Below are 72,089 nucleotides of genomic sequence, written 5' to 3' on the forward strand. Positions count from 1 at the left end.
TACTAACTCCTTTTCCTCATTTTTGTGGATTCATTCTGGGATCGATCATTGCCTCTCTGGTACATCCAGCCCACATATTATAGGTGAAAAACAACACACTGTGTCCAAAAATGCTCTTAGCTTGAGAGATAGTTATGAGATATATTTGTGTGTATAGGAATTTTTTGCAAGAGACCTCCAGGATTGGACTAAGTGTGTATGGACTGGGTACTGGTAACATCTTCTTCAAGAACAAGAAAATATGGCCTTGAAAGAGGCTGTATTCCATTCATATTATAGGTGAGGCATTGTTTTTATTATGCAAAGTTTATAATGAGAAAAGTTGACAAAGAAGGGATAAAAATGTCTAGGATGTTATCAGATTTATGGGCTAATTTTAAGAAAGATGGAGAGGAAGCTACTAAAGATTCTTATCCTTTATTTTCTACCTCAGAGGAACAAAGTGGCATATATACAAATTAAGGAATCTCTTGATATAAAAAATGAGGGTTGCACTATTTCTCAATATTCTATTTAAACAAAAATCTTAGATACTTAGAGATAAAAATGCATTTTAAAAGGAAAATGAAATGTTGAAATAGATAAATGCATTTAGGTGATGATTACTGGAATAAAAAGCTGGTGCCTTTGTGATTGAGTGTTACCTAGCAGCAAGAAACAGATAATGCCACTACGAAATGGACCCATTAACCTTCAAAATCTATTTAAATGAAATCTGTTGTATCTCTACATGAGTATACATAGGAACAAACATAAAATAACAAAACCAGCTTTCAATAAGTTTATTGATGTCGTAATATTATTGCTGGTTTTGTCCCTGTATATTTTTATGAATTATTTTATATACATACCTGGCAACTATTTTGCATAGTTACAGTAAGGTAATCAATGTAGAAAAGCTAGTCTCTTTCTTCAGCCAAATTTTTTATTATTTTTTTATTTCTGTATATTACAGGGGTACAAATATTTAGGTTAGATGCATTGCCTTTGTCCCACCCAAGTCAGAGCTTCAAGCATGTCTGTCCCCAGACGGTGTGCACTGCACCCATTAGGTGTGAATATACCCATCCCCTCTATCCTCCTCCCACCTGCCTGATCCTCAATGAATGTACACATAAGTGTTGATCAGTTAATACCAATATGATGGTGAGTACATGTGGTGCTTGTCTTCCCATTCTTGTGATAAATCACTTAGGAGTATGGGCTCCAGCTCTATACAGGATAATACAAGAGGTGCTAGATCACCATTGATTTTTGTGGCTGAGTAGAACTCCATGGTATACATATACCACATTTTATTAATCCACTCATGTAGTAATATGGAGATACCTCAAAGAGCTAAAACTACCATTTGATCTAGTCAAAATTTTTTAAATGCCTTTTTATGGTGTTCAGTGATATAATAATGACATTTCCAGGTTAACTTTGTGAATTATTGATACTTACTACAGGTTTTTAAGTTGTGTAAATACCTGGGTCAATATCCTTAATCAGTTTAAAGAAAGTTATTTATCCATACAATGGATGTTCATTTGCTCAAGATTTTCTTTGTTGCTTGTTTGTTTCCCTGAGGAGTACTTAAAACACACACCTGGTCATAAAATTTAAAAATGTATGTAAAGATCATTTGTTGCTATAAAATAGTATACCTTATACTAAGGCTAGATCTCATTGATAGGCTTCAAAAATAACTCTGTTTTATATAATAATAAACCCAATGCTACAAAGAATATAATTATAGTAAAACTGAAAGTCATTTAATATTTCAAACTATTTTGCTATATAATATGAAAATATTTATAAAAATGTAGAAGATTTACAATAGAAGCATTTAAAACCTGAATACATAGAACATGTTTCTTACCTTTTTGCATTGTTGAATTCATACTTGGTAAAATTCCAAAAATTATTTTTGAAATGCAACATGTCATAGATATCTTTGTATTCACTTTAACTTCAGATTAAAAGGCAATATTTTTATATACTTTTTCTATAAGTTTGATTTAGAGCCACTAAGTGATATGAAAGACCATTAATGGCATTTCCTTTTAAATAATGACTTCTAATTATTAAATTACTTATTTTTTTAAAAAAATTAAAGGTCATTTATCATTTTTGGCTAACTTAAAATATGTATACCCGCATTTAAAGAAAGCTTTACTTTTTTCCTTTCCAATTTGCTTGCCTATTTTTTTTATTGCCCTTTTTCCTGGCTAGAATCTCCATTACAATGTTGAATTAAAATGGTGAATATGACCACTACAGTTGATAAACATCCATGTGAGAAAGAGTTTAACTACAAATTTAGTATATTTAATAGATATAGGGCTGTTCATGTTATATATGAATTTTTTTCTTCTTCTTGAGGTAGCTTCTCTAGTTTATGTTTTTTAAGAATTTTTTCCTTTCATATGAGCTATTAAATTTATTGACATAAAATTATTTGTAATATTCCATTGCTATCCTTTTGATATTTGTATATCTGTAATAAATCATCTCTTTCATTTCTAATGTTAGTCATTTTCACATTTTCTCTTCCTTTTCTTTTTTTTTTTTTGATTAGTTTAGCTAGATGTTTATCAACTGTAGTGACCTGTTCAAACTAAGCCAAAATGAAAGTAACAATCATGCATTTATTCCTTTTATTAATATGGTATGAGCAACAGGATAAAATGTAGAAAGTTCTGCTCCATACCTGTTACATTTTTCCCATTTGAAAACCATTTGCTGATGGGGGTCAGATATATCAGTATACATATGAAGGTCCTTTCACTGCTGAGAGAGCCTCAGACTAAAGGCTCTTGAAGTTTTGTGGAATTTGGGGTAGAAGGAGTGGAAAGGGAAATTCTAGAAGCAAAAAGTTATAAGGCCCTAAATAGAGAGACCTCCAAATTGAAGCATCTGGGCTAGACATCAGCAGACATACATAAGAGTATGACGGGCCAAGGGACCTGAGTTCTTGACTGCAACTCCCTTCAGACTGCAGTGCATTCATTGACTGTGCAACCAGCCAGGGGTGGGTTAGGCAGATTCTTCCTGTGAGATCCTCCAGGGAAAGCTTTTGTGATCACCTATAGTCAGGCCTGAACAATTACACATAGATTTTTAGACTCCTCAATTTAGATTTTTCCCTAGTTTTTCTTTTTTTCTTTTCTTTTCTTTTTCCTTGCCTTGCTTTGCCTTTTCTCGTTCGTTCGTTCTTTTTCTTTCTTTCTTTCTTTCTTTCTTTCTTTCTTTCTTTCTTTCTTTCTTTCTTTCTTTCTTTCTTTCTTTCTTTCTTTCTTTCTTTCTTTCTTTCTTTCTTTCTTTCTTTCTTTCTTTCTTTCTTTCTTTCTTTCTTTCTTTCTTTTTTCTTTCTTTCTTTCTTTCTTTCTTTCTTTCTTTCTTTCTTTCTTTCTTTCTTTCTTTCTCTTTCTTTCTTTCTCTCTCTCTCTCACTCTCTCTCCTTCCTTCCTTCTATCCTTTTTTTCTTTTCTCTTTCTCTCTCTCTCACTCTCTCTCCTTCCTTCCTTCTTTCCTTTTTTCTTTTCTCTCTCTCTCTCTCTCTTTCTTTCTTTCTTGGTAGAAGTCAAATTTTTTCTTTCTAATGTGAATATTTAATGCTATGAAGTTCTCCCATATTACAGCTTTAGTGGCACACCACAAATTTATATTTTCTGTGTTTACATTTTAATTCAGTACAAAATACTCTCTTATTTTCTTTTTGATATCTTTTTTTGAACAGATGTATTTCTTGTACTGATTTATAGTTTAATGCCATATGAACAGAAAACAAAATTTAAATGACTTGAATTGTCTTTAACTTAGACTAATGAAACCTGTTATGGCCAAGAACACAATCTTGCTTTGTAAATGTTCTGTAATCATTTGAAACAAATTTGTAGTCAACTTTTGTTAGTTGCATGTTCTATAGCAGTCTCAATAAGGTCTGGCTGGTTTATAATTTTGTTTATATTCCCTATATCCTTGCTAATTTTTGGTTGAATTATCCTATCAACTATTGAAGGCATGTATTGAAATCTGCAACTTTTTCATGATTTTGTCAATTACTCTGGTCAGTTCTATCAGGTTTTATTTTTTTTTTTTAATTTCGGCATATTATGGGGGTACAGATTTTAAGGTTTCAATAAATGCCCATTTCCCCCCTCCCCCCACAAGTCTGAGTCTCCATCATGACCATCCCCCAGATGGTGCACATCTCAAACATTATGTATGTATATACCCGCCCCCCTCCCCCCTCCCACCTGCCCAATACCCTATTACTGTAGTACCTATGTGACCACTTAGGTGCTACTCAGTTAATACCAGTTTGCTGGAGAATATATCTGGTGCTTGTTTTTCCATTCTTGGGATACTTCACTTAGCAGTATGGGTTCCAGCTCTAACCAGGAAAATATAAGATGTGCTATATCACCATTGTTTCTTAGAGCTGAATAGTACTCCATGGTATACATATACCACATTTTATTAATCCATTCTTAGATTGAGGGCACTTGGGCTGTTTCCACAGCCTTGCAATTATGAATTGTGCTGCTATAAGCATTCGAGTGCAGGTGTCTTTTTTGTAGAGTGTCATTGGATCTTTTGGGTAGATGCCCAGCAATGGGATTGCTGGATCAAATGGTAGATTCACTTGTATCGCTTTAAGGTATCTCCATATTGCTTTCCACAGAGGTTGAACTAGTTTGCAGTCCCACCAGCAGTGTAGGAGTGTTCCTCTCTCTCCGCAACCACGCCAGCATTTATTGTTTGGAGATTTTTTGATAAAGGCCATTCTCACTGGGGTTAAGTGATATCTCATTGTGGTTTTGATTTGCATTTCCCTGATGATTAGAGATGTTGAGCATTTTTTCATATGTTTGTTGGCCATTCTTCTGTCTTCTTCAGAAAAATTTCTGTTCAAGTCCTTTGCCCACTTTTTAATGGGGTTATTTGATTTTTTCTTCCTGATTTTCGTGAGTTCTAAGTATATTCTAGTTATCAGTCCCTTATCGGATGCATAGGATGCAAAAATTTTCTCCCATTCTGTAGGTTGTCTGTTACTTTCATGACTATTTCTTTGGCTGTGCAGAAGCTTTGTAGTTTGACCATGTCCCATTTATTTATTTTTGTTGCTGCTGTGATTGCCTTTGGGGACTTCTTCATAAACTCTTTGCCCAGGCCGATGTCTAGGAGAGTGCTTCCAACTTTTTCCTCTAGAGTTCTAATAGTTTCATATCTTAGGTTTAAGTCTGTTATCCAGCGTGAGTTGGTTTTTGTGAGAGGTGAAAGGTGTGGGTCCTGTTTTAGTCTTCTACAGGTGGCTATCCAGTTTTCCCAGCACCATTTATTGAAAAGGGATTCTTTTCCCCAGCGTATATTTTTTGTCTGCTTTGTCAAAGATTAGATGGTTATATGAGGATGGTTTTATATCAGGATTCTCACATCCGTTCCACTGGTCAATATTCCTATTTTTGTGCCAATACCATATTAATTTAATTACTACAGCTTTGTAGTATAGTTTGATATCTGGCATATTAATGCTTCCCATTTTGTTTTTGTTGCCTAGAATTGCTCTTGATATTCGGGGTCTTCTTTGGTTCCATACGAAGCATAAAATTATTTTTTTCTATATCTGTGAAGAATGCTGATGGGATTTTAATAGGTATTGCATTGAATCTGTAGATCAGTTTGGGTAGTATAGACATTTTGATGATATTGAGTCTGCCGATCCATGAGCATGGTATGGATTTCCATCTGTTTACATCCTCTGCTATTTCCTTTCTCAGTATTTCATAGTTCTCCATGTAGAGGTCTTTTACGTCCTTGGTTAAGTATATTCCTAGGTACTTTAATTTCTTTGTTGCTATTGTGAAGGGAATTGAGTCTTTGATTTGGTTCTCAATTAGATTGTTGTTGGCGTATATGAATGCCTCTGATTTCTGTGTATTGATTTTGTATCCTGAGAATTTACTAAATTTATTGATCAGTTCCAGGAGTTTCTTGGTTGAATCTTTGGGGTTTTCTAGATACAATATCATATCATCAGCAAACAGTGAAAGTTTGATCTCTTCTGCCCCTATTTGGATACCTTTGATTCCATTTTCCTGTCTGATTGCTGTAGCCAAGACTTCCAGCACTATGTTGAACAGAAGTGGAGATAGTGGGCAGCCTTTTCTGGTTCCAGTTCTAAGTGGGAATGATTTCAATCTTTCCCCATTCAGTATGATGTTGGCTACGGGTCTGTCATATATGGCTTATATCATTTTTAGGTATGTCCCTTCTATGCCTATTTTCTTAAGTGTCCATATCATGAAAGGGTGTTGAATTTTGTCAAAAGTTTTTTCTGCATCTATTGAAAGAATCATGTGGTCTTTGTTTTTGCTTCTGTTTATGTGGTGAATTGCATTTATAGATTTACGTATGTTGAACCATCCCTGCATCCCTGGGATGAAGCCCACTTGGTCGTGGTGGATTATTTTTTTGATAAGTGTCTGGATTCGGTTAGCTAAGATTTTGTTGAAAATTTTTGCATCTATATTCATTAGGGATATTGGTCTGTAGTTTTCTTTTTTTGTTGCATCCTTTCCTGGTTTTGGTATCAGAGTAATATTCACTTCATAAAAGGTGTCGGGGAGGTTTCCGTTCTTCTCGATGTTGTGGAATAGTTTCTGCAAGATAGGTTCTAGGTCTTCTTTGTAAGTGTGGTAAAATTCAGGTGTGAAGCCATCTGGACCGGGACTTTTCTTTTTAGGGAGATTTTTAATTGCTGTTTCTATTTCAGCTGTTGAGATTGGTCTGTTCAGGGAATCTATTTCTTCCTGGTTGAGCCTAGGGAGGCTGTGTGTTTCTAGAAATGTGTCCATTTCCTCCACACTTTCCAGTTTGTGTGCATAAAGATTTTTGTAGTATTCATAAATTATATCTTGTATCTCTTGGGATCAGTTGTGATATCTCCTTTTTTATTCCTGATGGAGCTTATTAGAGATTTCTCTTTTCTGCTTTTCGTCAGCTTAGCTAATGGTGTGTCAATTTTGTTTATTTTTTCAAAGAACCAACTGTTTGTTTTATTAATCTCCTGAATCGCTTTCCTGTTTTCAATTTCGTTTAGTTCTGATTTGATCTTGTTGATTTCACTTCTTCTGCTGGGTTTGGGGTTGGTCTGTTCTTCTTTTTCCAGCTCTTTGAGTCGTTTCATTAGATTGTCTATTTGTGATCTTCTTGTCTTTTGGTTATAGGCATATATGGAGATAAACTTTCCTTGAGAACTGCTTTAGCTGTGTCCCAGAGGAGTTGATAACTTGTCTCTCCATTATCGTTTTCTTCATAGAACTTTTTTATTTCCGTCTTGATTTCTTCATTTATGAAGTGATCATTTATTAGGAGGTTGTTTAATTTCCACGTTTTTGTGTAAAAATGTTAGTTTCTGTTAGGGTTGATTTCTACTTTTATTCCACTGTGATCTGAGAAGGTACATGGTATGATTTCTATTTTTTAAAATTTCTTGAGATTTACTTTGTGTCCTAGGATATGGTCAATCCTAGAGAATGTCCCGTGAGCTGATGAGAAGAACGTATATTCAGTGGATTTGGGGTAGAATGTTCTGTAAATGTCAGTCAGACCCAATTGTTCTAGAGTTTTGTTTAAGTCCATTATTTCTTTATTAATTTTCTGTTTGGAGGATCTGTCTTGTGCCGTTAGTGGGGTGTTGAAATCTCCGGCGATTATGGAGTTGCTATTAATCCATTTGCTTAGCTCCAGTAAGGTTTGCTTTATGAATCTGGGTGCACCTAAGTTGGGTGCATATATATTTAAAATTGTTATCTCTTCTTGTTGAACTGTGCCCTTCACCATTATATAATGACCCTCTTTGTCTTTCACTACTTTTGCTGGTTTAAAAACTAAATCGTCTGAAATTAGAACTGCCACACCAGCCTTCTTTTGGCTTCTATTTGCTTGGAATATTGATCTCCACCCTTTTATTTTTAGTCTATATGCATCTTTGCAGGTTAGATGTGTTTCCTGAAGACAGCATAGACTTGGCCTGTATTTTCTTATCCATTCAGCCAGCCTATGTCTCTTGATGGAGAGTTTAAGCCATTCACATTTATTAAGAGAACTGATAGGTAAGGTAGATTACTGATCATTCTGTTGGGTTGGATGTTGTTGCTATGATTTCTGTCTTGAGCCATTGTAATATCTGGCCTTTAATATCTTTGGGTTTTGGTTGTTTTTATATTTGTGGGTTATTATTATGATGTTCCGTGCGTAACACTGTTTTAAGTACTTCTTGTAGGGCTGTGCGCCCAGCCCACCTGGGCTGGGCGCACAGCCTCCCTTTAGGGGGAAGGTTGTCCTCTAGGGCACTGATCTGTCCCTGGAGACACATACACTTCAGCAGGCTGTTCACGTATATCCCTTCTGTGACCCGGGCAATACTAGACCTCGGTGCATGGGATCTGGTCTGCCGGTCCGACCTCTGGGTCCCAGAGTTCAAACTGTATCCCCACCAGGGAGAGGAGTTCCGGTCCCAATTCACCCACAGGGAGCCCAAGCTGGATCTGTGTCTCTCAGCCTCTGAGTCGGCACCGTTCTTCTGGGAACACTGTGCCAGCAGCACCTGGGAGGGCTGGTGGGTAGGGAGCTCACAGTCTGAGTTCCCCTTAGTCAGCTGTAGGGTCCCAAAAGGGAAGGTCCCATTCCCTGGAGGTCCCAATGGCTGGTGGCTGTATTTTCTCTCTGGGCATCCGTGGGTAGGGTCGAAGGAGGGGAGGAGGAGGCAATATGGCGCCTGCTGCGTGGCTCGGGTCTGTGCACACGGAGGTGCCCTGAGGGATTTGGGAGTCTGGTGCCGCGTCCCCTACAGGCTCACCACTAGCTGGCGGGGGCTGTCTCCAGGCTGATGTCCGCAGGTCTCTCCACCAGCTGGGGAGCCCACCAGCAGTCCCAAATGCAGGGGAGGGGAAAGGTGATTTATCCACCTACCCTTCCCGCTGGTCTCTGGGCTGCTCCGGAGGTCTCAGCTTCCAGTTTTCCTCCGTAGCCTCCTCCCGTGGAGTCTCCCGGGGTCTCAGGTACCCCTCCTTCCGGCCCTCGTCTGCTGTATGCTTGTTTTCTTTCTTTTTTTTTTCCTAATTTCTGCTAGAATCTGTCTTTTCTGCAGAGACACTCTTTCTGGCAGTGTTTCTCATCCGCCATCTTGATCTTCCTCTCTGATTATCTGTTTTAATTTATTTTTAGAGAAGAATTGATGGTAAAACCAACTGGGATATTTTTTCCCATCAAAATTTTTAAACACTTCACCTACCCCTAAACCCAGCATATGCACATAAGGGTAGAAAACAGAGCTTATTTAGTTAAAATCAGAGTAGTGGTCAGAGGAAGTGATCTTTACTATTTGAGGATTTCCATTTGTATACATTGTTAGCTGAAAAAATAGTATTGTTTTACTTGTAGTACAATTGAAAAATAACCGATATTCATTTAGTCATGTATTAAGATAATAACATTAGAAAAGTTAATTAGAATCTTCTTTTATCAAAATAGCATTTGTTAACATATCAGTTTCAAATTCTGAATTTCAAACATTCAATTTCAGTGTGAGACATAACTTCTCAATTCTTCAAATATAACAATATTCCTAAATATTAATAGCAATAAATTCAATACATGTAAGAATTATAGTTAAGCTTTCCTATCTATATATTAGTTTAGTGACTGCAAAATTCAGTTATGCCACAGAAAGTTCTTTTGGTAGACATAAATCTAGGAATAAACTTGACAAATTATGATCCTGTTCTTCTAACCTTAACATTTAATACAAATACTGGTTTACTTACTTATATAATAAATCACTATTTGTTACTCATCAGAAATAAATACAATATTATTTAGTTTGACCTCTCAAAAGAAAGGAAATACTTTGCAATACACAAATCTTCAATGTTTATTTTTAATATCATCATAGCACTAATATTTATTCACAAAATAATTTAAACTCAAACTGTATGTGTGAAGTTCTGATCAATACAACATGATTTATGTATCCTTTTTTGCTTTTTTATTGTATAAATTTAAGGTGTAGCATGTGATGTTTTGATATACATATGCATTGTGAAGCGATTACTACAGACAAGCAGGTTAAGATAACCATCATTTCATATAGTTACCTTTCTCTTTTTTTATTTTATTTTATCATATTATGGGGGTACAAATATTGTTAGGGTTACATATATTTCCCCTGCCATTCCTCCCCCCACCCCCTGCCTTACCAAAACATAAAGAATGTCCTAACCCCAGGTGATGCACATCGCACCTATTTTGTAAATATAAATTCTTCCCCCTCTCCCCTGTCCCATCTGCCCACCACCCAATAAAAGTTTGTTTGTTTTTTTCTTTTTTTGACCTTTGGGTTACATTGTATATCATTGCCTTTCCCTAGGAAGGGTTAGAGGTATTCCCTCCTCGCCCCCCACAATGCTCGCCACAACCCTAAGATGTGTATCTCCCCCTCCCCCAAACCCTGGTGGGCACTATCACCATTTAAGCACCGTAGTTTTAATCAGTCAGTACCAATTTGATGGCGAGTAGATGTGGAGCCTGCTTTGTTGATCTTGTGTTACCTCACTTTGGATAACGGGCTTAAGCTTAATCCAGGATAGCATAAACGGTGCTAGTTCACTGTCATTTCTTAGAATTGAGTAGTGTTTCATTGTGAGCATATACCAAATTTTAATTATCCACTCATGAATTGACGGACATTTGGGTTGTTTCCATGATCTTGCAATAGTGAATTGTGCTGCCATAAACATTTGGGTGCAGATGTCTTTAGAGTAGAATGTCTTATGCTCTTTTGGGTAGATGTCCAACAATGCTATTGCTGGGTCGAATGGTATTTCTATATATAACTGTTTGAGGTATCTCCAAATTCTTTTCTTTTTGTGTGGTAAAAGTACCTAAAACCTGTCCTCTTGTCAAATTTGCAATATATAATACAATATTATTAAGTATAGTACTCATGCAGTACTTTAGATCTCAATATTCTTTGTATCCTTTGACCTACATTTCCCTTTTCCCCTCCTTAGTAACATCACCATTCTACACACTATTTCTGTGTATTCCTTTTTCATTTTAGATTCCACTTATAATTTTTTATTTCAATATATAAAAGTTTAAACCAAATAATGATTGTATTTCAACAAAATGAAATTCTTTTTCACTTTCTCAGACATGCTATTCACCATATATGAGAGGTTTCATATTGATGCATTATCTTTTTACATGGAAAAAACAAGGAACTCATCATGGTTGGTTGAGAAAAGAATAACCTGGGAGAAGAGGTGTTGTTCTAGCCATATGGTCGGTGACTGTTATGTTCTGCAGTGGGCTTTGAGATGTACCCACGTTGGAGTATGAGGCTGCTGACAGCTGGTTGCCTGTTTTATATGACAGCCACGTGTAATTCCTGCTGCTTCTGAAATTTCAGTTCTAGAGGCATTGGTGTGACCCCCAAGGAAGAAGAGCTCAGCTTGTAGGAGTCAATGTTTTCCCTCACTTTTGCACCCAAGAGGATGAAGTACTGATGTATTTCTGGATCTAAAAAAGGTGAGTCACAGTGATTAAAATTCACCCTTGATATTTACTTTCTAATTTAAACACAGAACTCATTAAATTGTAGAAAAGACACTGTGTTATGTTAAAAATAGGAAATTTTAAACTCAACTTTTGAAAGTTCAAGTAAGAGAATATAAGAACTTATAAAAAATGAAAGAAAAAAATCATCTTTTACTTAGGAAGAATACAACAAAAGAGTTAAAAACACAATTACAGTGGTCTGATCAATTAAATCATGTATAATTAATCAGTCATGAAACATGATGATATTAAATAAGAATTAATTTAATTTAGGCAACATAATAGTATGTAGTAACAGATTTAATTTTTATGTATGGAGTGAGGTAGGGATGCATATATTTTTGGAAGTCTATAACTATTGAAATACCATTTTCCTCTCATCCACAATGTCAGCTGGATACACAGAAGCACTCACATATTTTTGTATATATATTAATCTGTTTCTGTACATTTTTTATGTTCCATTTATTTGTTTCTATTTCTCCAATCTTCACTAATAAATATCATACTTGTTAGCTACTATGCAAAGGCCTAATGCTACTGTTTCCTCATGAACAACTATACTGTTTTGTTTTTGTGTTCTCTTTATTAATAAGACTTGACTTTGCAAGTTAACTTAAGATTTTATAGAGATTTTGATAGGCATATTTAGATCAATATTGAAAGTATTTGATATCTTTATAATATTGATTCATTCTATCCAAGAACAGTACCTTTTCATTTTCTGTAATAAGGGATTTTACATACTTTGTAGATTTCTTCCTACATCTTTTGCATTATTAATTGTTATTATATCTTTAAAATATGCCTTCTAATATCTTGTTACCAATGTACATAAAATTTATTGACTTTTGCATATCATTGAGTATGTGTTTATTTGTGTGTTTGTGTTCTATTCAATTCACAGCTAAACTGTCTTACAAATTCTGTTCCTTTACTACAAATGATGTGATAGTATTAATCTTTATGCAGAAAAGTATTTTTATAAAATAATCTTTCTAAGTATATATATATAAGAAACTCATATATATATATAGTGTATATATATAGTATATATACTTTTACTGTAAAAGTATATATACTATATATATAGTATAAAGTAGAATAAGTCAGTTTTTTTTTTTTTTTTGACCATGAAGAAGGTACTTTATTGAGGTGACTGGGAGTGTGGGATACCTGCCCCCAGCCCTAGCCTCAGCCCCCTCAGTACAGTCTCCTGGGTGGAAAGGACCAGGCTTCTGGACTGCTGTGGGCTACCACCGGGAGAGGATGGGAAGCGGAGCAGGGGGCCTAGGGCTCCAGTCCAGAGCAGAGTTTCGGGGCAACAAGGGTGATAGTGGCCCAGGCAGGGGCTGAGGTGGGCTGATCCCCCAGGGCCGGGGATTTTTTGTCATATGCAAAGGCAGTCATTTGTGTTTTTTTGTCATATGCAAAGGCAGTCATTTCAATATTTCACAATGAAAAATCTTACTACAGAAAATGAAAAGGTACTGTTCTTGGATGGAATGAATTAATTTTATAATAATTTTGGAAAATTTTTATCATACAAAATATTTTTCCCTTCACTTATAATATACAAAGTTCTTTTAAAATAAAACATGTGGGATCATTATATTTTTATAACTTAATCTCTTAATGTGATAAATTGCATAAATAAAATTTCTAACATTAAAAACAACTTTGTATACAAGGATAAACTAGTTTGGTCTGATGATTATTCTATTTGTAAGTTGCTGAATTGTTTTTATAATATTTTCTTTAGAATCATTTAGTGAATATCAGCATGCAAAGCTCGACTATAATTTTCTTATCTAGTTTTTGTAAGAAATTTATGTTCAACCCATAAATTGGTGTGATGATACACTTATAAATGAGTCTGTTATTATTTTTTATGTTCCATAGAAAATAATTAAAATAAATTGACATTAATACTCCTTAAATGTTTGATAGTATTTTAACATCAACTTGACCCGGATAAAATTTTTTTTCTATTTTTTTAACTGACTATTTATTTAGTAAATAAGTCTATTGATATTCTTTTTTCCTAATCTTTTCTGAGTTTAGTTTTGGTGTTGATAATTTTTCACAACTTCTCTAAATATAATTTTTGATATGATCTTCACATTGTTGAATCACTGCAACTACAATAAATATATATATATATTTATATAGTTTCCTAATATATATTGCTATGGTTTGAATGTGCCTACCAAAACTCATGTTGAAATCTTAATTCCCAGTGTAACAATGTTGGGAGGTGGAAAATTTAAGAGTTAGGGCCTAATCAGAGGCATCTTGTTCATGGGAGCACCACCCTCTTGGGCAGTTTGGTACCATTCTCACAATAGTGAGTTCTCCTTCTCCCCCCAGGACTAAATTAGCTACCGTGAGAGTGGGCTGTTATAAAACAAAGGCCCCACACCTTGCATTTACTCTCTTGTGTACACTCCCATTTCCTCTTCTGTTTCTCTATCATGTTGTGATGCAGCACAGGAGCCGAAATTAGAAGCCAAGCAGGTGCCAGTACCATCCTTTTGGACTTTCCAGGCCACTTGTCTAAGTACACTTGCCCAGTTTCTTGACATTTACTGAATTCTTCAAGTCGCAGTTTCCACCAGAGCTCAAAAGGGGATCTATAGGAGTTAGAAGGGTGTCTAAACTTTTAACGTTTGCAAAATTTCCAGATATCATTTTTTTACTTGATGTTAAGTGAAATAATACTATCTTCTGAAAATATGTTTTGGATGATTTCAGGTCCTTTAAATATATTGAGGTTTGTTTTAGGGATCAGAACATAGTCTTCATACTGCTCTATGAATTACTGAGAGAAGATTAAAATATCCAAAAATGTCTATTCTATTTTGAGCCTTCTCCACTTTTGCTTTATGTATTTTGCGTCTCCATCGCTAAGCACGTACCCATTTAGTACTTTTTATAAAAGACATCATTATACGTTGTGTTCATTTTGAAAAGTTACCAAAAGCCTTAAAATGCTTACTCCTCTTATCTTAGTTGTTTCAATTCTAAGAATCAACTGTAAAGGGATAATTTTTTAAAATTTATAAATTTTTAAAATTTATTTATCACCTATTTATTTTTTTCCAGTGAGAATGGCCTTTAGCAAAAAGTCCCAAACAGCAAATGTTGGCATGGATGCAGAGACACAGGAACACTCATGCACTGCTGATGACTGCAAACTAGTACAATCTTTATGAAAGGTAATATGGAGATACCGCAAAAAGTGAAAAATAGAACTACCATTTGATCCAGCAATCCCACTACAGGACATGTACCCAAAGGAAAAAAAAAATAATTGCATAATAAAGACATCTGTACTTCAGTGTTTATAGCAGCACAGTTCATAGTTGCAAAGGTGTGTAAAGGAATAATTAAATCAATGATTGTATTTATATGCAAAGATGTTCACGAGCATCATTATAATTGTAAAACACTGAAAAACTCAAATATTAAAAAAATGATATAAATGATTAAGCAAAAAAATTTTCAGAAATAAAAATATAAATATATTGCTTTCAAGGCATTCTCCTTATTGTTAATTTTTATATGCCTTGGAGTTCTTTCTTTTTTTCTTTTTTCCTTCTTTTCTTTCTTTATCCTGCTTGAGGCTTTTGAGCATACTTTACCTGTGACTTGTTTTCATTAATTTTGAAGTGTTTTCAGTTATTAATTTTTTTATATTTTGTTTACTTGTTAAATAATAAGCCTAATTTTGTTTATAATAAGTCTATTTCTGATGGTCTTTAGATGATTTGTTCTCTAACCTTTCTTCTATTAATATCTTCTCTGATAATCTTATTAAAAAGAGTACACTATAAAATTACAGGTAACTTTTGCTCTACTAAAGAGGGTTCTTCCATTCTTTATATTCATATACAGAAGTTTTTGGATTATAAATCTCTTGGTACAATCCAAATCTCTACTTATACTTATTATTCACTAGATTTGTTTTTTATAGTTGTTATTTTATATGTGGATTGTATTTTGAAAAGAACTATGGAAAAAAGTGACACTCATGGAAAAAGAAAAATATCAGCATGACAGAATGATGATTATAGGCATTCATATAAATCTAAAGCATCACCACTCAGTTCTTTCAACATTCCAGGTTTCTGTATGTTTGTTTTTCTCTCTTTCAATGATAAATCATGCATCAATTTCTCATCGTATCTATTAATTTAATGCACAAGATTAATCAGTGGAGTTTTCCCAAATGTTTCATAAAAATTTGACTTGTAGTTCTTCAATTTATTAAAATGTTCCACCTTTTTAAGATTCTCCAGACATATTTCAGTAAGGACAAAATATATCTTTTAAAAAACATTAACAATATTTCTTTGAAAATAGAAATCCCTCTTACTGTTGAACTCATCTTGAGCCTAGTTTCTCCAAATTGAGTGCTTTCATTTGTTCTTGGATTTTTCTACCTTACTTTAAATTTTATAAAGCTCAACTATTTTTTTATTGTTGCTACTCTTAATAACAAACCAAACTTGTCTTTACTAAAGAGTTGTGAAAGTTAAAATGTGGTTCTCTTTACTTGAGAACATGAATGGAAATATACTATATGTATGCATGCATGGTTACTATATTAACCCTTTCCAATTGCCTTTATTTTGAATGTTTATATTTCCTCATCTGAGTCTCTATTCATCCCAAATTTGTTTGGTCATTTTCTTAACTATCAGGTAAATAATCATTTTTAAAATAAGATTTTACATTTAAATACAAATGGCATGTTGGTGGTTATTGCTACAGTCCAGCAGAAGAGGACAACATTTACATTTTCATTTCCACATTAAAATAACCAATTCTGCAATTTCATATGTTACCTGGTTCTATTATCCTTAAATTATTTCAATCCCAATCAAATGATAATGTTTTGTGCCCTATTTCATCAGGGGATTCATCTCTCCTAAGGAAAATCAACTCAATAAATTCACATAGCTATGTTTTGTTTATATCGAATAATGTATTACTCTCTCCAATAACCAATGAATAAGTAGATAAAACCTACAAAGTCTATAATGTAGTGAAAATATTTGATAATTTAATATGTTGTCAGTAGTTTTGAACTTCTCATGTTAACTTCACAGATTCTAATCCTCCCCTGTCCTATTCCTTTGTACACTTTATAGCTTAAGCCTATAATTTGTGGTAATACTGATGGTGATCATGCACACTTATAGACAGAAACATTTGATTGCAAGGCTGTCATATGGTAGATATTCAAGAGATGATAGTTACTCTTCTTCAGCTCAGGTAGGTTACCTATAATTTTGCCTCCAAATTTTCAAGAAACATTTAACTCTTCATTTTTCTGCAAAGCTTTCTTTGTCCTTACAATTTCCTTTTATTTCCCTACATTTGGCTCTACACTCTTTGTTTTATAATAATTTTGTTCTATTTTTATTTTCCCTTAGAAATTTCAAAGTGACTAAAGGGCACAGAAATCATAGGATAGTTTTATGAACCTGCACTGAAGTTGCTGCTCAAGGTAATGAGGAAGGTCTAAAAACTCTGAATGAGTTTGTTTGGATTTTTAAATGAGATATTTGGATTTTAAAAAGGACCTCTTTGATTTCTAAGATGATTTAATCTAATTTTTATTTTTTATTTAATATGCATATATATGACAGCAACTTTAGGGAAAGGCCTTTGTGTAGTATACTAGAATGTGCAATAATAATATGAAACTGAGCAAATATATGAAAGGATTTGGGTCCAAAGTTGAACTCCAAATATTAAAAGTGATTTTTATATATTTTTTGAGATACCAAAAAATCCCTTAATTAGTGTTTTCTGGCTGTTTGATCAGGAACTGAGACAAAAATAAAATGATAAAACAATAAAACATAGATTTTTAGGAAATAATACAAACCATCTGATATTTTGGGACTCTTGCCAAACCAAACCATTTGAATTTTCTTTGCCATGTTATCTCACAATTAATATGCTAATGATAGGATAATACTGGCAGCAATAACTATATACTTTAGGATTTAGTGGGCTCTACCTGCTCATTTTGTGTCCAGACAGATGTGTAAACAGCTAAAAATTGTACTACCAGAAAAGCAACACTAAAAATGGATGTAATTTGTCAGATGCAAATCTCTTTAAAGAGAGAATTTTTTTCTAATATAAAAGGATGAGTTTAGAAACAAAATTTATAACCAAAGAATATTTTTCTATTTAGAGAACTTTTTATTAATTTAAGCTACCTGGGGTCTCTTTTGTTCAATGTATGTCCATAGTGCCAAGAATGACATTTAACATACTATGAGTACTCAGTATTTTGAAGATAAGAATGGCAAAATGCAAGAAAAGTGCCTATAATATTATTTATTGAAAAATAGAAAATGCTAAAATTCACTTATACATGCTAAAATATTCATATGTATGTGGTAATATTATATACGATATATCATACAATCAGATGTATGTGGTATTAACAGGAAATTATGATGATAGAATGCAAGCAGGTTAACATGCTGCTTTGTTTTCTTTTATATCTTTTTGTAGCATGCATATATATATGTGTGTGTTTATTGTGTGGGGGGGTGTGTATGCATATGTGTGTATTAAGTGATATGTCTGAGAGTTGGATAAGACTGCATGATGGTAGAAAGAGAAGTGAATTAAACAAAACCCTAATGAAATATAAAATCATTTTCTATTAAAACTAACATGCATTTTCTTATTCCAGTTATGTACATGTAAAAGTCTTAAGAATTATATATATATATGCTTATTATTTTTATGTGTGTATATGTATGTATATAAAGGTGTGTATGTGTGTGAGGTAGGTATTTGTATCCATTCAGATGAATTGTCATGCAGGGAAAGATCGAGTCATAAAGTAATAATGCATAGATAAGTGTAAAAAAAGTAAGATGACAGAAAGTGAGGCATGAGGCGTATTCATGGCAGAGAAATGTCAAGGTGTGCCAGTCAGGGACAAAGACACAAGAAGCAGGGAGAAAACCTAAAATCATATAAATCACTAAAGGGCTGGCATGGGGTACATTGGGCTGAGTTACATGAAAATACTACTACTTAATATGTTTGAGCAATGCCCATACCCAATGCAGCTTATGTCTCAGTTGCCTCAATGTGGATATTTGTGTTTCAATCACCAAATCAAGGTAGAATGTTAATCTAATAATTTAGGAAAGAATAACATTTTAAAATATTACCTCACTAGCTAATCACTCCAATTTTTCATTTTTTCCAATGGTAATATAGCTTCACGAGCTTTCCTAATTGCATTTATGAATAAAGGTATAAAAATCTTTTTTTCACTGTGATTATCTCAGATTATATTATAAGTCTATGTCCATGAAAGGAAATAAAGTGATTTTAAGGTAAATACTCTTCTTAATTCTACCAAGGAAAATATAAACAAACAAAAAAGTGTATATATGTGAAAACTTAAGTCTTTGAGATAGATTTCTCAGTTGAATGCATTTATGGGATAATCTTCTATTTGTTTAGTTTACTTGGATCATTTACCTAGGCATAAAAAGCAAAACTCTTGCATCAAAACTAATATTTATAATTTTTTATAAAATAAAATTGGATATCCCTGATCAGCTTTCTCAGACTCATCTTTACACTGCACAATGCATAAAATTCTGATTGAAGACATCTGCTGAAAATTTATAAATTCACGGCTGCCTGCCAAACAAGATGACCAAGGAGGAATGCACCTGCTGTAGGAAACTGGAGGCAGTGAAAATGTGTGAACCCTAGCCAGACTGCTAGAAATTTTAAATCCCAAGCACATAATGTTAAAAAAAAATATTGGCTGAAATAAAAACTTTGTAACATGCAGTTTTTCAGTTGATGATGGACACATTTAATGTTTTAATATTCATGACCAATGCCAATTAGGAACTTATTTTATGTGAGAATTTACAGGGGAAAAAATGGATGCATTCTAATATCCCCTTCTAAATATATATAGAAATGGCGATTCAAATGTGAAACAAGATACAGATTATTTATGATGCCCTGCACACCTTCTGACATTTCTCTGTCCACCCTAGTACGGGTGGGATAAGCAAGTTCTTGGTTTCATACAAGTAAATGTGCATGTGTTTACCTAGATCTGTGAGATGCAGTCCCATAGTGTAATGAACACCTCTCTGAGCTGAACATTCATAAGCAACTAAAATTTATCAGACTCTTTGGTAAGCACATTAATGTCAATTTTCTAATTTCATATTTAACATTTAATTGAGCAAGGTGTTATAGTCCCTGTGGGACATGTAACCTAAACACTCACAAACACAAACAATGATATATCCACAAACACATGTGTACACTCATAGGAATAGACATACACAAAGTGGTCAAATTAAATTTTTCTATTACAGAATCGGGGAAAAAAAACAGTTTTGACTTACTTTTTCTCACAGATCAACATGACCTAGTTTTTATTAAGCAATACTTTGTAAAATTATCATGCTACATTGTGAGCCACATAGAAAAGATTAATCTTCACTACAACAAAAGTAGTTGTGTTGTTGTCTGGTGGTTGTATAATTGAAGCAAAAGAAAATTCCATTGCATCAGGCAAGAGAAAAGTGAGTGCAAAAGTTCCTATTCACAATCAGAAAACTTTTCAGTCACTTTATGTCTGCAGTAGTTAGACATAAAAAGTTGGTTCATTGCTTCCTAGGAAATTATTAAATGGAGAAATAAAACTTATCATTTTGAAGAAAAGAAGAAATTACTAGTGGATGAGAATTTCAGCCATGAAATCAATCTTTACACAAGGAATTGCTTTTGCAGAGTTAAAGTAAAATTGAGACAGCACCTTGTAAGGGGGAATAAAAATGGGTAGTAAGGGGAAAAAAAACAGCAATAGAAAAAAGTTACTGAGGAAACTATAATAATAATAATAATAAACTCTTCTTAAAATTGTACTTTCTTTTCATAAATATCTGGCTATAATTGAATTATTTAAAAAATATTTCCCTTGGGTTACATCTGGGAAAATATTATTATTATTATTATTTTAAGACAGAATCTTACTCTGTTGCCCAGGCTAGAGTGCTGTGGCATCAGCCTAACCCACAGCAACCTCAAACTCCCAGGCTCAAGCAGTCCTCTGGGGCTCAGCCTCCCAAGTAGCTGGGACAACAGGCACACACTACTATACCCAGCTAATTTTTTCTATACCTGTTTAGTTGTACAGCTAATTTCTTTCCATTTTTGGTAGAGATGGGGTCTCGCTCTTGCTCAGGCTGGTCTCGATCTCCTGAGCTCAAACAATTCACCTGCCTCAGTCTCTCAGAGTGCTAGGATTATAGGCATGAGCACAGGCAAATATGTTTTAAGAATATAAATATTTTTCTCACACCACAGCAAAGGAATAAAGCAAAAAATAGTAGCTCTATGAACATATTTGATAATAGGTTAATTAAATAAATAATGTCTATTTTTATATTCTATTAACCCAAGCTTAAAATATCATATTGTCAATAATTAATATTAACTGTTATTAAATACTCTATTCCTCAAGTAGGAGGTGGCCTGTGAAATTAAAAAACAAAACAAAACTGTGTTCTTACAATTATTCCTGCATCCAATTTCTGACTTCTTGGCCCCATGAGATGAGATTTTTGAATGACTTCATCACTGAATTCCAAGAAAGTCTCAGTTTAGTAATTATTATGTCCACTTTAGAGTAATAAACAAAATTTCACACTTTAGGTTTAGAATTTCCCTCCTCTTCCTCAGTTCAAACAGAATAATCCCATGGTTTTCTTCTTTTGTCTTTAACTTGGCAGGCCATCTCTACCTTTTCAAGTTCTCACTCCTGACTTTATTAAATGTCAGAACTTAAAGAAGGTAGGGAAGTAAGAAGCCAAGAACAAAAATTATAAACTTACAATACTGGAATGAATTGAACACTGGAATGAATTTGACACTGGCTTTCCCTAAAATTGACAGGTATTTAAAGCTGATTCTCATGGAAGCATTCATGGATTTTCTTAAGAATCTTGTATCCAAGGGCCTCATAGTTAGTTTTTTCATTTAAAGAAAAATGTTTTCAAAAATTTAGTGTCAAGACTCTAGAGATATTGCTGAAAAAAAAAGAGGAACAAAGAACAAAATATTAATACCTCAGTCTAACTTATGCTTAAGAGTTACAAGCAGAGCAAGAAACACAGTGTGGTTGGAGCAGAGCGATATTGAGTGGGATGAGGTGAGAGGTTACTGGTATTAGATGGCATATAGGAGTGCATAGGAAAAAATACACATTCCCCAGATATTCTGATATTACTACACATGGGATTGTGCAGTAAAATGGTTAAAATCCCTAATTATTATTAATATTTTACTGTACAGCTAGATCTATGTACTACAGTTGAAGGATGCTGCTAGCTGTTTTGAGAAAATTGGAGTACACTAGTGTGATCCCATTTAAACTATATGTTTGAAAGTAGCCCTCCCGTTACTGTCTTGATGATAGATATTAGGGGGTCGTATACACCCATCCCCTCCTCCCCCCTCCCACCCACCCAACACCTGATAAATGTTACTCCTATATGTCCACTTAGGTGTTGATCTGTTAATACCAATTTGCTGATGAGTACATGTGGTGCTGGTTTTTTCATTCTTGAGATACTTCACTTAGTAGAATGGGTTCCAGCTCTATCCAGGAATATACAAGAGGTGCTATATCACCATTGTTTCTTAAAGCTGAGTAGTACTCCATGGTATACATATACCACATTTTATTAATCCACTCATGAATTGATGGGCACTTGGGTTGTTTCCACAGCTTTGCAATTGTGAATTGTGCTACTATGAACATTTGAGTGCAGATGTCTTTTTCATAAAGTGACTTTTGATCTTTTGGGTAGATGCCCAGTAGTGGAATTGCTGGATCAAATGGTAGATCTACTTGTATTGCTTTGAGGTATCTCCATATTGCTTTCCACAGACAATCACAATGAGTAAGGTGTGTAACGTTTGGGGGATGGACATGCTTGAAGATCTTACTTGAGCAGGGAGGGGGGCATGGGCAATATAAGTAACATTAACACTTGTACCCCCATAATACGCTAAAAAAAAAAAAATTAGTCAGGCATGGTGGCGCATGCCTGTAGTCCCAGCTACTTGGGAGGCTGAGGCAACAGGATCGCTTGAGCCCAGGAGTCTGAGGTTGCTGTGAGCTAGGCTGACGCCATGGCACTCACTCTAGCCTGGGCAACAAAGCAAGACTCTGTCTCAAAAAAAAATGATAATAAAATAAAATAAAAAAGATATTAGGGTGTCAAGGATAGAATAATGAGACAAGTTAAGTGGCTGTAAAAGCTGGAAGAATGAAGTTACTCTTTACTAACATGTGGAACTTTTGAAGGGACAGGCATATAGAGACTATTCCTGATGTTTTCTGGTCAGATAGGGATAAGCACTGAGATTGTGGGCAGGATTTTTAGGAGGAACAAAGAGATTCTTAGAGTTATCAATTTCTGCAACCACGAATGCGAAGGACAATGCAGGGAGTCTCATTGGGCGCACACAGAGTTTTGCCACTTCTGCTTGAATCTTGCCGAGGAGGAGAGGATGACTAGAAGAGGAACAATACAATTGAGACTCTCTTTTGACTATTGCTGATAGAATGATGGAGGGCAAAGTAGCTGTGGTAGATCAATGTTTTAGAGTTTCTATATTTCACAGAAATCTCAGAAAAAGCTAGGAATGGTAATTGAAAACAAGTAACTTTAGGTCATTCCTTGAGGAGAGTTACTTCCCAAGCAGAAATATCTATTCATATTCTGCCACATGCAGGATTTTCTATTCATAATGTTTGGATTTAGTCCTCTCAAGAATGATCCAGAAAACTGGAACTTTTTTTTCCCCCACGATCTGTAGAAGAGGCAAATAAAAGTCTCTATATAGTCTCCTTGAAGTTTGATTCAATTTTGTAAGGTAAGGATAAAAACTCCCACCACCCTGCTTAGAGGGTGCCAGGTACACACATTCCACTCATAGAAAAAAAAATTGGGGCACACCATTTATGAGGACTTTTTTATATACTCTTTATGGTGAGGGTAATAGCAAGAAAACATGTTTTCATTCACATTTTTGACCTTCAAATGGGATAGTGTCATGGCTGACTTTGGAAGCTTGGAGGAGTTGTCATACATTGATTTGGGAACTCTGCCAAAACTGAAATTGCCACAGATTTATTTTAATATATTGTTACATGCACCTAGTTCTTTTATTTTACTTATGTCACTTGACCTTCATAATAGCTTATGAGTCAAATGTGACAGATATTTATTATCCTCATTTACAGAGATGAAAAATGGTCTCAGCAAGTTCAATGACTTGCTTCAGGTGATATAACCAGAAAATGAAGTAATCAATATTTGAATCCAAAATTTTCTGATTTCAAAAAATGTTCTAACAACATAAGAATGCTTCTATTCCTTTTTTCCTCTCAAAAGTTATAACCATTCCTTTTAGAAGAAAAATAATCTCATATTCTCTTAGTATCATTATGTATCTCTTTTTAGTGTGACATTCAAACATATGTACATATCCTATTTGATGTTTCTTCTAAAATTCAATAGTTGAGAGCAAATAGACAATTTATTTAGAAAACACAGCACAAAACTAATTATAGTGACTAACTATAATGACTAATTATATCATTATAAACCTATTTTGAATAGATATTATTCATTGAAAACATTCCTATACAGATATTTCCAGTCCCTTGTGGCTTCACTTATACATTATATCTGCCTTTATGAAGGAATAACCTAATCCTACATGATCATTTCCAAGGATGTCCTTGCCAACACACAAAGGTAAGATATAATTTAAAAAGTCATAATGATTTGAAAAATAAAACTGTATTTATAGATTAAACGATTATCTTTCTGTAAAATTCTAAATCTATAAAATCTATTAAATGTTTAAGTATAGTTACAAAGTTTGCAAAATAAAAAAATCAACATGATCTAACAAACTGCATTTCTGTTTAGCAACAAGCAATTGAAAATGAAACTTTAAAAAATTGTATTATACCATGAAAAAACAAAATTTCATCAACAAATTTAATCCTAAATTTCCTCGATATTAAAAAATGAAAAATATTTCTGACAAAAATTAAAGAAGACTATACAATGATTATAGATTAGATGATTCAATGGTATTGAAATTTAATTCTCTCAAACTTGTTGTACAGATTCAAAGAAATCCTCCCAAGATTTCTGCTGATATTTTTGATAAAAATTAAAATGATCCTAAATTTAGAGTTTTATTAACAAATTCTTAATTTCAGATATTTTATTTTTAATTTTAGAATATTTGTCTCATTTTATTATATCACAAAATATTTACATTTTCCCTTTTCCCTTCTATTTTCTTTATTTTAGAGTTTCACAGCTTCAAAACTACTGATATTTTTGAATGGGTGCTTCTTTGTTGAAGTTGGGAGCTATCCTGTGCATTGTAGGATATTTAAAAGGGTTCAAAGCCTTTGCTCGCTATATGAGAATTCAACCTCTTTCTCCAATTATAACAACAAAATATATCTTCAGAAATTTCCAAATATTCCTGTAAGAGAAAAACCACCCCTTATTGAACACCACTGCTTTATTTATTATATCAATCGTATGTATTTTTAAAGTTGCATGTGTCTCTGTGTATGTGTATTCATTTATTCCAGTATTTGTATTACTGATGATTTGTTTGGCTCTCATTTTTCTCTTGGTTTTTGGTCAGAAATTCTTGTCTTTCATCATGCCTTGAGTTTGCATCATGTTTTATTGAACTTAGTGTATTGTTTATTTAAACAATTATAAGTTTTTAATGTTATGTTCCTCCAAAAGGGTTCAAACTTTGCCACTTCTGTGGTAGTTTCTTCTCTGCAATGTTAGCCTTTCTAATCCCTATTGCTTCCAGAAGTCCCTTAAACATTTAAACAAAGATTTTTAAAATTATATACTTCTCTATTTAATCTCAGCAAAGATGTTGTACTATATATGTCATCTTAGAAGCAAAAGTACTTATTTCATATTCATGATTTATTTATGATTAATTCTGGGTAAGTTCCTGGTACACACATGCATGCGCATAAAAACCCACACATGTACACACGTATATAGCTCTTCATAAACTCTTCAACTATATCTAACAATATTATGTTTATAATATCCATTCATGTTTTCCCCAACCAATCTCTATGTTACTTCTAAATTTTTTAAATCATTTATTTCCTTACCTGGTTTCATTTTTGTTTTTCAAGTACTTACTATTTATTTTTTTATCTTTAACTCTATTTGAATCATCAAGGCACTTTTAGCTATTTTTCTTGAGGTGCTAAACTAATGCTTATTATTTATTCTTGTTGGGGTTCCCTGCCAGTGTTTTGTGTGTTTTTTTGTCAACAGAGTTCAGGATGAATTTCACTCTGTCACACATGGGAAACTTACAAATCCACTCTCAGCAAGTGAAGAGAAGCCATGTACATTTCATCCTTTTTTCAGCCCATGAGGAAGTATATCAAAGTTTGTATAATCTAGATAGGAGTTTTGTTATATGATCCCTGTGGAGAGACCATAACTTATCAGTGAGTATCCTGAGTTTTTTTTTAAATGAAAAAATACTTGGAGCACAATCTAGTCATTAATAGCCTTGCTGTGCTTTGGGACTGGGTTATATTTAATATTGTGCATTATAAAGGAATCTTCTTATTGATCTTCATTTCTCTGCATTCATCTCAGAGAAGTGAGAAAAAAAAAGTAGAACTATTAAACAAAATATTCATTTCACATAAATTTTCATGTATTTAGTACAGGAATTCCTGAACCAACTTAATATTTTTGCTGATAATGAAAAATGATAAAGGGTATATTTTTATGTGCATGATAGAATGTTAAAGTTTACATTTTTAAATTAATCACACCAAACTTTATTTAGTTACAATATTTACAAGTTCATCTTTCCCTTATACTCTCATTATTTGTAAGAAGGAAGTTATTTTGTCATTCCTCATCCTGACTTAGATATTGAGACATGCTCATTGCCTTCATATACAGAGTCATAGAACATTCCAAATTATCAAAGATGTGACAGACTTATTAGAATTGCAATGGCTAGTTTTCAGATTTATGTCAGCAAAAAACAATTGTCAATTTTCTTTTTTATTGATTTTATGGTTAATGCCTGACCATTTGTTTCTTTTCAGACAATAAAGAAAATTAAACTATGTACCTGTGGGTTATTTTGCTTTTGCTGTGGTTGTTGGTTTAAATGATTCAATCACAAATATTTTATCATTAATACATAAAGAACTGTGTTTATCTAGGCATCTTTAGAAATCAGAGAATACTTTCAGTATTTTCTTCAAGTTCTGAAATCCATTCTCTTAACAAGTATCTGATTATAGAGTATATATATATCCCTAGGAATATGAAAATAGTTATAATAATAGGACAAAACACTGACTTACTTAGTCTTACAGTATATAAATTGGAAAGGTAAAAATGAACAAGTAATATAGAAATAAAAGAAATACAAAATGAAATTAAGAAGATAGACATCATGAGTGGCAGGATTTTTGTTTCAAAATGTAAAATCAATGAAGATATTCATACAGTGTGAATATGGCTATTTAAATTGAGAAAAAAGATATAAAAAGACATTTTATTTGGAATTTTGAAATTTTCTAAGAATTATTGGAATGACATGATTTTTACACAAGCAGTTACACCCTTATCATCACAAAATGACACTGTTTCACAATGCTTTTTTTCTGGTTATAGAGAACTGTGTTGCTTTACATCAATTCTAGCTTTGTAAGGAAATAATGCCAATGAAAAACTAATATTGTAACTTAAATGTAGGCATGGAAAACCAAATACTGCATGTTCCCAGTTATAAATGGGAGCTCAGCTATAGGTAAACAAAGGCACACAGAGTGGTACAATGGACATTGGAAACTCAGAAAGGGGGAGCATGAGAAGAAAGTGAGGGAAGAAAAACTACGTACTGGGTGCAATTCACACTATTTGGGTGACGGGTACACTAAAAACCCAGATATCACGACTATATAGTTCATCCATGTAACCAAAAACCACTTGTATTTCTAAATCTATCAACATATAGATGAAAAAAACAAAATGAAATTGTAACAAAAACTAAAATTATCTACTTTTCTTGATAAAGTAATGTTTTGACCAAATATTATGTAATTGTATAATTATCTTATGAAAAGGGTAATTCACCTATTCATTTCATGTATTCATGTTTAATAAAGTCTTAGTCATATAAATACTACAAATAACTATAATTCCTAAATGGCTATCTTTAATACTTCATATTATGTGCAAACTCATTCTACAGGATGAAAGTAACAATCTGTTTCCTATGAAAGGTCTAATATTTCTGATCCACATTTATTGATTAAAGAGTGTTCAGATTAGATGTAATCTGATTCTTCATAACTTTTTTTAAAGTCTCAATAAAATACACAGCCTAGTTTTGTACTACAAACTTCCTTTTAAGAGAAATGTTTTCTTACATCAGTATCCTTCTCAGTTATGCTTATCTTATAGATGTTTAATAGTCAAGGTGTTTGGAATGTCATCAAAAAGTATATGATAAATCAGTGTTGATAATTTTGTGAGTTTAAAGAAGACTTAGCTAGTGACTTAATCAGGTTTATTTCTCTAATTGCTGGCAAATGCTGCCAATTCTCTTGATAATGATTGAGTATTCCATATCAAGCTTCCTGAGGATAAAAGAAGAAAAAAAATAGGCATTTACTTAATATTACCATGCTGGGTAAAAATTATTAGAAATAACTAAAACTAATGCATCAGAGAATGTTAACTGTCCTTCATATCCATTATTCTCTTTTTTTATTTTAGTAAGAGAACATCTCCCACCTGAATTCTTTTTTAAGTGAGGATTTAAAAAAAAATTTTTGTACATTTAAGGTGTACAAGTATAGTTTTGTTACATGGATTTATCGCATAATGTTGAGTCTTGGCTTTTAGTGTAACTTTCACCTGAATAATGTACATTGTACCTGTTAAGTGATTTCCTATCCCTCACTCTCCTCCCACCCTCCCACTCAGAATTCTTGATGAGCTTGTGGCCACATTAGGAGAAATTACATTGCAGTCTCTTTTAAATACTTTTGATTTGCCAGGACAATAAGTTCTGGATATTACCATGTGATTGGAAATCATGATAAAATGTTTTCACTCTCTATAAAAACAAACAAACAAACAAACAAACAAAAACTTGCCTGAAAAAATGTCCCCTATTTTCTCTTAGCTGGGATAAGACAGAGATTAGAAAATAAGAGTTTAGGATGATAGAGATTAGCCTTATAATTCTTACCTTTGAGAAAGAAAAATAAAAACAAACAAATAAGCAAATAAACCCCACAAACTCCTAACTTACTTAATCTGTTGCGGGTTTTTTTTTAATTAGAAATCTAGCATATAACGTGAACTCTAAGTGTTGGAGGAGAAAAAAAATGGGAAGTGCCCATATCACTCCTATTGCACACAAACACATGCATGCACATATACACACATGCATGCACACACTCTAATGTGTTTTCTTTGGTATAAATATTAGAAAATTATCCTTCAAATAGATTCCTAATATTCTCCCTTACCTAAATACAATGTAAAATTATGTGCTTCCCATTTTCCTTTAAGAAAATCTACATCTTAGCATATTTTTTGTCTACTATATAGTTTATATAAGTTAGTATGAAAAAAAAATAGAGAATTTTAGGGAGTGTACTTAACAACTACTTTGACACCTGTAGTATGTTCTCAGACTCCCCTGTATGAATCAAACACAGGAGGCACTTTCAGGAAAGTGAGAAGACAAAGAGTTTACATGTGCAGTGACAAGGAGAAAATAATCAAAACAGGGAAAAGCACGTATTTGATATATATTTAAATTCACAGTGTTTATAATTATGATTGCAGATGTTTTTACCACATTTTCTTTCTTATAATATTACTGTAAAATGTCACATCACTTAAAAAACTTACAGACATACAGTTATAATTGTGTATGAATCACTAAAGTACTGAGCTCAGCAGAATTTTCTTATACTTGTTGAATATACTTGTTCTCTTATACTTGTTAAATAATCTTGCACATTGTTCATGATCTTATGGTCTCACAATCTCAAAGACCCAAAATCTAAGTAGTTCACATCCCACAAGACTTACAACCTTACAATCTTGAAGTGTGTTGGTCTCACAGGCTCAAACTTCCAGAAGTCTTTAGGTTTAGCAATTTAAGGTCTTCAAGTTACAAAGAGCGCCAGTCTGATGGAGTTTGGTACCAGGGATATTTTGGAAGGAGAGATCAAATCAAAATCAAGATCATGAACTTGGCCTTCTATGAAAATTTAAACTTGTAAGCCCTGAGACTCTGAAACTGTGTGATCTGCTTACAATTTCCAGCTCCATTCTAACTGCCCCTTAACAAAATTTCCATTTGGGGAATTTATGGAGGGAGGGAAGTTTCTTTTTCTCTCTTGCCCTTTCTCTCTCTCTCTCTCTCTCTCTCTCTCTCTCTCTCTCTCTCTCTCTCTCTGTGTTTGCATATGTGGGATTTTTTTGGAGCCTTTAGTTATATATGATTTTTTTTGTATGATGGAAGTATACCAATTTTACTTTGTTTTTGTATGTGTGACATCATTTTTCTAAATGAGTTTTTTTATTTTTTTTGAGACAGAGTCTCACTCTCTTGCCTGGGCTAGAGTGCTATGGCGTCAGCCTAGCTCATAGCAACCTCAAACTCCTGGGCTCAAGCTATCGTCCTGCCTCAGCCTCCTGCGTAGTTGGGATTATAGGCACATACCACCCTGCCTGGATAATTTTTTCTTTAGTTGTTTTGGCTAATTTATTTCAATTTTTAGTAGAAATGAAATCTCACTCTTGCTGATCTGGAACTCCTGAGCTCAAGCAATCCTCCCGTCTCAGCCTCCCAGAGTGCTAGGATTACAGGCCTGAGCCACCACACCTGGCCTTACTGAGTTTTTGTAGTACAACTTCCACTTGATATATAATGACACTTTTAAGCGATGCCAAATTGCTATATCATCAGCATTTTATTTCCAGATTATTCTGCTGTTACTTTGATGTATATATTTCTTTTTGTGTGCCAATACCACAAAGTCTGTAATTGCTCTAGAATTGAAAATATCTTGCTAAGTCATAGGAGAATACTACTTTCTTAATCTCTTTTAATCAATTATCTTATTATAGGAGATTCAGTCTTCAAAATACATTTTATGGTTGGGTTGTAAAGTTGGATTCCTTGAAATTGAATTGGATTTACAAATCAATTTGTGGCTATTATCACACAGCATGTCTTTATTAGCCTTCCCACTTAGAAACATCATAAATATTTCTATTTCTCGGAGTCTTACTTTATGTATCGAAATGGACTTTTATTATAGTTTCCATAAAATTCTTGATAATTCTAAAGTTTTATACTTTGTAGAGTTACCTGCTAAGTAATCTTTTATTTTGTGTTGAAAAAATTGCTATTTGACTGTGTTATTAATTTTCTTACATTATTTTATATTCTGACACCTTAGATTCTTGTATGTTTTGTACCTCTCTGTTAAACATCTTGTGTTTACTATGAAGATTGTCATAGTTTTTAAAAATTGTGAAAGTTTTGTATCTTTATTTTGAAAACCTTTTTATTGTGCTTTTATTTATTACTTTATTGGCTTGGACCTTCAGGAGAATGTTGATAAAATGGATTCTTGAATTTAATGACATAGCTCCTAACATTCTCACTTCATTTAACATGTATATTAAGCTCTTTAATAGATATTCTTTAAAAATATGAATTTGTATTATTAATGTGTTACATTTTATCAAAATAATTTCTATATGTTATAAATATTCTATGGTATATATTTATTTTTATTTTTAATTGATACATTATGTTATTGGCCTTTGCTAGATTGAATATTCCTGTTGGTTTTCATGAAATTGCCATTACTTATTACCAAGAAGTTTTTAGTTTTTTAAAATAGATTTTCTAAACCACCTCCCGTTGTGTTCTTCTGTAGTGTGAACTTTGTGTTTTGTTTATATATATATATATATATATATATATATATATATATATATATGGCTTGGATGTACTCATTATATATTTCAGAGTGTGTCATATCTAAAATTGTATACATATCTAAAAAGTTATTGTCTTTAAAATTTATAAAGCTTTGTCATAGTATCTATTTAATTCCTTAAGACTCAAATATAAGATTTGTTAGACCTATTTTTTTTCTGGATTGTTATTTACTTATGGCTTCTGCTATGTTTTTAACATTAGCTTCTAATCTCAGTTTTTGCACTGCATCTGTGAATGTAGTTGAGTCATAATTTACAAGGAGGCTGTAGGGGGAGAAGTTCTAAAATCTAGGAATCAGAATGTCAGAATGTTCATTAAATTACAACAACTAATGAAGTGGAGGAATCCAACACATATCACTTGTTTAGAACAAGAATGAAAGATTAATGAAAACATAGCCTTTGGAGTTCGGTTGAAGTATTCTATTCTGTTTCAGCTGGTTTTATAGCCCCGTCTCAAAAACCTACTCCAGCTTGAGTGATACATTCAGAGAAACCACAGGGATTTGGAAACCACCGATAGAATACTTCAAAGTAGGAACTGAAAATAGTGTTCCCATATAAATTTAAATGAAGATCAGTACATATCAGCTGTCTTTTGCCTTATATATTTCAAGCATATGGGAATAAATAATCTAAAATTGGTAAATTGAAATTTTTGGCCTCAAACGCATGTGAGCAAAAGATCACATCAACTGCAAATTGCCTCAGAGATTAGACACTATTGACACAGCCTACATCTTAAATTTGATAAACAGCAGGACTGAAACCTCTGGGACAATGATAAAAGTCAAAAACAAACTCAGCAATAGACTCCTAGGCTCAAGAAATCCTAACAGAACTTACCTGAAGTATGTGCATCTTTCGTTTCTCAGTCCTGGTTTCTGGCAGTCATTTACAAGAAATTTGGAAGTAGATTCAATGATGTATGCCATATATTGATTACAGGATCTTTTACTTAATACTGATTCTGATTAAAGTTTGCTGGCGATGAAAAAGATTGACTGCATTCAGAAAATCTCTCACACATTCAGACTTTATTCATCCCCTTTTACCAATGCCATGTCCATCCCTTTCAGCCTTTTGTTTGTTCTGTGCAGCAAACTGCTATAAAATTCCTCCACACTTCTTTCATCAAGGTGCTGCTAGCTGATTTGAGTTTCTTCTCCTAATTCGTGTTTAATCTCATATGCATTCAATACCAGTACTATAATTCAAAGTTCTTATCAGCGGGAAAATTGGAATGGAAACATGAACAGTTAAAGCTTTGACCTGGACATTTCTCTCCAACTAGTCAGAATAAGATAATTTTGACTGTGTTGAAATCTGTGTTGAGAGTAACACAAATCATTACTAACTCATACTAGACTTCTTGTTTAGTCTCTTTTTCCTGGTAAAGTCTAGGTTCGTCGGCTTTCTTTTTAATTTAATAATTGAACTTGTATTTCAACTAGTTAACATCGTTGGCTTGACCTTCTCCTATTAAATAAGTGCATATTTTGATCCAGATTAAACATCGTAACAATTTCCTACTCTTAGAGTTTTTTTTTTTACACATACTGTCTTTACGATAAATTATGAAACTCAAATTTGTTTCAGTAGTTCAGAAAAGAGTGTGCAGGATAAAGGCACATGTAGAAGTTGTAGAGAAAAACAGGAAAGACATAATCTCATTCTTTTTCTTCAGTTTTCAATTTGAGCCAGGTTTCTAAAGTTACAGGGTCTAATTTATTGAATGTAAGTGAATAAAATTGATTGAATTAATTTTATTAGAAATAAAAGGATAGCAGAAGAGTCTTTTACCTTTAACAACTGATTTTATAAAGCTCTTATTTATAGCGAAGTTAGTTAAAACCAGGGGCAATCAACATACATTGCACAGCCATGTTCAGTGGCTCATGCCTATAATCCTAGTGATCTGGGAGACCAAGGCAGGAAGATCTCTTGAGCTCAGGAGTTAGAGATCAGTCTGAACAAGAGAGAGACCTTTTCTCTACTAAAAATAGAAGAAATTAGCCAGGTGTGGTGGCACATGCCTGTAGTTCCAGCTACTCAGGAGGCTGAGGCAAGTGGATCACTTGATCCCAGGAGTTTGAGATTGCTGGGGGCTAGCCTGATGCCACTACACTCTAGGCTGGGCAACAGAGTGAGACTCTATCTCACACACACACACAAAACAAATCTATTGCATGTATGGTTTAGCAAAGGAATATTTACTAGTCTCCTTTTATTATTTTTTTTACCACATTTATAGAGTTTATAGATTATGGAACAATTGCAGACTTTACCCTTCTATTAGGAATTTATCTAGTAAGACTCAGTTACTTTAATGTATGAATTTTCCTGCAGGAAAAAAACATGCAAAAATCCACTTTTAGTTTTTAGTATACTCCCTTTTTTCAATATAAAATTAGAATAATATTAGTTCTCCAGGGAGAAAGAGTGACAGAAAATTGATAACATATCCTGTGAATAGTGCTGAAGAAGGAGAAGAAATATATTGTCTATGATCATTCAAAAACTGATTGCTAGCAGTTGAACCAGTAAGTTCTAGTGAGTCTGGTAAATAAATGGTTTTAATCCTTTGGATGATAAGGCCACTCATACCTACATTATGCCCTGACAATCTGTTGTAAAATATTAATAATTGAGTAAATAATTCCAAAGGTTTTAAGCCCTTCTTAATTATGATATACAATGATACTACAAATCCTTAATATATATTTTCTTGGATAAGATTTATCTTAACTAAGAAGGTAGACTAAGCATGTAGAAAGAAGGAAACCTACAGATAATACTGTAATTACTATGTGTATAATCAGATCTTAGAAGCTTATACTTAAAATAATTTCCAGAAAAATACAACTCTTTTATAATACAAAAGAAAAGCTAGAATGGATATGGTTCTTTTATATTTTGTGTAAGCTTCTTACACATTGCTATAATTATATTTTAAGTTTAGATTTTCTAAAAATGCATATCATTGTGGAAAATTAAAAAGATAAATTCATTACCATATTATGAGAATGTATGAAAATATGCTTGTGTGATTATGGTTGAATTAAATACAGTAGTGGTTTCAAATTCCATTGATAACAAAGTGATTTATAGAGATAAAAGATGTCTCGGTCATCTTGTTGCTGAAGGACGCATCCCAAAATTTAGTGGTTTAAACATTAACTTCTTAATCAGCTCACAACATGTTATATGAGTTCACCACTTGATTCTTCAGTCTGGGAGAGATCAGATTACAGATGCTAGATTTATCCATATATTTGTTGTCAACTGGTAGGTCAGCTTGCATCCAGACAATCAAGGATGTCTTCATTCACCAGTGAGGCTTTCACAGACTGTTGGGTAGGGTGACAGATACACCTGAGTTTTATTTCTCTTATCCTTTGACAAGTTAGCCTGAATTTCTTCAACTACTGATCGCATGTTTACAAAAGCTGCACGAGAAGCTACCCCCAATATACAAGCACTTGTCAAGCCTTTGTGTCACTTTACTATAAAGTTGCATTACCAAAGAAAGTCACATAACCATTCCAGGTTCAAGAGATGAAACAATATACCCACCTTCATAGAAAGAGAATTTGTGAGTATTTGGTAATAAATCATAATGCTTCTTTGGCTTTGGCTCCAATTTATTTATATTTCTCTCATATGGAAAAAAATATGCTGAATCTTATCCCAGGGATCCAAAATATCTCATACAATTCTGCCCTCAGGATGGATTCCAAAATTTTATTATCTAAAATTATTTTAGATAGATATTTTAGAATTGAAAATGCTTTTTTTGATCTAAAGAGACAAGTCACCTGTAGCCTTCCTACACACACACTCCCAATATTCAATGATGTGCTAGACATGTACATTAGACACATATGAAAACCATCCAAGTTAGAGCAAGTAATAATTTTGCAAGCTGTTTTACTACAAAATGACAAGGGTCACCATTTTTCCATCTCATTATATAGTGATTTCCTCATCTATTTTTCCAGGCCCCACTCACAGATTATGCATAGTTTTTTCAGCTTCACTTAATAATTTCTTTACTTCTTTTTCCAGTCATCACTATCTCCCATTCCCAAAGTAAACAACACTTTTAAACATAATAATTTTTGAATTATCTATTGCTGTACATAAGTACCCCTCAAATGTCAACAGTTTAAAACAGTAATCCTGTATATAACTCTTAATTATATGGGTTAGTTGGAAAGTTCTTTTTAACTGAGCCAGTCTAGTTGTTCTCTGCTATCAACGAATAGCTGAATGATTTGTGACTAGCTCACATGACTTACAGTTGGCAGGCTCCTGGCAAATCGGAAGGTACTGGTTCATGTGTCTCTTGACAACAAGGAGGATAATTTGGGCTTCTTTATATGGTAGTTGAAAGGTCAAGACATTGTAAGATAGAGTAAACATCAATACTTAAGCACTTCCCAAGTCTCTGCTTTTATCATGTTTGCTAATGTTACTTTGGCCAAAGCAATTCATATAATCATTACAAATTTAAAAGTTGGAGAAATAGACTTCACTTCTTGAAAAAAGTTAAGGAATTTGTAGTAATTTTTGCTATCTATCATAATGAGTTCAATAAAGAAGGAAGTCTCTCTTCTGATTTACATTAATATAATACTCTTACTTTTTCTGTGAGACCAAACAGCCACAAAGAAGGTAGGAAATGCAATATATCCAGTCTCATTCTCATATGTGCCATCTATTCAACTCTCTGGCCTTTCAATTCCTTGACCTTTTTGTCAATAATAAAACTTTCTTCATTCATAACCCATACTCCACTATTCTCATGCTTAGGTCTTGATCATCACCAATTACTGCACCACCTCCAGAAATTTAGATTGATGTATTCTATGCTATAAATTACAATTGCTATCTTTGCAACTTATTTCCTTTAATTCCCCCCACTTAAAATGAAAATATTCATGTTATTTTCAAATATGACTTCTGTCGTGGAACAAACGCAGTACAGACAGCTTGAAATATCAAGAAAGTGTTTGGGAAGGATGTGGCTAATGAACACACAGTACTTAGATGGTTTGAGAAGTTCTGTTCTGGTGATTTTAACTTGAAAATGAGCCATGTGGGCAACCTGAGATCAACGTGGAAAATGATGAGCTGAAAGCTATAGTGGAAGTGAATTGTCTCAAACTATGCATGAATTAGCAACAAGGTTTTTTTGTTTTGTTTTGTTTTTTTTAGACAGAGTCTCGTTCTGTTGCCAGGGGGAGAGTGCCATGGCATCAGCTAGCTCACAGCAACCTCAAACTCCTGGGCTCAAGCAATTCTCCTGCCTCAGCTTCCCAAGTAGCTGGGACTACAGGCATGTGCCACTGTGCCCAGCTAATTTTTTCTAGATATTTTTAATTGTCCAGCCAATTTACTTTCTATTTTTAGTAGAGATGGGGTCTTACTCTTGCTCAGGCTAGTCTCAAACTCCTGAGCTCAAACAATCCTCCTGCCTCAGCCTCCCAGAGTGCTAGGATTACAGGCGTGAGCCACTGCACCTGGCCAGCAACAAGGTTTAACAATTTTATTTTATCCAAATTTATTCCAATAAATTTGGACCATTTGAAACAAACAAATTGGCAAGGTAAAGAAGTTGGATAGATGGGTACTGCATGAAGTGTCAGAAGAGAAATTGTCTTGAAGCTTGACTTTCTTTGCTATCACAACATAAAGGAGAACCATTGCTACACCATATCCTGTGTGATGAAAAATGAATACTTTTTGACACTTGCAAACATTGAGCACAATGGTTAGATAAAGATGGAAGTGCTAAAACACAGTTGAAAACAGAATATTCATCAAAAAAAGCTAACGGTGTCTGTTTGGTGGTCTAGGACTGATATTATCCGCCATAGCTTCATGAAACCTGGTCAATCAGGTTACAGTGGATGTCTACTGCAACCAATTGGATGACATGATAAGGATGCTTGCAATTAAGCAGTCAAGATTGGTCAATAGAGACAGGCCAATCCTCTTGCAAGATAATGCTCGACCACATGTTGCATAAACACTACTACTCAAATTACAGAAGCTGGACTTGGAAACTCTCGGTCATCCACTGTATTCACCAGACCTTGCACCAACTGACTACCATTTCTTCCAGGCTGTGGACTACTTCTTGCAAGGAAAAATATTCAATTCTCAACAAGCTGTGGAAAATGACTTTTCCAATTTCATTGCCACTCTCTCTTCAGGTTTCTTAGCTGCTGGCATAAACAAGCTATTGTTAAGGTGGCAAAACTGTGTTGATAGTTTAGGGGCATATTTTTATTAATTGTACTCTCTCTTGTTCGAGATATAATAAACTATACTTTTGATTCCAAATCAGACATGTCATTATTTAATGACTTAATAGCTCCGCAAAGAGTTACTATGTCTTTTTTTGCAAGAGCATCTAAGGAAAAAGGGTCAATTCCCTTTTGATTAATAATAACAAATCCTTTATCTGAATCACTGCAGACTGCTTTTTTCAGTTCTTTCATTTTTTACCAGGAAGTTTTTAGTTATCCATAGCTTCACAAAAATTGCTCTAAAACATTTGAAAGAAAATCACAAGCCAAATGTGTATTTGAAAGGCCGAGCAATAAAAATAAAAGAAGAAGTGTCAAAGTGAGATGTCAGATATCAACTGTCCAACTTTGTACTTAAGATAATCAGACATTCATACTTAATAACTTAATACTGGGAGAAATATGGAGAGGCTGACTTTTGCTTGTGGTGGGGTAGCTCTAAATTTTTTTGATCACCTAAATTTTGACTGTTTGGGACATGTAAAACTTGTCTATGAGCATACATTGGGAGAAGAGACGTTCACCTTTATGAAGAAATGTAACAATCCTCACTCTCTCACATTATTGGTCAAAGGACCAAATAATCACACACACACACACTCACATCAACGATGCAGTAAGAGATGGCTTGAGGGCTATCAAAAATACTATTGATCATGACTGTGTGGTTCTAGTTGTTGGTGCAGTAGAAGTGGCAATGGCAGAAGCCACGATTAAATATAAGCCTGTAATAAGGGTTAAGGCCCAAGTTGGTGTCCACACATTTGCCGTTGCATTGCTCATTATTCCCAAGATTCTTGATCAGAGCTCTGGTTTCGACCTTCAGAAAACTTTAGTTAAAATTCAGGCTGAACATTCAGAATCTAGTCAACTTGTGGGTGCTGACTTGAATGCAGGTGAACCAATGGTAGCAGCAGAAGTAGGCATATGGGATAACTATTGTGTAAAGAAACAGCTTCTTCACTCCTGCACTGTGATTGTCATCAACATTCTCCTGGTTGATGAGAAAATGTGATCTGGAATGTCTTCTCTGAAAGGTTGAATTGAAGCTTCCCTTGTATCTGAATCTCAAAGACTCTACAAAATGATTCTGAGGAAGAAAGCTGTGGAATTTTTGCCCAAGCTTCAAGTAGTTTTCAAAGAAATTTTCTTTTGCCATATGAAAATAGAGAGAGAGAGAGAACACTGGCACCTATTCAAATTCTAAAGTTCGGAAATCATAATTACAGTATTTTTTTTAATTGCACTGAAATACAACACACACATAAAAGCCAGGTCCTTTTTATCCAGTAAACAGGATATTTTGCTTTAACTGCAGCGACATAAAATTACATGTTATAATTCACTACTTCTTCCCAATCTCATATTCCTACGGCTTCAAGTAACATTTGTGTACAGATTGCATCTGGAATTACACAGCCAATCTCCATTTCTCCCCAAGCCTTACTTTTGTATTCAACTTTCCACCTAACATTTGCTCTTGGATGACAATAAATAAGCATCCTTCACACTTCCAAAGTAAAGTTTCAATTTCAACATTCCCATATGCCCACGAGTCTTCTCCATACCAGTAAATGACTTCAAAAATCATCCAGTTAATCAAAGAGAGAAAAAAATTCAAGAAACCTCAGAATCACCTTAATGGTCTTACTTTCTCTCCATATCACATACTGACCTTACTTCTAAAATTCACTCCACATTAGGTGGATTTTTCACTAGCTCCATTGCTACTATTACCACCCTTCTTATTGGGACTATACAGGCTTCTGTTCATCAACTTATTAATACCCTTTCTTCCACACACAGCATTGAGAGTCATCTTTAACAAATATAAATGAGATCATGTAATTTTTCTTCTATTATGACCCCAATAATAACTTCCTATCAAACTCAAATACAATCCAAAGTCAAAGGTATTACATGATGTCACCCATGTTTGCCTTTCTAAATGCAAATCCTGCTACTTTCTTCTTCATCATCTTGTTCTAAACATACTCACTCCATTGAACCCCTGTTTCATTAGCAGCTAGCTGCATGCAAGGATAATCTGTCAGCCATTTGTCTCAACTTCACTGTGTATCTCTCACTTTATTAACCAGTTTTCCTCTCATCCCTGCTCCAGAGGCATGGAAACCCTTTTATGAGGCCATTTTTTCAGGGTAACACAGACGAATACAATTATTAGCGTCACTAGCGCTTATTGGCTTTGGTGGATGATGTTATTCCAGAATCCCCCAACAGGCTTCCTATTGCCCATGTAAGTGGGATGATGATAACTATTGGCCCATAGTAGCATTATAATTGCTAAGGTTGTTATAGGCAGTTCATTGCAATTTGGTATAGGCAGAACATGAAGCATTGGTTTGTACACTAACTGCACATATTATTAATATGAAGGTAATAGTAAGATTAAGGGCTGTGCAATTAGTTTTCCTTAATTAGCCATTTTAGAAGTTGAGGAAAAAGAAAGTGGCATGAAGAAGAAAATCCTACACGCTGCAAGGCAAAAGTAACAAGATACTTACAAAGGAATATCCATCAGACTAACAGCAGACCTCTCAGCAGAGATCTTTCAAGCCAGAAGATATTGGGGTCCCATTTTTAGTCTTCCTAAACAGAGTAACTCTCATCCAATAATTTTGTATTCTGCAAAAGTAATTAATTAATTCCTTCATTAATGAAGGAGAAACACATTTTTTCCCAGACAAGCAAACACTAAGGGAAAATGTCACTACTAGACCCACCCTAGAGAAAATGCTTAAAAGTGTTCTGTACATGGAAAAGAACAATCTATACCACCAACATAAAAACACCCAAAAGTTACATCTCATGATGCTTATAAAACAGTAACAGAGGGAGAAAACAAAGTAACTAGATAACATTCAACATGATGAACAAAACATATCAAGACTAATGCTGAATGTAGATGGTCTTAATGCTCCATTAAAGAGATATAAACTAGTTAAATGGATGAATTAACACACCCCATGTATCTGCTGCTTTCAAGAAACCCATCTAACTCACAAGGATACTCATAGATTCATGGTAAAGGGATGGGAAAATATTCCATGCAAATAGAAACTGAAAGCAAGCAGGAATAGATATCCTCATATCAGACAAAATAGAATTGAAATCAACAATGGTTAAAAAAAGAGACAAATACAGTCATTATATATTGATAAAGAGGACAATTCAGCAAGATATAGCAACCTTGCATATATATGCACATAACACAGGTGCTCCCTGATTCATAGATCAAATATTGCTAAATCTAAGCAAAGAAATAAAGAGCAACATCATAATTGCTGAGGACTTTAACATTCCACTGACAGAATTAGATCATTGAGAAAGAAGATCCAAAAAGAAACAATGGATTTAAACATGAATCTAGAACAAATGGACCTAAGAGATATCTACAGAGCATTCTATCCAAAAACTGTATAATATATATCCCTTTCATCAGCACATGTGACACTTTCCAAGACAGATCATATGTTAGATTAAATCTCAGCAAATTCAGAAAAATCAAAGTCATTCCATGTATCTTCTCAGATCACAGTGGAATAAAATTAGAAATCAACTCTCAGAGGAACTCTCAAATCTACATAAAGTCATGGAAACTAAACAACCTGCTGCGGAAAGATCCTTGGGTCAATGAAGAAATTAAGATGGAAATAAAAAGATTTTTCAAACTGAACGACAATCATGTGTACAAGCATCTAAAATCTATGCAATATAAAAGAAGTAGTAGTAAGAGGGAAGTATGTAGCCTTAAATGCTTGCATCAAAAAGACAGAAATATCACAAATTAAAACAAACTAATATCACACCTTAAGAAAATAGAAAAAAAAAAAGAACCCAAACTGAAATATAGCAAAAGAAAAGAAATAACAAAGCTCAAAACAGAACTAAATAAAGTGGAAACAACACAAAAAACCCCACAAAGGATCACTAAAAAGTTGTTTCTTTGAAAAGATAAACAAAATTGATAGACCACTAGCTGTATATTAATGAGAAATAGAAGACATGAACCCAAATTAGCTCAATCAGAAATGAAAAAAGAGACATTACAACTGATACCACAGGAATACAAAATAACATCTATGACTGCTATGAAAACATTTACATGCACAAAGTAGAAAATTCAGAGGAAATTGATAAATATTGGAAATACATGATTTCCCAAACTTCAATAAAAAGAAGTATAAATCATGAACATACCAATAAGAAGTAATGAGATTGAAACTAATAAATATCCTCTCAACCAAAAATAGCCTGAGATCAGGGTTGGTTCACAGCTGAATTTCCCCAGACTTACAAAGAATTGGCACACATTCAACTGAAACTGCTTCATGACATTGAGAAGGAGAGAATCTTCCCCAAGTGATTCAATGAAGCCAGTATCACCCTGATACCAAAGCCGAGAAAGGACACAAAAACAAAAGAAAACTACCTACAAACTAATATCCCTTATGAAATAGATGCAAAAATCCTCAACATAACACTAGCAAACCAAATTCAACAGCCCATCCAAAAGATAACGCACCATGATCAAGTAGGTTTCATCCCAGGGATGCAAGGATGTCTTGATATACACAAATCAATAAATGTGATTCACCACATCAACAGAATTAAAAGCAAAGATCCTATGATCATCTCAACATACGTGAAAAAAACACTTGATAAAATCCAGCACCCATCCATGATTTTTTGAATATGACCTTGAAAGCACAGGCAACAAAAGGAAAATAGATAAATGATATTCCATCAAGCTGAAAAGCTTCTGTATAGCAAAGGAGCAAATTAACAGAGTGAAGAGAAAACCATAGATCAGTAGGAAATATTTGCAAACCATACATCTGATAAAGGTTAATGTCCAAGGTATATAAAGAACCCAGACAACTCAATAGTATGAACAAATAACTCAGTTTAAAAATGAACGAGGACTAGGAATAGACATTTCTAAAAAGAAGACATACAAATGGCCAACAAGTTTATGAAAAAATTATTACCATCACTAATCATTAGAAAAATGCAAATCAAAACCACAATGGAATATTACTTTGAACTGTTAGAATGGCCATTATGGAAGTGATATGTGTTGACAAGCATGTAGAAAATTTAAATCCCTTGTACACTGTGGGTGGGAATGTAAATTAGCGCAGACATTGTGGAAAATAGTATAGAGGTTTCTCAAAAAACTACAGATAGAATTACCATATGATCTAGCACATCCACTTCTGGGCATATGTGCAAAGGAATTGAAATTAGTATGTTGAAGAGATATCTGCTCTCCCATGTTCATTTCATCATTATTCACAATAATCAAGATATGGAATCAACCTAAGTTCAAATCAATGGATGAATGAATAAAGAAGATGAGGTGTATATGCTCAATGGAATACTATTCTGCCTTGATAAGAAGGAAATGCTGTCACTGCAGACAACATAGATTAATTTGGATGACATTATGCTAAGTGAAATAGTCCAGGCATGGAAAGACAAATACTCCATGATCTCACTTATACATAGGATGTAAAAAAGTCAAAACTATACAAATAAAGAGTAGAATGGTTTTCACCAAAGGTTTAAGGTGGGGTGGGCAGGGAAGAATGAGATGTTTACCAAAAGGTACAAAGTCTTAGTTAGACAGGAGGAATACATTTTTGAGGTCTAGTTGCAAATCATGGTAACCACAGTTAGTAATAATGTATTACATATTTTAAAATTCCTGAAAGAGTAGATTTTAAATGCTCTTGCTACAAAATAATAATCATATGAAGTGATGGATGGATATGATAATAAGTTAATATAAATCATTCCACAATGTATACATATATGAAAACATCACATTTTACACCATAAAGATATAGTTATTATTTGTCACTTAAAACATTTTTAAAAGCTTTTAAATGGCAGTGTTCCATTTATATACAGCCCCTCCAAAAAATTCAAGATTAAGATTGTAGTCTTCCAACACTATAGCTTCAAGAGCGATATCATTAATTTAAATAAGGGACCTATGGCAAGGAAATAATGAAGTTATAGATATGTGAAACAAACTAGAATAAATTTATAAGAAACTTACTATATTATAACAAAGTTATGCTGCTAAAAACAATTTAAAAGACAAGATTAAAAAAAACCTATTGGAAACTTGACATCTTTGGATTCAAACTTACATAAGGATAAAATAAAACTTGTATTCATCCAAAGAAAATTACAGTTTTAGAATTTTTTCTATCTTTTCAAATTCATTCAAGAATCTATTATGTTTCTATTAATTATACACAATATAGTTGTTTTATAATACATTATATGAATCCTATATTTTCTGCCAATTTAAACCAAACTATTCTTTATTTTGATGAGTTCTATCACATATTTTTAACTACTTAACCTGCTTTCTTTTCCTATATTACTCTCTCATCTGATATTCAGTACATTTAACTGAATGATTTTTAGTTCTGAGTAGAGCTTGTTAGCTTGAAACTTCCAGAAGTTTCTGAAAATTTGTTTTCTTCTTTAACACAATGATTACTTAAGCTTCTTTTATATATATTTCACACATATTAACCACATTTTAGTTGCTTCCAACTTTGTTAATTGTCTTTCCCTTTCATAATACTAAAATCTGATAATTCAACTACTATACGGTTTCATTTTCCTGATTTTTAAGATTATCAATAGTCTTTCATTTGACATTTGATTTTAGGTTTCTATTAACTGAATGAAAGAGTGTATTTTGCCATTGTGGTAGATTTCTATCAATAGCACTTAAATCAATTTTATAGTCATCATTCAATTTATATATATAATTATTGATTACATTTAAATTATGTGACAAATAATTAATGGCAATGTGTCTGGCAATTCTTCCTTCTATATCTTGGGGTTTGCTAATTTAGCTGTTTTTTTTTAATGAATTTGCTTATGACTATATTCTGATTGTTATACACAATCCACTTTTGATATTTGGTTAAAATACTACCTTGGATGCTTTTAATGCTGTTACCTCTATTTTCATTTGCAAATGTTTGCTAGGTACATATTTGTACATATTTAGTTTTAAAGTGTATGTGCCTTTTTTATCCAGAGGCTGATATTTAAAAAATCATACACAGGCAGTCCTTACTTAACATTACCATGTGGTCATATTTGGGCAATACATTGCCAATATGCTTAAGTTTGAATTAATATGATTCTGTACAAAACAGGGCCTGTCTGCAATTGAATTTGCATTTCCCATCTAACACTGAACATGTAATTATTTTATTAGGAAAGATAGTCATATATATTTTATTTTTATATTATATAAATTAATTCCTTTCATCTGTATGTTCACTACTTTATACTTTCATTTTCTTTTTTTTTCTTTTATCTTTTTTACATACTTTGTGTCTTGTCATAGGAATAGGTTTTTGTTGGCTTGAAACATGCTTGTAATATTTCTAATTCTACTAGTGGTTATAGTTAAATTAGTAGTCATTTTAGAGTTATACACATTTGTATGTAACCCACAATAATTTGAACTATTTTTCCTTACTCCAAATTCCATAAAGGATTTAATCATATTTTCACTTCATACTACTTCTGGTTCCTTTCAAAGTTATAATGGCAGCTACTCTGATCATGGACAATTGACTTAAATCAGCTTCTCCAATATTTCTTAGATTAGCAGTGATGAATTAACTCAGATACTGAGCAATTATATGCCTATTTAAAAATGGAGAGATGAGAATTATTTGTGACACATTGACCTAAAAGCAAACTGTAAACAAACATATACAAACTTTTTTTAGCTACTACATCATTCTGAACCAAAGGCCTGAGGAAAATTTAAATTTGATAATTATGCATTGTATGCATGTATCAAAATATCACATGTACCCCCCAAAATATGTATAACTAAGATTTATCAAGAAAATAATATAAATAAATAAATAAATCTGATGACACTTATTTAAGAAACATTTCTGAAGTCAGCATTTACACATTTGGAATGCAAATATCTGACTTATAAACTGAACATTTGTAAAATATGTTTAAAGAATTACACAAAAAATAATACATAATTATTATCAGAAAACCAGTGTTACTTTATACATTTTTGTCCACTGTAGTATGCATCTCATTTTCTAAAATTTCCCATCCCCTTTTAAAAAAATATTTCATCTAGAGTATTTCTCTATGTATAATTTATACATTTCTTCCAATTTTGCTGTACAATTTTAATTCCATTACATTCCCCTGCTAAAAGTGAAGTGAAGGTGCAAAGTAAATCAGATTTTTTTTGTAATGTGATATCTTGGTGTCTTGTCACTTGTTTGTCAGCAAAAAGATTATGCATGAACTACTGACAGATTTTATCAGTACTAATGCAAGAATGTTATTTTCTGGAAGTATGATCTTTGGTATAGAACTTCTTCCAGTATGATTTTGTTTTAAATTGACTTTTCCTACTAAAATGTGAAAGCTAGGGCACAGTGTATAGGAAAAGTTAAAGGGACCAAAATATCCATTATTATTTGCTACATATACATAGACAATAATCAAGAAACAAAAGATTATTATCCCTTCAGATAGAGTCCTTTCATGAATTAATGAGTAATAAAAAAAAAAAAGAATGATCTGCTTGGGAATTCTTGAGAGTCAAGAATAATTCAGTTTGAGTGCATTGTATGTGAGAGTTGAGTTATAACGCCTCCTGGGGGAACTGTAAAATTATTTGTGGACTGCAATAGAGTCTCCCAAGTCTTCTAATAGGATCCCATGGGCCGACCCTGCCAGCTCTCCTCAAAAGAAATTCATTCCCTTGAGAATAAAATCATAAATAGATTTAATGTTTTGCAAGTGATAGGATGTTATCAGGGCTGATTCTCTTGATGTATTTTCCTCTTGGACCCTGTGTATGCAAATTCCCAATCAGCCTACCCAAGGTCTTCATAGCTTAGTCTCTGCCAATTCAAAATTGTGTTGGACTTCACTGAAATTATCTTAATTCCTCTGGACTATTCAGATATTTTGAAATTATGAAAAGTGTCTAACAGGTGGAATTGCTACGCATGCTGATGTTAAAACTGTGGGTTATAGCCCAGAAAATCACATACTTTAAGTTACCAGGTACAAAACATAAGTTTTGTAAGGGAGGGAATGATGTGTGAAGTGGTCCCTATATCTGGGCTTATGCTAATTGCATTGCTGGAACTCAGTGCAGAGCAACTCAGGAGGAAGCCCTGCTAACATATTCATGACACAGCTTGACATAACTTTGGAACAGGACAAATTGTTTATTTATGGTCAAACACTCAGAAGGACTAGAGAAAACTTTAAGCATAAGTGGTAGCCATTAATAATGAAGAAGTAGTATTCTCCCAGAAGAGAGCCATTTTGTACTCTCTTGTTTATATAAGAAAGTGTTGGGTGGGCGCGGTGGCTCACGCCTGTAATCCTAGCACTCTGGGAGGCCGAGGCAGGCGGATTGCTTGAGGTCAGGAGTTTGAAACCAGCCTGAGCAAGAGCAAGACCCCGTCTCTACTATAAATAGAAAGAAATTCATTGGCCAACTAATATATATAGAAAATATTAGCCGGGGATGGTGGTGCATGCCTGTAGTCCCAGCTACTCAGGAGGCTGAGGCAGAAGGATTGTTTGAGCCCAGGAGTTTGAGGTTGCTATGAGCTATGCTGATGCCACGGCACTCACTCTAGCCTGGGCAACAAAGTGAGACTCTGTCTCAAAAAAAAAAAAAAAAAGAAAGAAACTGTAATAATTATTTATCATACGTCATTTGTTTTACTATGAATTATATTCTATGCATGACATACAGCCCTTGGTCAAACCTTTTCTTAATTGAGATATGTAGGGTGAAAACTCTGAGAATTTATCTCTTCCATATAAATGGATACCTGCAAATATGGTGTTATTTCCATCATTTTCTCAAAAGATGCAAATTTCTTGAGAGATTGAAGAAAACTTCAAACATGGTGTGTATAAAGAGTTCTAAAACTTCCCATCATGATAAGTTTTAATTTTGAAATAGATGTGTATTTTATAAGTGAGCTCAAGTAAAGAAGTAGTAAATTATAGCACAATCAATGCGATACCCAATTGAATGATTTGGGATTGAGAAATAAAACATTCAGATAAATTGGAATGACAATCCTAAGGAATCCCAGAAGAATAAAACATTAAGTCAAACTTCTGGGATTCTTTAGGGCTGTCATTCCAATTTATATGCAGGTCTTGTGTATCCATGTACTCCAGATGGCCAGCCAAAATTATCTTCCCCAAAACCCTACCTCATCCCCTGTTATCCCCAAGAGAATTAATATAAAAACTTTTATAAAGAAGTAGTATGTATATGCTATGGTTTGCTATTTGTCTTCTCAAAAATTCATGTTGAAATTTAATCCCCAATGTGGCAGTATTGAGAGGGCCAATGTTGCCTTTGTGAATAGATTGATCCATTCATGGATTAATGAGTAATCATGGAAGGGGAACTGTTGTCATTATAAGAAGAGAAAAATAGAGCTGAGCTGTCAGGCTAGCAAACTCAACCCCCTTACTATGTGGTGTCCTGAACAGTCTTGGGTTTCTTCAGAGAATCCCATCAGAAAGAAGGCTCTCACCAGATGCAGCCACTTGCCTTTGGACTTTTCAGCCTTAGTAACTGTAAGAAATAAATTTCTTTCCTTTATAAATTACTCAGTCTCTGGTATTCTGTTATAAGCAACAGAAATTGACTAATACAGTACAGGTATGTCTAAATAAATATGTATATGTATGTTTATATAGATGTGTGTATGTGTGTGTGTACCTAACTCACACTCAAACTGAATTATTCAGGACTATTGGTATACCTAAACAGACCAGTCCTAGGTAGTATAATTTTTAATTCATATATATATATATATATATATATATATATACACACACATATATATATACACATATGAGTATGCACATGAATATGTGTATATATAATTATATACTCATATATATACAGATATGTTGTGTTATATGTGTATTAGTTTGAACAGATCATTTCCACATTATAATAATTATGTGTTTGATAAGCTTTCACTGGCTTTATTGGGAAAGTTTCATTACTCTACAACTCAAGCATTATAGCTCTGGAATATTTTCTTTTATGTTCAGTCAAAAGATTCATTTCACTCTCCTATGTTATTTTAGCTTTCTTCATTAGATAGTTTTGCTTTCAATACCATCAATAAAATCCCACCTGCATTGCTCTGTTAAGAAAACTCTTTGGCCAGGGGGAATGTCATGTCTTTCTAATAATTTCCATAAAACTCAAAATACCTCAAAGGTATAATTTTAAAAACCCTTACAATTTGAGGTGAAACTTAAAATTGCTAGACTCAAAAGATATTCTACAGACTGCCCTTGATTTACGAATATAGCTATACCCCAAAGTCAGGAAACTTAAAAGAATGACTAAAATTATAGTCATAATCCCAATAACAGATGTATTCTTACTGTGCCTCTTAAAAGATACTGTATGTGCTTTCTCTAAAAATGTTGGTAGGTCTAAGGTTAATATGTATAATCTTGAGGAAACCAAATAAGCAAACAATCAAAATAACAACAAAACAGAAAGAGCAGGTGAGTATTTGAGAATAAAATAAGCATTTAAGCAATAAAAATGCCACTGGACTTTCTCTTAAGCAATGTTACCTACATTTGGGTCTGATTTACTAAGATTCTAGAACAATTAACATCCATCTATATGAGTTAGCAAATATAAAAGTGACTTTGTCTTGTTAGTATAATGGCTGCATTGATTGTTAATATAATGAAGACAAGACTTCTGAAATAAATCCTTAGATTTAGAGAATCAAAATTTCAAAACCTAGAAAGATAATGTAGAAACTATGGAGGTACAAGAAGTGGACAAGATCCTCTCAAATGTCTGAGGCCTAAAACCTTTTCTAACTCTGTGAAGGCAGGGTTTAAATTATCAACAGATGTGTAAAATCACCCTCAAACTCAGTGGCTTAAAGTAACAACCATTTATTTACCCACAATTCTGTAGTATGTGCTGAGTTCAGGTATGGGAATATTCTGTTGGTACACTCTTTATATTGGAGTCTAAGGAGATATTTATTTACTTTTCAGTTGAGGCCCCAACTTTCTATTGGCATTGGGCTCATATCTTTAATCTTATCAGTAGATTTTATCAGTATTTAAATTATATGAAGATAACTTTGCATCTATATTTAGGTTTATTTCCCCTCATATATTCACTACTTTTAAAATATAGTCAGTTATCTTTTCTAGGAGTATTTAAGACCAAATACCTGAGCTTGACAGATCTGATATCCCCAAATTTTTGAGGGTGTTAGGCCTTTGCTTTCTGGACTATTAAATCTAGAGACTATTAAATCTAGAGACCACTAGACTCAAAGACAGCAATTACTTTGAGTCTTTTTGATCAAATGACTGAGATTTTGAGACTATCTAAGCATGAGATGATGAAACTCTGTCTTTGTCAGACTGTGAGCCTGAAGCCATGAAACTGAGAAACAATTAAACTGCAAGATTGTATAAGCCCGTTACTGTGAGGCTATGAGATTGTTAGAACTCATAGTCTTTTCTATCCCCATCCCTCATCATCGGGTCCTTAATAATGTTTCTGTGTAAGAGATTACTTATTGAAAATTATCTTTATTTGTTAATGTTGCCTCTAAAATCAAATTGGATGCTTCAATGCATGGGATCATCTAAGGTTTCACTGGCCTCTCCTCAGCTGAACAAAGACTGTCCTTCTCTGGTTGGTTTCTTTCATTCCCTGACTTGCTTGAGATCTCAGCAACTGACATCAGGTAGTAAAGTGTTCTCCATAACATATGAATTTTCATAACTTCCTTAAATTGCGTCTTGGAGGCTAGTTTTTTGATCACTTTGCGTCCATAGTATTTTGAAAAATTTAAAGAATATATGACATTTTTCTTTATTTTATGATTTTTTATGCACTTTTTAGAAAGACTGGAGGTTTTTCACATTTTTTTCTATCATAACTAGGAATGGAACTCAATTCCATAATATGTGTGCATGTGTTTATGTGTGTCTCTCTCCCCACCTACCAATTCTAGAAATTGTTTTTATTTCTTTCAAATATTCTTGGTCAATTTTATTCAGTTCTTATTTCTCTCTCATTTTTAAATTTCTTGATTTTAGTAAACAAACTTAAATTCTCTATCAAATTCTGTGTGGTTTTCACATTTTACCAATGTTGCCTTGCTTTCTTTCTCTCTCTCTCTCTCTCTCTCTTTTTCCCAGTGATATGTAAGTGTGAGTTCAAATTTCTTAGAACTTTACCTATGGTTTTTATTTGAGGGAAATTTTTAAAATTAATTTCTTTAGTGAAAATTTGCACATGATTCTGCCAGGAGTCTGAAGGCACAACCAACACTGGATCTTCATATATAAAATAATTAATATTTTGATAGCACACAGGTCTATGGATGCAGGCCTCCAAGAGTGACCCCAAATCAAGACTAGGAATTTAAAATAGAATTTATGAGGGAACTTTTTCTATTCGTTTGCTTTCTTCTACTCAAAGCAAACAAGTCATTTTTTGTTGTTCATTTTTGTTTGTTTGTTCGCTTGTTCATTTTGTCTTTCATGCCTCTAGTTGCCTTTTGATGTTGTTTTCCTCCAGGGTATTTTTTTCTTGTAAAATTCTCTGATTCTGCCTTCTAACTTGCCTGCCGTATATCAGTGTATCTTCCAAACTCCAGGAATTATGCTGGTTTTTTTTGCTTTCCTTTTTCCTTTCTAGTATCTGATCAGTTATTTTATTCTACCATAAACCTTACCCATGCTTAAAGTATGTTTAATATACTTTATTTTTTATCTTTTAACATTCAATCCTGTATTTTTATGTGTACTTTAAAAGATGCTTCTCTATAAATATCAGTTATTACCAAGTCAGATTAAATTTCTCATAGTTGTGAAAACATACAAAAATGCCTTTAAAATGTCTCCTGCTAATGAAGTAACAAATACCATCCTACATTTAAAAATAATAGATTCGCAATAACTATAAAACATTATTCCTTACTTCTTATTATCACATTCAAGAAACTCATTTTGGTATTTCACTTGCATAAAATATTCCCATAACCTATATTTTAATCTTATTTTTAATATTTTAATATTTTTTATTCTGCTTGTGTTGTAATCACAATAAACTCTACACCTCTACTTACACATATTTTAATGTATCTTAATTATGTTTTGATGTACACATGTCCACTTATTAAATTTACATTTTTCTATGACTCTTGATGGCAAAATACATTTTCAATAGGCCCATGCTTCTATAGACTTTATTGCATGTTATGCTTGTATTTTACTATAATAAATGCATCTTAGGCATATTTAAGTGATTTGGAAATTTTACTGACCTTTGTGGGGTATAAACTGGACAATGCTATACTTTATATTAACATTGCTTTCAAGCATGCTCTGTTCTCCCCATCTCCACAGTTAATGCCATCTAAAATAAAGTTAGATATGAAAAAATCAAATTTGGTTCAGTTCCAATCTTTCATCTCTCATCTAATTTAAACTTTATTTCTTTGCTCAAGCTTAGGTTGAGCTAATAACTTAGCTCACGACCTGCAGTAGGAAAAGGAACCCTGAGTCTGTCTTCTAATCTTCTCCCACCTTGTCATTCTATACTTCTTCTTCCCTGTCTGGTTCTTCCATAGTCAGGACATAGGGAGAGAAGATGAGTACAAGATACAAAATTCAGGTATCACTTGGTGCTGTGAAATGAATGGCAACTACATTTCTTCAACGGGATAGATCCAAAGCTGAACTTCTGATAGCCCCACTCCAAAATCACACACATACACACTGACATTTGATCAACCCACGTTTTTCCCTCTTAGTTGATGATAACTTCACCTTTCCAGTTGCCAAGGTTCAAATTCTAGAATTAGAAGTATTCTTGACTTTCTCTCTGCCTCTCTGTTTCTGTCACTCTCACTGACAACCATACACAGGTGCTTAACACGTGTGTGCGCGCACACACACACACACACACACACACAGTCCTCTCCTTCTCACTCTATATCTAACCTCTGAGAAAATCATGCCAAACCTATCTTCAAAATGTAACTGGAGACCTACTGCTTCTCACCACCTACTCTGGTCACTTTCTAGGATCATTTCAACAGTGTCCAACAGGTTTCTGTGTTTTTCCCTTGCCCTCTGCAATCTGTTATTACTGTGACTAGAATTAGATGTTTTAAGCATGAAACAAGACATGATACCACCTCTCACTCACCAGCACCCAGAAGTGGCTTTTCAAAATTTTAGTCAAGGGTCTAGAAGACTCTACATAACCTGGTTTCTGGTCATCTTTCTGATACTTTCTTTTACTTCTCTCTTTGCCTTTTTTCCTATAGCCCCTTTGGTCTCCTTTATGACCACCAGGAGCTCTTACTGTGGGACATTTACTCTGGCTGGTCCCTCTGCCTGGGAAGCTCTTGCCGTGGATAGCAGTTTGGTCAATTGCCTAACCTTATTCATACCTTTGCTCAAATTTTATCTTTACAGTCAGGTCTTCCCTGTTTACCCTATTTAATATTCTCACCCACACCTGCCCTCTTTGATACTTCAAATTCCCCTTTATCCTGCTCTTATTCTTTTATTGAGTTCATGGTTAAGTAAGTCACACATTTTGGGTCATAGCTACATTTTAACATAGTCTAAGATAATATCTACCATTCAAATTAAGATTGGCTATGAATCTATTTTTCTCAGCCAATAAATTCTAAGAGAAAGCCTTTACTTTATTAATAAATTACCTTCCTCAGAAAGGTATCTTTTTTGGTGAACCTCATATCAATTTCTGCTGTTAATATGATATAATCAAGTAATCAAAATGGAGAAGTATATTAATTATAAATTATTATTAAATTAGTTTCATGTTTGAAAACTTGGAAAACAATCAACATGAGCAAAATAAGAGCAGTTTTTTTCCTTTTAGTTGTCAATTATATAGAAGGCCTGAAAAATATATAAATCTCATTTGTCATTAGGAAATTAACTGTAAAGTGGTAAATTGATGCCGTTGCCTTTCTTGCTGTCATGTCACCTTCTATGTGGTTGACATTTTTGGATATTCTTTAAAACTGCTGTTGATATGCAAAACAAGAAGTAATAGTATTGCAGTCACTGTGGCCTTTTGTTTAGAATTTAGTTTTTCTCATCATCTATCAAAGACACAAGGAGACATGAAAGCACAGATTACAAAAACTTGTTTCTTCCTAAGGCATTAGTTTTCCCAATCAGAGTTTGTTTTTCAGTTCAATGGAGTGTTTTACTTTTTAATGGTTCACTTCACTGTTGCTTCAAAGGACACAATATATCAAAGCAGAGAGAATGTTTTGTTATTTTTCCCAACAAAAATTGATGGAAAGGGCCAGAGTGTTAGTTTCTATAATGCAACTTGTATACTTTGCAGTTTAATAAACTACTTATTTTTGAATCATGTTTTTAAGAATTTTTTTCTGCCTATAATAATTACATTGTGTCCTACAAAATGAATACAGTAGAAAAACATTCTATATGATACTACAGTGGTAAATTTGGTATTTCTATAATTGTTTGGAGACTTATTTTTAAAAGAGAGAACAGCGAGTATACAAGTTGTGGAGAGAAATTTTGCAGTATTGGTTGAGATTGGAATATGTTTCTTTTTTTTTTTTTTTGGAATATGTTTCTTGAAATAAAATATTATGGGTTGACCTGAGCCACCCTCTCTCCCCAAAAATAGGCTTATGTCCTAATTCCTAGTATTTGCAAATGTGACATTATTTGAAAATAGGGTATTTATAGCTGTGATCAAGGTAAGATGATGTCATTAGTATGATCACAAATACAATATGACTGGTGTCCTTACAAGAGAAGAAAAGACCATGTGAAAATAGAAAGATTCAGGTGGGCACAGAGGGAAAGCCACCATGTGAAGATCCAGGTAAAGATGGAATTAATGTAGCTGAAAGCTAAAGAATGCGTGGATCTCCAGTGCATTAGAAGCTAAGAGAAAGCTATTAAACAGATTCTCCCCTGGAAGCTTTAGAAATGCAGGGTCCTGTCAATTTATCTGGATTTCAGACTTCTAGTCTCCAGAACTATAAAAGAATACATTTCAATTATTTTAATTTACTCAGTTTGTGGCACTTTCTTATGTTAACCTAGCAAAACAATACAGAAAAATAAATAAATTTTTACTTCTTTGTAAGTGGTAGAAGGAAGCATATGTCCATTCATGTTTAGAAAACATGAAATAAAGTGACATTTATTTAAAACTTTCTAAATAGTAAGATTTTAATGTACATTTAATTTAGTTTCCATAATTTAGTGAGCAAAATAAAGTTGCATTTTACAATTGAGTAAATTTGTAACTGTATCATAGGGTTAATAAATGACAGAGATAAGATATAAACACGTATTTGTCAGACTGAAAAGCCCATAAGCCTTCCTATACAAAATCTATCATAAGTTCTTAGTACACCAAACTTGCTTTCTATGGTATCTACAGCATCATGGTAGACATACATTATTTTCCTCACCTCAAAAAAGCATTTCTTAACAATTAGTAAATATTACTTAAACAGCAATCATTTGACCCCATACTACAAGTTTAATTACCAACCCAAAATATTTAAAATTTGATAGCAAAACACTCACTCTTCTTATTACTTATCTTCTTATTAAGATAAGTAATCTAAAATAAGAGCATAAATGATCACTAGTGATGGAATTTTTAGCAACTCTGTAAAGTGCAGGTACTTTCTTTTACATGATTTATAAATGCATTTGAATGATTTATGAGAATAGCATTTAGCTGGAGTCAGCGGAATAGTGAATTTTATTTGAATTCTAAAGATTGCTTAAAAGCTGACTCAATTTGGCAAGTAAAAATGCACTATGGTACTGTCTGAACATCATTAGTGATTAAAACAACTTAAAATGGTTGAAAAAAGTCTTGGAAGAAAGGAAAGAAGAAACACCACAGAAGGAAAAGAAATTCACATTATGGCTCCTTTTCAATGTTCTAAAGGTTTCGTGATATTTTTTGAATGGCCATGAAATTACTAAACTTTTTCATAGAGAAGCTAATAAATACTTTCTCTTAAAATATGACTATATTTTGGACCTTGTTTGTTTGCAATCTTATTTGATGAAACAGTCTGTGCACATGTATATGTCTCTGTTTTTAGCAATTATGTTTTGTTGATATACATTTTTGTTTGGCTTTTCAACCATTCAATAAGTATGTGTTGAAAATTTAATATGGGGCTATATTAGAAGAAGTGATAGTAATAGAAATATGAGTCCTGATTCATCTTCACAAAAATCTGGCTATCTAGTGAAGGGTTAAATTTAGGATGCCCTAAATCTTTTAAAGGTCCAGAAATTCTAAAGTTCATGTCAAAAAAAAAAAAAAAAGTATGATGAGCCTAGAAGTCTAAAATAGGAATTACTGGATACATATACATTATTTATATGTTAGTTATAAATGGTATAGTTATATTTATAAATGGTAGTATAATTTTAGAAAACCAGAGACAAGAATGACAAGAAAATGTACTACATACAACAAAATTAATATTTTGAGATTAATGGATTTTCAAAATAAATATAGCAATGACTTCAACAAAATATATTAGTATAAGTAATTGAATGCTGTCCCCACAGATTACATACCTCTATGAAATTTCTCATCTACTGATAATGCCATTTACTCGACGAAAGAAAACTATCTGAAATCAATTCAAGACATAGTTAATAAATATTTTGTGAGAGATTACTTCAGTATTTTAAGTGGCATTTCCAAACTAAAATTTATTTCACTTCCAGTATATCAAATAACTTACACACATGATTCCAGAATGCTTCTTTGCATTATATTGGTAATTGAGAAGTATCGCATAGCTAGGCAAAATATAGAGAGGAAAATGTTCCACAGAGAGAACACAGCAAATTCTTTAAATTATAGCTAAATGTGATGAATGGTTAGCTATATATTACAAAATGTATCATTTAAATACTTAGAGGAGGTCCCTAGGATCCAGCATAGACTCACTGAAATATACATGTAGTTTTACACATACTGCTACAAATGGCTACATTCATCAAATTATATGCATGTATATATGTGTATTTATAAATTTATATCTTATTTATGTAAGATACTTCAAAATGCTTAATATTCTAATATGAATAAAGGAGTTAAAGTTGCACTTGGTTCATTATAATGTAGCTGTTAACACTTAAACATGATATTGAAGAATGTAAACTTGAAGTATTTATCTTAGCAAAACTGTGAGATATAAATTCACAGAATTCTTATTCAAAAAATTTTGAAAATAAGTAGATCATAGAAAGATGATTAAAGGATAATATTGAAAATAAATAAAGATGTAAAAATCTCAGAAGATTTGAGTAATGGATTCAAACAATTAAAAATAAATTGGTGTAAAATTTTTATTTCAGAAAAAATATATCTAATATTAACATTAAATGGATCTGGCTTGACAATATTTTATGTAATAAAAATAAACAATATATTTTGATACATAAAGAAATTTGCTAATTTTATTCAACTTTAAGAATAACTGATATGACTACAAAGATAACTGAAAATTCAAGCTATGAAAACAAAAAATATAGTGTCAGTACAGAAGTAATAGATTCATTCTTCCAGTTGAATTCATTTTTGTTTTCCATAGCTAGAGGATTTTGTTCAATCCTTGGCATCAATTTTAATGCATACAATATCAAACCACAGTGCATTCAGGAGGAAAATAAGCAGGGTGTTGAGGTGTAGATGCAAGGACAAGAAAATCATGGTGCGTAATGTGTAATACATTTTCAAATGCTTGAAGACACATTAAATGTAATGTATTGCCTGGCATAGCTCCAGAGTTCAGAGCTAAGACTAACTGGTAGTCTTTTGCTTAAAATTAAGATGTACTTAATTCTTATAACATTTTGAACTTTTCAAAAATGAAATGACTTGGCCTTAACATTATTAATGAACAGTAATGGAAGAAGGTCACATTGTTCTTTGACCACACCCCTTTTCTCATCATGAAAACACTTCCCTTTTCCCCAAATAGGTGGTGTAAGTGGAATCTACCACATTGATAAGGACACAACTTTAGCAATATTCAGGGTGATCCTGGAGTAGATCATTAACCTAATCTCTGCTAGTGTTTGCTTACAGAATCTGCCATGAATATTTTTACTGAGAAGAATGTTATTATGAATCCTTCAGTGGTGGTAGGAATTGAATGATTGAATTTGCCACCTGTTGGTGCTCATATTCTCCAAGATACTTAGGAAGCAAATGTGTAGCAGGAAAGAATGAAGTCAGATCTATATAGCATAGCTGAGAGATAGAAATCAACACCCCTGAAGCTAATGCTTCTTTGAAGTGTGGCTTGTTTCCCAAATATCTCATTCTTTGAATCCACCAGCTGTACTTCTAATATTCTATGTAATTAAGTTGATTTGAATTGTTTTTCTGTGTTTTTCTTCCAAAGGATCTTATCTAAAATACTTGTTTATCAAGGCAGAACTAGAGTAATATTTCTCAGCCACAATATTGCAAATGAAGGATACTATGGGAGAAAGAAATGGACCTTCGGAGAATATCATTACTCTGTAACAAAACTTTTATTCTTGTGAATTCCTTTCGTGATTACAACCCAGAAAATGGCTCTAAATATAAAACCACACAATTTTTAGTAAGGCTGCTGTTCTTTGAACAATATTTTTTTCTGTATATTTAGCAATACTATACATCATTTGATACATATTGCATATGTTCCTAAATTTACTTTTTAGGTTTTTTATTTTCAGGTTATTTTGAGAATAAAACAGTCACCACTTGCAATTATAAAATAAAATTGTTTCTTAATTTGTAGACACTTTGAAATACTGCTTTTTATATGCTTGACTTTTAGAGATTATATTCATCTTTCGATATTTAAATGTTTGAGCCCCATAAGCATACACAAAAATATGTGCATACTTGTAGTTTTGAGAGATATACAATCGAGAATATACTTGTATTTTATGAGTGCATAATGATCAACACTGGGCTGCAACTGATCTCACTCTTCTTTAAGGTTTCCAGGTATTTCCAACAGTTTCTAAACAGATGACCTGTAAGTGTAGATACCTTGGCAACCAAATTCAAAATAGTTGACATCCAATGGCAAGGTCATCCATGCCCTTGTATTTTAAGAAGGTATAGCTGCAGTGGGGAAGAGTCTGCAAGAACACAGACCCATAGGATGACCACCAGTGCATAAAGCCTAGCTCTCCCATCCACAGAAGGCAAAGGAAGAAAGGGTCCTTGTGTTTGTATCTACTGACCTTTCTGCCCTTGAGTTGTAAAACTGAGTTTGAAATTTAAAAGGGACTGAATGATTTAAAGAAGAAGGTCTCTTAGAAATCATTTAATCTAATTCATTCCCAGTGCAGAAATTCTCCTTTCACTAAATCCTATGTATTTTTTTCATTTTTTTTCCTTTTCTAAGACTTCTCTGTGAAGCACATCATCACAAGACTCATGTGAGATTAGAAAAGAATTGTTAGGAAAGAAATGGTCCATAAAATTTATCATGTTCTTCATCATCTAGTTAATTAATTTGCTTTATTTCACAAGTCATTTTTTCACTTCAAGAGGAAGAAATTTCAACTACAATTGAAAATGAAAACATAGCCTCTGGCCCAAAGCATTTATCTTCTGTCCTAGGGCCCTACAACACATGCAACACATGATCCGGAGTTTTTGTTTTTTTCCAAGTCATGTTGGCAAGTGGGTAGCAGCTGATGAATCTGACAACTCTTGGCTTAATCCATGTCACAATTTGGAAAGTTATTCCAAGAAGGTTGAGTGTCCTGATTGGTCATGTTATATTGAAACAAAGTCCATGGCACAATTACTTCCACTAACAAATAGTACAATTCAAGTGATGATACCTTATAAAGGAAATAATTCATTTTTCTTCTCAGACACCACCTACTCTGAGAAGTCTTTCATCATATATATAAAGTGGCACCCCAAATGCTCCCTTATCCTGCTTGACTTTTCTTTATAGAATTTATATGCCAGCTGACATGTCATGTAATGGTCATTATGTCTCCCAACTAAATATAAGCTCCATTGAAGCAGAGACTTGTTCAATTGCAGTCATCTCTAAGTCTTCAATGCCTTGAACAAAGCCTGCTAGATAGAAGGCACTCAGTAACCATTGTTAGAGGAAAGGATGCTGCTACATTGTTATTTAAAAAAAAATCCTGGAAATATAGAACAGAGCTGCAGTTTTAAATTATTTGTCTTCAAAGGAAATGCACTGAATTTAGAAAAAATAATTTTGAACAACTATAAAAAGTGTTCAGTATTATTTTCTTATGAAAATAAATAGGGACCTCGATATTTTATCCCATTTATTCACAGTTAGTGCTTCAACATTTTATATTCCAATGTGAGAGTACTCTATTTCCATCTCAAAATATCATGCCAATGGTAACTAAATATGACTGGCTGAACTTTAAACTTTTCAGAATCATGTTATTTGTGATAAATTCCATTATCAGCGTATGAGTTCGCAAGGGATGTCATGATAAAATAACACAGACTGTGATTTAAACAACAGAAGTTTATTTTTTCACAGCTTCTGAGGCTAGAAGCTCAAAATCAAGGTATCAGCACATTTGGTTTCTCCTGAGGTCTCTCTCCTTGGCTTCCGGATTGCCACCTTCTTGCTGTGTCCTCACGCAGCCTTTTCTCTGGGTGAACATTCCCAGAGTCTCTCCCTCCTCCTAGAAGGACACCAGACTTATTGAATTAGGGCCTCACATTTATGACCTTGTTCAATCTTAATTACCTTTAAAGGCCCTCTAAACAAATGCAACCACATTACAGATTAAGGATTCAGTATATAAATTTTGGGGAGGGGCACAATTCAGTCCATAACAATGAGTTTTCTGGAAATATTGTATAATAAAACACATTTTAGCATGGAATAATAAAACTTTTTAAAATAAAAAATTGGAGTTGAATATTTAAATTGTATCAAAGATATTAAAAAAGTGAAATATAGACACTTTGATGCTTGGAAGAATACTTTTTGTGAATATAAAATAACATTTCATAGTGTATTTTTCAGTTAATATTGTGATCTGTTACTTTAGCAAGACCATTCTATATTTGAATTCTTTATCAAGATTCCATTTGTTATTTTCTATTTTTCTAGAATTTTGTCCGTTTTATACTGATTCTTACATTTCTTAAATAGCAATGACCAAATGAATCTTCTGATTATTTACTTGTATGTATTGTAATTTGCTAATAACTATCTCTTTTATTTTGAGTGTTTGCATTTTCTGTGTATTTGTTGGTTGTTAGCTAATATTTTATTTTTATTATCAGATAATTGCATTCCTATGTATATATTTTTCCATCATGTTCTTGTCTTAGAGTTTGCTTTGTCTACCTTCATCTTTAATTGTCTCCCTATACCTTTTTATAGTTTTCTTTGTTGCCTTTCTTTGCTAAATATTTAAATCCACAAATGTTATCTCTCTTTTTTTTTTTTTAATTTTTTTTTTATTTTGGCATATTATGGGGGTACAGATTTTAAGGTTTCAATAAATGCCCATTTCCCCCCCTCCCCCCAAAAGTCTGAGTCTCCATCATGACCATCCCCCAGATGGTGCACATCTCACTCATTATGTATGCATACACCCACCCCCCTCCCCCCTCCCCCCTCCCACCTGCCCAATACCCTATTACTGTAGTACCTATGTGTCCACTCAGGTGCTACTCAGTTAATACCAGTTTTCTGGAGAATATATCTGGTGCTTGTTTTTCCATTCTTGGGATACTTCACTTAGTAGTATGGGTTCCAGCTCTAACCAGGAAAATATAAGATGTGCTATATCACCATTGTTTCTTAGAGCTGAATAGTACTCCATGGTATACATATACCACATTTTATTAATCCATTCTTGGATTGATGGGCACTTGGGCTGTTTCCACAGCCTTGCAATTATGAATTGTGCTGCTATAAACATTCGAGTGCAGGTGTCTTTTTTGTAGAGTGTCACTGGATCATTTGGGTAGATGCCCAGCAATGGGATTGCTGGATCAAATGGTAGATTCACTTGTATCGCTTTAAGGTATCTCCATATTGCTTTCCACAGAGGTTGAACTAGTTTGCAGTCCCACCAGCAGTGTAGGAGTGTTCCTCTCTCTCCGCAACCATGCCAGCATTTATTGTTCGGAGATTTTTTGATAAAGGCCATTCTCACTGGGGTTAAGTGATATCTCATTGTGGTTTTGATTTGCATTTCCCTGATGATTAATTTTTAAAGTAACAAAAGTATTTAATACTGTTACTGTTTTTCTTTGCTCAACTTTAGCAATATCCTACTAGTACTGATATGTAATATTTAATTATACATATATGAGTTTTTGTGTTCATTCTAAATATTCTAAAATTTATTTGATTCATAAATGATTAATAGGTTTTCAATGCTATCATGTAATTGTTACTCTTTAATTTCATTTTTGTATGTGGTTATGTTTTTGATATTTTATTTTAATGTAATATAATGACATAGTCTTCTCTGCAATCTTTCTGCATTTTTTAAAAATTGTGCCTAATGAGACTACCTAAGATGTGTATTTATTTCTTTTTCATGAACATTTGAAATAAATATTGATTTTATCTTTTGGGGGTACATTTTATTTAGTTCTTTCTTTTATTTGAGTTTTTTTCTTTATGGAGATTAGAGAAAATAATCTGCTCCACTCACTTCTATGAATGAAGGACAGTTCAATTCTTTTTTTTTTTTTTTATTTCGGCATATTATAGGGGTACAAATGTTTGGGTTAGATATATTCCCCTTGCCATATCTGAGCCAGAGCTTCAAACCTGTCCATCCACCAGATGGTGTGCACCACACCCATTAGGTGTGTATATATCCATTCCTTCCTCCCCCCTCCCATCTGCCCAACAACCGATGAACGTTTGCTATATGTGCACTTAAGTGTTGATCAGTTAATCTTATTTAAACTGCAGAACTGATTGCATTCATTGTCCCTTTTCCCACTATCTTCCTTAGCTTACCCTCTGGACACCCTTTCTCTTCACAAATCACCTAGAAATGTGTTTTTATAAATTAATGATTAGGCTGGGCGCAGTGGGTCATGCCTGTAATCCTAGCACTATGGGAGGCCGAGGCAGGCGGATTGCTTGAGGTCAGGAGTTTGAAACCAGCCTGAACAAGAGCAAGACCCCGTCTCTACTATAAATAGAAAGAAATTAATTGGCCAACTAATATATATAGAAAAAATTAACCGGGCATGGTGGCGTATGCCCGTAGTCCCAGCTACTCGGGAGGCTGAGGCAGAAGGATTGTTTGAGCCCAGGAGTTTGAGGTTGCTGTGAGATCAGCTGATGCCACAGCACTCACTCTAGCCTGGGCAAGAAAGTGAGACTCTGTCTCAAAAAACAAACAAATAAAGAAATAAATAATTAAATATACTCTTCCAATTTGTATCTATACCTGAAAAAAAAAAAGAAAAGAAAAGAAAAGAGATTGCAAAGGAGTTCAATTCTTAGCTAAAAATAACAAATTAAACATAATGTAATTTCAGGTACCAATATCTTAAACTAGGATGCTTCCTCCTGATGCTAATTAAGTTTTTGCTGTAGAATATTATTCTAAATTGGCATGCTAGTTTGTCATTCTTGAATGAATAAACAATAAAGTAAGAAATTATCATTTTCCAAGAAGGAGAAAAGGTAAAGGAGGGAAACCTGTTTTACTGATATTTATTTCCAGATCTACATATAATTTAATAATAATGATTCCATTATTTGACATATCTAAGTTACTGTGCTGACAAACTCAAAACTAATGAGCCTTATTTAATTAAAAACAATGTTCAAGTTTTAGTTTCCATCTAATATTTTCCATATACATTGAACTCTGTTGCAGTTAACATATCCTTTGTAAAACCAATTTCATACAATCTGATTTTTCTTTTATGATTGGTATAAACATTCTAGATGGAAGAAACAGTATTTTTTTTCTTTTTGCTGATTTAAAGGAAACTTCTCACAGAATCCATGAACTGAAATGGACAGTGCCATCCTCAAAAGCTTTGTGATAAGCATGAAAGTATTCATAAGAAACTAATTTTATGTAGTAAATAATAATTTGCAAAGCATGTTGTTTTCAGATAAGAAACCCTAGTTAAGAAAAAATAGGAAATGGTTACCAAAATTAATATTTTACTTTAACAGTGACATAAGACTTTTTTTATAAAATAAAAATAGGTAACTAGAAAATTTACAAAGATAAATATAAAACTAATCAATTTATTAAATGGTATTACTTCTTTTAAATTTAGGGAAATAGAGTGATAATTCTTATTCACTTCTACATAAAGGGAAAGTATAGAAAACATAAAACATTTTTTATTCATAATTCTACTTTGGCTGACTTAATGATAAAGCAATAAAAACACAAAAGTGAAAATAAACTTCCTATTTAGGAAATAAAAATTGCCTCAAATCTAGTTTCAAAAGGTGATATTTTCCCAAGAATGGAAAAACAAGCACCAGATATATTCTCCAGCAAACTGGTATTAACTGAGTAGCACCTAAGTGGACACTTAGGTACTACAGTAATAGGGTATTGGGCAGGTGGGAGGGGGGAGGGGGCGGGTATATCCATACATAATGAGTGAGATGTGCACCATCTAGGGGATGGTCATGATGGAGACTCAGACTTTTGGGGGGAGGGGGGAAAATGGGCATTTATTGAAACCTTAAAATCTGTACTCCCATAATATGCCGAAATAAAAAAAAAAAGGTGATATTTTAATCATTATGCCCTTGCAGAAAACAATGGCAAATATGTTTTTGCCACATATCTGCTCTTCTATCATAAATCTATGCTCAGATCTTTTCAGTTGTGGTTATTATTGCCTCTCTTTTATAAGATGTTTATTTTTCTCTTCTTACTATGGATTTAGCTATCTTCACATTCTAGAATTGACATTTTCTGAAATCAGTAACAAAAGGCAAAGTGACATTGGTAACTAGAGTTGGGTTAACACTAAGTCTGACATCTGTAAGCAACTAACATGCGCTGATTACCCATCAAAGAAAATGATGTGACTTATTAGTGCTAACCAACAATATATGGTAATAAAGATTATAAATGAGAAAGAATGATGCTATTGTATTTTGATAATTTCCTCTGCAGCCCCAACACCCCAAACTCTCCCCTTCCTCAGGTTTATCCAACTACTCATAGTTTGGTAAACATGTCAAGTGCACCCCGAGCTCCGTTCCATTGCCTGCAACACTCTCCTTCTCTATCTTCACCTAGATAACTCTGTCTCATTCTTCAGGTTGTAGTTTCATCATCACTTATTTTTTATTTTTAAGCAAATGTTCTTAATTTATTTTTCATTCAGTTTGAAAATATCTCCATTTTATTTTATAATCATAAAGCTTTCTTACTCAATCTGGGTTTTCTTTTTTTAAGTTTCCCCCTTCCCATATGGCGATGGTGTGCCTTGGAGCCTCAAGCAGGAAAACAAACTCTAGAGATGTTAGATAAAAGGAATAACTTCTTCTATGTATGTGCACAGATTCATTTCAAAATAAATGTTTGAACAAGTCCACAAAATCTGAGCCAAATTTTTTAACTCCTTTTATTTCATTATATTATGGGGGTACAAATATTGTTGGGGTTACATATATTGCCCCTGCCACCCCTCCTCCCCTCTGTGCCATTGCTTCAAGCGTGTCCAACCCCCAGTTGGTGCACACCACACCCATTATGTAAGTATACCTCCTTCCCCTCCTCCCCGCTCCCACCTGCCCACCACTCAATAAAGGGTTTTTTTTTGTTTGTTTTGTTTTCTTTGACATTTTGGTTACATTGTATTTCTTTGTCTCTCCCTAAGAAGGGTTAGAGGTATTCCCTTCCCCTCCACAATGCTCCCCACATCCTTAAGATGTGGCCTCCCTACCCCGAATCCCTGGTGCATACTACCACCATTTGAGCAACATAGTTTTAGTTAGTCAGTACCAATTTGATGGCGAGTAGATGTGGAGCCCATTTTCCAGATCTTGTGTCGCCTCACTTTGGATAACAGGCTTAAGCTTAATCCAGGATAGCATAAACGGTGCAAGCTTACAGTCATTTCTTAGAATTGAGTAATATTCCATTGTGAGCATATACCAAATTTTAATTATCCACTCATGAATTGACAGGCACTTGGGTTGTTTCCATGACCTTGCAATAGTGAATTGTGCTGCCATAAACATTCGGGTGCAGATGTCTTTGTAATAGAATGTCTTATGTTCTTTTGGGTAGATGCCCAACAATGCTATTGCTGGGTCGAATGATATTTCTATTTCTAGCTGTTTGAGATATCTCCAAATTCTTTTCCAGAAAGGTTGCACAAATTTACAGTCCCACCAGCAGTGTAAGAGTGTTTCTGTCTCTCCGCATCCTCGCCAGCATTTGTTGTTTGGGGTTTCTTTGATATAGGCCATTCTCACTGGGGCTAGGTGGTATCTCACTATGGTTTTGATTTGCATTTCTCTAATGATTAGAGATGTTGAGCATTTTTTAATATGTTTGCATGCCATTAATCTGTCTTCTTTGGAGAAGTTTCTGTTCATTTCCATTGCCTATTTCTTGATGGAATTGTTTGATTTTTTCTTATTAAATCTTTTAAGTTCTAGATAGATTCTTGTTATTAGATCTTTATCAGAAGTGTAGAGAACAAATATTTTCTCCCACTCTGTGGGTTGTCTATTTTCTCTAATGATAGTTTCCTTGGCTGAACATCACTTATTTTTTAAAGCTTTATTTACCTGGGAAAAAATTTGTCAGGTGCCATTCTTTACAAATTCTAAGTTATATAGTGGCTAGCATCCTTAATCCAGAAAACACATGAATAGTCAAAGTTAAGATCATATAGAATATTTCATGGAAAATAGCTGCTAGAAATGGAGGACCCATCATAACATTTTCTCATTTCACAAACCCAGTAGGAACTAATGCCGAAATCACTGAGTTAACTTGGCCTCCCCAATAACAACTTATTTTCTATTGGGCTCAAATTTTAAATCTTTTGGCACTATCCATAAAATCAAGTAATGGATTAAAATAAAGTTCAAAAAAGAAAAAAAGAAGTCATAACTGTCTTATAATTATGGATTGTTTATTCTAGACTTCCTTATTTCAACATATGGTCTGTGCTAATTAGCCATTCTTGACACCTGGGCTTTTAAAATAAAAGTTTATTTATACAGAAAGAGGTAGAGATAAAACATAAAATAATTTAGCTTACTCATATCTTCTTTCCTCCCACATCATTCCAGAGTCCAAAATTGTGTTCAAAATTTATTGCTGCAGTTGAAAAGGCTTGTGGATCCTCTCATGATATATCTCATACCCATCTAAGTATTAATAGCGTATGCTTCACTTTAAACTGGGCCCCTCACACTGCTCTTGGGAATTCTGTCTTGTAAAAAGATAAATGTTATCCTTTGGAATGCTCTTTACCTGCAATCATGGCAAAAGAAATACATGTGTTCATATATATTTCTTTAGTGTTGGAGATGGGAATAATTCTGCATTTAACCAGCAAATTTTTCAAGGTATTTCAAGGAAATCAATAGTAACTAGTCATTTCAAAGACTAATTCATGACTAATGCGCATGATGAAGAATCAGATATTACTGGTTCATATTTTTCCAGGACCACAGAAACAATATAAGTTTCTATTAATCACACCTCTTCCCTTTGGAGATCCTCCAAAAATAATAAGTGGAGAAATACTAACAACTACTGAATTCATGCTGAAATTCCCAAAGCAATGTTTGCATGGAAACTAGGCTTGGACACCAATTTATGCTGTGAAATCAATACAACTTCTCTTTCTTCACCCCCAATCACAATCTTAAAATCAGCCAGTAAATGGAGGGAATTCAGAAAAGTTACAGTGGTTCAATTTTTGAAGATCTGGCATTAACTATATATCATAAATACACTAGTTTTGTGAAATGAACTGTTACAGGTTGAGTGGTATCCCCCAGAAGATGTTGAAGTTCTAACCCTAGTGACCCTATGAGAGTCTTTGCATTTTAACTTGTAAAGATGAGATCACCCAATATAATTGTTGTTCCTATTAAAAGGGGAAAATTGGACACAGACACACAGAGAGTATGCTTTGTGAAGATAGGAGTTAATTATTCCACATGCCAAAGAATGCCAAAAATTGCTGGTAAACCACAAGAAGCAAGAAGACAGACACGAAACAGAGTCTCCCTCATGGCCTTTAGAAGGAACCAGCCTCACTGACACCTTAATATCAAACTTCTAGCCATCATACCTGTGAGATTATAATATCTGTTGTTTAAGCCAACTTGTTAATGAGGCTTTTTTATGACAGCCCTAGCAAACTAATACAGGAAATAATGCTAGTTTTAGTTAATAAATTGACCTATTAATGTGTATTACTTTATCCAAATATGTATAGTTGACTTTTCTAGGTTAAATAATGTATTCAAAGTTCAAAACTATAGAAGTATTCAATGACACACATCGGCTGCCCCTATCGAATTTATATGAAAAATCAGCATAAAATCAGTCTGCCTTGATTTGAACATGTATTACATAAAATTATTTTTCTTCACAGCATTCTAATAGTTCAGTTTCATTTAAGTACATGATAATTCAATACATTAACCTTTGTTTCATTTTAAGATAAGCATAATAGAAGTGAAAACAAATACAAGTAATGATATTATTTGCTGTTGGCACAGAGGAATAAAAAAAGAGCAAAGCGCAGAAAAATAAATATGCAAACTTGTTACCCTGAGGTTAAAAAGTGTTTTTCTAATGTGTCATGGGGAATCACTCAAAAATAGGTTTATATCTTTGATAAAGTGATTCTATGAATTTGCCATAATGTCATAAACCATTTGCATTCATAAGTTTAAAATTCACTATATAACAATAATAACAATATTTTAGGTAATTATACAAAAAATAAGACATTATTCCTTCATAGAGCACATTGAAAATTGCTTTAATATATTAGTGTTCTCCCATTCATATTGACATGAATAATTTACTTTTAAAGCATAAGTTTTTATGGACACAAAGGCATGCCATTGTAGTGAGTATACTATTTTAAAATTAAAACTTCAAATGTGCATAAAAAATTCATTTTTTTCTATACCTCAAATTAATGAACTTATTTACCCTCAATCCACCAAGAAGAAAATATAATTATAAAATCTCCAAAAGATTTGGCCATTTTAAGTACTTTTCCTACTTTCCCCCTAGGGTAATGCTAAACACCGAAGGCTTGCCAAACTCTGGATCGTCATTGGAAAGGAGGCACCTGCTTCTGCTCATTGTAGCCACATCTTGTTGTGTCCTAAAGTGACTACTAGTGAGGTAGCTGTGTATTCCTCTCTTTTTAAGGTACCGTCTATGTTGGCAACTGTTCAAGGACCTACTGCTCCTGAGGCCTCCCATCTACTATTAAGAGTGAAAGGCCTCTGCAGGTAGTACACTCACGCCACGCCACTAGGTCTCACACCACTTTATGGGCATGGAAAGCTTAACTTGCCTTACATTTGTCCTTGGTTTTACAGGAAAGTTGGAGGATCACTCCACTTTTGTTATCACACAAAGCAAACTCTACATTACCAGTTTGTTACTTTTATGTCTTAGAGACCTTATGTTTCAATGCAGCCTCTTAGATGGGAAACCATGACTTTGGTCTCTTCCACACTCACTTCCTCAAATTTATTTGTTGCCCTATGTCATTCTTCTCAAAGCTAATGTTTATTTTGGTCAGGGCAAGGTCTTCTGCATAGAGATTCTCATCAGTACCAATCTTCTTGTTTCTTTTCCACTCTATTTTTTTTTTTCTCACCCTTTCTTCAATGAGGAATCTTTATCGATCTAGATAATTGTAAGAAGTGACAGCTAAAGTCATGGCAGGTGTTTAGCAGTAAAATTTCTAAATTTTCCCCTTTACTTCTCTCTGTTTCTCCCATTCTTCCACAGTAACTTTCTCTTTAGACAGAACATATGATTGTTAGATGTGTAGACTAGAGACATAAGCCTTTATATCCAAAAAAGAAACTCACTGAAGCATCAAGGTAAAAACAATTATTGGAAGATATTTTAAATATTTATATTGGTGTCAAGGATGGTTTATGGGCATTCTATTTATGTAGTTGCACAGGGCTCACAGTCAGAAAACATCTACACTTGGTTTAATGCTCTACTGTCACTGTTGTGACATTCTTAATAATTTTGACCAAAGAGCGCCATATTTTCACTTGGACTGGGTCCCACAAGTTATATAGTTCCTCCTGTTTGGCATACTAGGGATTAAAAACTATGGAGAAGAAATAATAAATCGATCTTCAGGCCAAATGTGGATAATTATGGAAAATTATTAGTATAAGTACAATAACGTTTACATTAAATGTGCAGTTATTTTCAGGAACTATTAATGAGCCCAAGTAATACATTAGAAGTTAAAAAGAGAGTTGAAGATTTTGTTTAATGATACAAATCAAAGTATATTCAAAACCAACAATGACTCCTTTAGGTTTAGTTGGTCAGGTTTACTGCATTTGGCTGCTCAAGATCCCTCACCTGTATTCTTCTTCTTTTTCAGTGGAATTTATCTCAGAGTTTTTGTTTCTATATTCACTCTTTCATTATTCCTGATTTAATGCCCATGTAGATAGGCAAGCTATTACCTTGAATCTTCAGTTTCTTGAGCTCCTTACGTATAGAGATATTTTTCTTTGTATTGTGCTAGTCATGCACTTAAAACTACACCCTAGACCTTTTCATTCCCTGACCACTTGTATTCTTCCTGGTAAAATAATTCAGAAACTCAATTCGATATTTGAAGTACCTTTTGTTCCACTTTGCTTGCTCAGTTACCATCTAAATATTTTTAAATAATTGATGGAGAAATCAAAATATATTCATTATAGCACTGAATGCCCTCTAATTAAAATCTAATGCATCTCACCCTAGTCAAAACGGCTTTAATCAAAAAGACAGGCAATACAAATGTTGGTGAGGATGTGGAGAAAGAGGAACCCTCTTATATTCTTGGTAGGAATGTAAATTTGTGCAATAGAAATCTCTCACAATAGAGAACAGTATGGAGGTTCCCCATAAAACTATATATCCAAAAGAAGAGAATTTAGTATATTGAAAAAATATCTGCATTCTCATGTTTATTGCAGCACTATTAACAATTGCCAAGATTTGGAATTAACTGTCTATCAATGAATGAATGGATAAATAAATTGTGATACATATGGACAATGAAATATTATATAGCAACAAAGAATGAAATCCTGCCATTTGCAACAATAGAACTGGAGGACATTATGTTAAGTGAAATAAAGCATAGAAAGACAAATCTTGCATGTTCTCACTCATATGTGGGAGCTAAATATTAAAACAATTGATCTCATTTAGACAGAGAATAGAATGATGGTTACCAGAGGCTGAGAAGGGTAGTGGAAAAGAATAAAATGGGGATGAAAAATAGACACGAAAATAAAGTTAGAATGAACAATATTTGATAGCACAACAAAGTGACTATAATCAACAATAAGTCAGTGTATACTTCAAAATAACTAATAAAGTGGGATTGGAATATTCCTAACACAAAGAAATGATATATACCTGAGATAATAAATATGCCACTTACCCTGATTTGATTAGTTCATGTTGTAAACCTATAAATATATAGAACTATTATGTACCTATAATAATTAAAAATTTAAAAAAAATTAAAAATGTTTCATTACGTTGTTTG

At 33.3% G+C, this 72,089-nt stretch overlaps 1 pseudogene; it reads left to right on the plus strand.

Annotated features, from left to right (window-relative positions):
* Window positions 1–24,429: 24,429 nt before the first annotated feature.
* LOC105855095 (T-complex protein 1 subunit zeta pseudogene) lies at window positions 24,430–39,155 on the plus strand (annotated as a pseudogene).
* The last annotated feature ends 32,934 nt before the right edge of the window (window positions 39,156–72,089 follow it).

Source organism: Microcebus murinus, chromosome 1, assembly GCF_040939455.1.
Source record: "Microcebus murinus isolate Inina chromosome 1, M.murinus_Inina_mat1.0, whole genome shotgun sequence".
Taxonomy (NCBI): Eukaryota; Metazoa; Chordata; class Mammalia; order Primates; family Cheirogaleidae; genus Microcebus; species Microcebus murinus.